The following is a 72,089-nucleotide window of genomic DNA, read 5'->3' on the forward strand; positions in this document are numbered from 1 at the left end:
CGTTTGATTAAAAAACTTCATGCAGTTCTCTTTTTTGTGTTTAGTTCTGTACTTTGGTTAATTTAAAATACTATAATAATCTAAACTGTTTTAATTATAATTATAAATTTCTTTAACTATTTTAAGTGATACTTTCATTATAAAAATTTCCTTTGAATGTATATCCAAGGGTGAAATATCTGGGTCTTTACTGCTATTCTATTTATAACAGCAAGGAAATGGAATCTTCTTAGAAGTTCATCAACAGATGACTGGATAATGAAAATGTGGATATATATATATACACAAAAAATTTTATTTAGCTGTAAAGAAAAAGGAAATTATGAAAATTTCAGGAAAAGGAATGAATCTGGAAAGTACTACACTAAGTAAGATAAACCAGACAAATAACACTTGTCCTCTCTCATATGCTTATCCCAGCTTTAAATGTTTTGTGTGTGTGTGTGTGTCTGTGTGTCTAGGTCATATAAACAAAAAGAGGTCTGTGAGAAGGGAAAATGAGGTGCTGAGAGTTGAGGAACAGGAACCCATGATATTACAATAGATAAAAAAACTACTTGGGGTGAAGGATGGATAGAGGACAGGGAGATACTGGAGAAACAGGGTTCAGATACAATACAATACAAATAATGTTTGAAAAAGCTATCATATAGAGCAGCGCTTCTTAACCTTCCTAATGCTGTGACCCTTTAATACAGTTACTCATATTGTGGTGACCCCCCAAACATACAATTATTTTTGTTGTTACTTCATAACCAATTTTGCTACTGTTATGAATTGTAATATAAATATCTGATATGCAGGATATTTAATATGAGACATGTGAAAGGTCATTAACAGATTAAGAACCACTGACATACAGAGTTAAAATCTAAAATATATAAAGAACAACAACAAAAAAACTGGACACCAAGAAAACACCCAACTAAAATATGCAGTACAGAACTAAATAGAGTACTCAATAGAGGAATCTCAAATGGCTGAGAAACACCTAAAGAAACATTTAACATCTTTAGTTATCGGAGAAATACAAATCAAAATGACTTTGAGATTTCATTCTACAGACATAAGAATGGCTAAAATGAATAAATGATAGCTCATGCTGTGAGGTTGCGGAATAACAGTCATCCACTGCTCCTGGGAGTGCAGACTTGTACAAGAAATCAGTGTGGTGATTCCTCAGAAAGCTGGGATAGATCCATCTCAAGATCCATGTATCACTCTTGGTCATATATTCAAAGGGCTCTATATCCTACTACAAAGACAACTGTTCATCCATGTTCACTGACTTTCTATTCGTAATAGCCACAAATTGGAAACAGCCTAGTTGTTCACCAACAGATGAATGGATGAAGAGAATGCAGTGCAATTACACAATGGGATATTATCTATCTGTTAAAAAAAATCATGAAGTTTGCAGGTAAATGGATGGAGCTAGAAGGAAAAAATCATCCTGAGTGATGTAACCCAAACCCCAAAAGCCATAGTATGTATTTTCTTGCATGTGGATGTCAGCTTTTAAAACTTTAAATTGGCACACTACAATGTGTTTAATCATGGAATAAGAGATGAGGGGAGGAAAGGGAGCATTCTCTAGGAAGACAGAATAGTTATGGAGAGATGGGGTTATGAGGAGAGACTGAAATGGGAAGATTAAAAGAAGAGGGGGAAGGAAGAATGGGGAAAGGAAGAGAAAATGGGAGAGGGACAATTAATATTAAGGACCATTTGAGGGGTCATATGGAAGTCTACTATGGTAGAATCTTCTTAAAATATATACAAGAAATCAAACTGAAGTCACCAAATAATATGAGAAGTGGTGATTATTTTCCAACTAGAGATCTCTAGCGACTAAGTAATAAAAGCCTACAGGCCCAGGAATGGGTTACATCTAACCAAAGGGGTACTGATGGAAACCTTCAAACAACCCAGGCTATTGCCAAGACTATTGGTTACTCTCCACAAATTTATGGTAAGGTCCTATTGTTTAAATATCTTATTAAACACTCAAAGTTGAGCTGGTGCCTAAGTAGAGCCTTTACCCCTACTGACTAGTGTTTGTGGTACTGGCAAGTACTCAGCCTGTTAACCCATCTACAAACCTTGCAATCTACAACAGTTAACTGCCTGCAGGATACACTGGTGCAACGGTAGTACAAATGTGAGAGTAACCAAGTACTACCAGACTGGACTGAAGGCCCACTCCACCAGAGGGAAATATGCCTGACACTGCTGGGGTGGTGACTAGATAGGTCACAAACCTAGGGAAAAACCAAATACTACTGTTCTGCTAAAGAAGCACAGCAATAAACTGACTCCTGATGACATTCTCCTGTACCTGTAGGTCAGTGCCTTGCTCAGTCATCATCAGAGAAGTGATCATTTCTACTGCAGGAGATGGGAACTAACATGAAGACCCACAACAAGTCAATGTACAGACAGTGACAGACTTTGGAAACACTCTTGGAACATCTTAAATGGGATGTCATCATCAACTCCCCTGTCCCCTGCCATCTGGGGTCATGGAGCTATGAAGAGGAAGAGGCGAAAGATTCAGGTGGGATGAACTGACACCAAGGAAACAGTGTTAGACACAATAGGACTGACCCACATGTGAGTTACAGAGACAGTGGTATGCACAGGGCCTGCACAGGTTCAAGCCAGATGGGGTCCCAGCATTAAGGTGAGGAAGTGGACATGAACTCCCATCCTTAGCCAAGAAGCTATCAGCAGCTTACACTGCTTATAAAGGAAAACTTTGTTTTCTCCAATGGCATTTCCCTGGGTATATAAACCACACTAAGGAGTAGGCCCCATGCCCAGTAGTAGATAGCCAACACAAAATGAATTCGATGGTTTTGTAGATGTTTTTTGGCCTCATATTTCTCCATCCGAGCATTTCTTTTAAAAATCTTACTTATCTTTTACTTGTATATTGTAGATTTTGTGTCTGCAGTAATAGGTTTTGATTCTGTGTGTGTTTGTGTGTTTTTGTGCTTTTTCATTTCTTTTTATTTACCTGTTTGTTTTCTAAAGAGAGAGAGAAAGAAATAAGGGATGAAGTTGGGTGGGTGGTGAGGATTGGGGGAGAGGGTAAACCATAATCAGAATATACTGTATGAATTTTCAATAAAAAAGTATTTGTGCTAATTAAAAATAGTTATTTTTCCTTTAAACTGTAGTTATACAGACTGTACTTAATATTGTTCATGTATGTTTCCCCTATACCTCAAACTAAGTTATTTTAATTTGTTAAAAAATAATATGACTACCAACTTTGCTAACAACTATTACACAAGGAAACAGGATATTTTAATAAAAGGTCTATAATAGTCTAATATTTCATAAAAGGACCATACAAATATTAAAAATACATTAGTTCTTAATACATACGAGGAATCCCTACTTGTTGTTTTCTTATTGCTGGACCAATGTTCAGTTTCTTATCCTTATAATTAAGTTTTTCAGCCTAAAATAAAGGAAAAATCCCATCATCATGATTTGTAAAATTATTTGACACCATGATTTGTAAACTTTGATACATTATTTATAATATCAGTGAAGAAAACCAGTATGAAACTAGCAGACATTGTGTGACAATTTTTAATTCTTCTTCTTCTTTTAAATGCAAGGTCTTATGAATCCCAGGTTGTGCTAAAAATCTGATATATTATCAGACAACTTTGAACTTCTGATCCTTTTGCCTCTACCTCTCAAGTGCTGTGATTACAAGCATATGCCACATTGCCTGGTTTATGTAGTATTGGGAATCAAGTATGCTACCTACTGAGCTACATGCCCAGTCTCAACAGATGGTCTGGGTTCAAGTAACTGTCTTTATTTGGGTTCTACTGCTGTGAATCTAAGTGATGTAGTAATCATCATCATTAGTTACTGATTAGGTATTTGAAATTCAGGTTTTCTCTAAAATTTATTTGTAATTTCCAACCACTATTTCTAGTTATTTCAAGGTTATTTGTGGCCATGTACAGAAAATATGAACAGTCCAACACAAAAGAACCCAGCTAAGATCAAAGTGATGTTTTTTTCTTGTTCTAGCTATCCAATTATAATGAAATATCCTTTTTAGATATGTTTTTTCACATTATGTCCTATTTTATTTTTTTAAAAATAAAATGACTCACAGGTGCTGAAGTACTAGCTAATGTTCCTAAGCATAAGAAGGTTGTCATATATTTTATGGAGAAAATGTACTGACCTCCTTAATTCAGGTATTATAGTCTCATTGGCCATGGATCCATTGTCAATGATTAACAATAGTTAAATATGTTGTTTATTATGGCTATGAAGTATCCATCCCTTCTCAAAATAGTTCATGTGTTCAATGCTCTGTATCAGCTGATAGATCTACCCATAGGAGGTGATCAGATGATAAGGGGTTGGATTTAACAGAATACTGCTGGGTTAATAATCTGAGAACATTAATGAGAGATGATGGAACTTTTAAGGGGAAGTCTTAGTTGGAGGCAGCAAGTCTAGTATGCATATTCTTGAGAACTATAGCTCAACATAGATCTCTTCCTCAGTCATCCACTGTCATATTGTTCTACCTTACCTAAGGCCCACAGCAACAGAACCAGCCAGCTATGAACTGAGACCTGTGAGACTATGAGCTGAAATAATCTTTCCATCTTTTAAGTAGCCTCTCAGATCTTTGTGACAAGCAATAAAAAGTTTTGCTAACACAATTTCTTTAAATAACAACACATGAAATGAGGTTATATGTTGATTTATTGGTGGCAATATTGTGACTAGAGGTTTTTTTGAAACCTTACCTTGTATTTCAACTAGGAACACCAGAAGTTCAGTATTCACTAATTCAGTTTTATATTAACTTTATGGAATAAAAACTATTATGAATAAGAACTGGCTGTGTATGATCTTAATAATACATAATTAAACTACCTTTAAAAAAAGTTTAAATATTATACTTGCCATAAGTTAAAAATATCAAAATGAACTACAGGCTATAGACATTTTACTAAATGTTACTGGTTTATGTAGGTTTTCATAGGAAGGAAATAATACCAGGTAATCTTATTCTAGTAATCTACATTTGTAGTGTTTCTTAGGAATTACAAAAAACCATTTATATGTCACACAGATACATTCTTAATTACTAGTTTAAGCAAATAAAATACATTATAGCTTAACAATCATCCTCATGTAATGAATTGGAATATATTGTTCTTCAGAGTCATTCTTAGAGGTCAATGGCAACCTTAAGATACATACAAACACACCAATGTATATGTAAGTATACACACACACACACACACACACACATATACATATATATGTAGATCACTGGCTTGTACTCTACCATTTTACTATCATAAAAGATTTGTTACAAAGAAAGAAATTTCAAAACAGAAGTAAATACACTGAACAGTCTTACCTCTTGTAAGATTTTTTGTGCATCTTCTTGAGTTTCAAAAGTGATGAAACCATACCTAAACAAATGCATTAATTATTAACATTTTATTAGAATATTACATTAAATCTTATCCAGTTCTGGGGATTGAACCTAGGGTCTGCAAGTTTTCTTTCTTCCTTCCTTCCTTCCTTCCTTCCTTCCTTTCTTTAAAAAAAAAAAACCACTGAAATGTATGGCTAAACCTATATTAACATTTACTTTTTAAGTATTACCACTGTATGTATGTTGCATCAGCATGGGGACCATAGATTAATACTATCATCCTTGCTTTTCAAAGTGACAGGGACTGAAGAGAATAAAGAACTCAGAAATCTTCAGTTTTAGCACTGTGATGCATTCGTGTTCTGGTTTCAAGATAGGGATGCAACAGATTTCAGAACAGGACAATAATGTTTGGTTTCTTTCCTTTCCTATCCCCCTCCTCTAGGTTGTGGATAAAACTCAAGGTCTTGTGCATATAAGGCAAGTGCTTCAACACTGAATACATTTTTTAGCCCAGTAATATCCTTAAAATACAAACAAATAAAAACCCAACCTAACCAGCCAGCCAACCAACTTCTAAAAATAACATGTTTGCCTTAGAGGAATCAGAGTAGAAAAATATCAGCAATAAAAGTTTCAATACAAAATTTCATATATTTGTATAGGTCTTTACAAATCCATCATTTAATTATTATTGTTACACATAAACTATAAGTATACTATTAGTGTATTTCCCAAATAGCATTAATATTTAACCTAATAATTTATGTTTTGTACTTTTGTATTTGCATGTATTTTTAAATGCAAATAACCTCAGCAAACAGGAAGCAGAGGCAAAAGTATTCTAAATTCCACCTCAGACTGGGATAAACAGCAAAAACTTAAGGTTAAAAAGAAATGGAAAAGAAAAAAAAAACACTTATGATATATGTCATGCCTGAAAAACTAAACTACAGGAAAAAATAAAACAAAAATATATGGCTAACATGTATGAGTCCTGTTTAGATATCAAATAATGTTAAACATCATGATTATCATTTTACTACTGATAATGTATAATAGTATTCCTTTTTGTTTAATATTTGTTTTTGTGCTGGGGAAGGAAGGTCCTCATTCATTCTGTGTAAGTGCTCTATTACCTGGCTACTTCACTAACATCAAAGTAATTTTTTTTAAAAAAAGAATGAAATTCTCTTTTCTGTTTATCCAAACATTGACTATTTCACACTAATTTTTAGTATAACACACCACCCAGTGGAAAAAGGTTATAACACAGGATAGAATAAAACTTGTTTCTGTGTAAGCTTTTATTTTTCTGAAATGCCTTTACTCAACTATTTTTGGTATTTTAATTGATTTTTAAACATAATAGGTTCCATCGTGACATTTCCTTCTTTTTGTTTTACAAGATAGGGATTCTCTGTGTAACAGCCCTAGTTGTAATGGAACTTGATTTGTAGATCAGGCTGTCTCAAACTCATTGAGCTCTACCTGCCTCTGCCTCTCTAGCGTTGGGATTAAAGGTGTGTATTTTTTTTAAAACACTCTCTTTACTCTTTGGTGGGCCTCCCAGATAAATACACATAGAAGCTTATTCTTACTTATAAATGCCTGTTCTTAGCTTGGCTTGTTTCTTGCCAGTTTTTCTTAAATTATCTCATCTACCTTTTTCCTCTCTTTGTCTATTCTATATGCCTTTCCTTCCTTCTTAATCCGTGGCTGGCTGTGTAACTTGGTGGATGGTCCCTGCAGTCCTCATCCTTCACTTCTTGATCCTCTCCCTTACCTCAGATTTCTTCGCTTATTTATTCTTTCTGCCTTTGAACCATGCCTACCCTTTCTCCTCCCTAGCTATTGACCATTTAGCTCTTTACTAGACCATTCAGGTGTTTCAGACAAAGTAACACAGCTTCACAGAGTTAAACAAATGCAAAATAAAGAATGCAACACATCTTTGCATCATTAAACAAATGTTCCACAGCACAAGTAAATGTAGCACATCTTAAAAGAATATCTACAACAGGTGTGTACCAGCATGCCCAGCTCATTGTGACATTTTCATAAACTATATTTAGTATCCTTTGGTTATATTGTCTTCCCATGATCCTTTCTTGTGCTCCATCACTCCTCTGTCTAGTCCATTCCTTAAAAGTTTCCCCTTCTGATGTATGTATGGTCACACACACATTTGTATTTTTCATGAGGGCAAGCATTCAATGTTATTTTTATACTCCATTATCTTCTCATTTCTTCTTCTTTTCTCCATTCTGGTTCCCTTCCCACTTTCATGTGTAAAGAACTCCAACTGAGCTATTGGAGTCTTTTACACAAAATTCTGGCTTATGATTATATCTTGAAGTACTTTTCCAATATTTTCATTTAACAGTTTTAAAGCTTCAAGTCTTTTTTTTCTTTTTTGACAGATAGTTTTGGTTGTATCTTCTTTTTTAATTTAATTTTTTTTATTTAATAAAGTTTCAAGTCTTATATTAAGGACCTCTAGTCATTTTGAATTGAGTTTTGCATAGGGTGAGGAATATCTAGGTTCATTTTTTCTGTAAATACCTGGTTTTCTCAGAACCATTTGCTTTTTGTTCAGTGTATGTTTTTGTGATGTTTGTTGAAAATCAGGTGGCTTATTTCTGTGTCTATCCTTTGGTCTTTGTATCTGCTTTTGTACTAGTACCAGGGCGCTTATTTTATGTATTTATAAAGTCTAGGGCCCACACATGAAAGCATAGAGTATTTGTCTATTTAATTTGAATAACACACCACCAGTTGCACTGAATTTCCTGCAAATAACATGGTTTCATTCTTTTTTATGGTTGTGTAACACATTTTCTTTATCTACTCCTTTGTTGATGGATATCCAGGTTGGCTCCATATTTGAGTAATGTGAATAGTGCTGCAATAAACACTACTATTTCTGACATATGTTGACTTGGGGTACTTTGGGTAAATATTGATTTTTATAGCTTTGTCATATGATAGGTTCATTTTTATTTATTTAGAGGGACTTCCATACTGATTTCCACAATGGCTGGACATTCACACCAGCAGTATATAAGGATTCCCTTCTGTCTGTATATTGCTAGTATTGTTTTATTGGTGACTGCCATTCTGACTGGTATAAGACGGAATCTCAATGTAGTTTTTATTTGTATTTTTTCTGATGGTATAAAGTTAAATATTTCCCTATACATTTATTGACCAATTGTAATTTGTATTTTGAACACTGTCTTATTTTATTAGCTCATTTGTAGACTGAATTGCTTTGTTTTGAGTGTTTAGTTTTTAATTTTTTTGTATATTCTAGAAAATAATCTTGTCTGATGTATAGTAGCATCGGTACCATAGCTCATTCTGTAAGCTATCTCTTCACTCAATTATTTCCTTTGCTTTGCGGAAGCTTTTGAATTTAATGAAATACCGGTTGTTAACTGTTACTATTTCCTGAGTGACTGGAGTCTTATTCAGAAAGTGCTTGTCTATGCTAGTATCCTGACATGTTTCCTTCTATTAGTATTAGTTTCAGGTCTTACATTAAGATTTTTTTTTTTTTAAATTTGGGGTTTCATTTTTTATTTTATGTGCATGAAGTTTTGAATGTGCACCACGAGCCCAAAGACACCAGAAGAGTTGTGAGATCCTTTGGAACCAGAATTACAGATGGTGTTGAGTTACCATGTGGGTGCTGGAAATAGAATCCGAATCCTTTGAAAGGGCGGCCATGCTCTTAACTACTGAGCTCTATCTCCAGTCTTAAGGAATTGAATTTTGTAAAAATTTACATTCATTCTTTCACATGTAGCTATCCAGATTTGCCAATAACAATTGTTGATGAGGCTGATTCACAGCAACGCAAAGTCTTTTCTTTGAAAAGATCAAGTGGCTGTATCTAAGTGGGTATATATCTGGATCCTCTATTATGTTCCATTGAGCTGTGTGTCTGTTTTTGTGTTAGTTTTGTGCTGGGTGTTTTTGTTTGTTGACTACAGCTTTGCAGTACAACTTGAATAGTGTGACATATCAAACTTTCTTTGAGCTCAGAACTGCTTTGGCTGTCTGGAGTCTTTTGTGTTTCTATATGAATTTTAAGTTTTTTTCTTATTTCTGTGTAAAACAGTGTTGGAACTTTGGTGGTGCTTGCACTATAGTTGTAGATTGCTGTTGGTGTACAAGCCATTTCCCACATTAATTCTTCTAGTCTATGAGCACGGTAAGTCTTTTTACTGTCTAGTAGTTTCTTTTACTAAAAAAATTAAAAATTATGTTTTTGCTTGCATGAGTCTGTGTATCTCATGCTCATAAAAGCCAGAGGGTGTCAGATTCCTGGAGCTGGAGTTACAGGTGATGGTGATCCTGAAGTGGGTTCTGGGAACCGAACATGGAGTCCTCTAAGAGAGCAGCAAGTACTCTCACTGAGCCATCTCTTCAGCACCATTCTCATTGTTTCTTATAAACCAGTTATGTTTCTGTGGTTGCTTATTTTTTAAAAATATTATCTATGGTGTGTTGTCTACAAATTCATTTCAGTTTCCAATTTGATGGAATATAAGCTTTAAAAATGTTCTAATCATTTTCTGAATTTCACTGACATCTATGAAAATATCTTCCTTTTTACCTCTAATTTTGTTAATTTGGGTCTTCTCTTTTTTGGTTAGTCTGGCTAAGAACTTATGGAGCTTGTGTATCTTTCCAAATTACTCTGCCAAATTGGTTCCTTTATTCCCCACTTCCATGCTACTGATTTTTCCCTGATCATGATTCTTTGCTTCTATTGACTTTTTTTTTGTTTTGTTCTTATTCTTTTCCATGGCTACAATATGCATTATGATTTATGTGAAATCTGATTGCATTAATCTATGAATTTCCCTCTATGAAGAATGCCTTAATTCTATTTCATACATTTATGTATGTTATTTTATTTTATTAAATTCTAGAAATTTATTTCTCTATTTTTCATTGACTCAATCATTATCCTGTAAAATGTTATGTCTCACAAGTTAATGAATGCTCTAAAGTTTTTCTTACTGTTTATTTCTAGCTTTATCCCACTGTGCTCAGGATACAAAAAAATTCAGTTTTCCTAATTTCAATAAGCCTTGCTTTATGTCCTATTACATGTTTTAGAGAAAGTTTTATGGGTCATTTTGAAGAATGTGTATTCTGCAGTGTTTCAGTGGAATTTATGTAGGTGTCTACCAGTCATTTAACTAATACATTCCTCTATTTTCTGCTGGAATGATTTATTGGTGAGATTAAATTACTGACATGACCCAATATTATCGTGTTAGGAAGTCTGTGTTTTTGTACACTGGTAGTTCCTGTTTTATGAAATTAAGTGCATCAGTGTTTGAGGCATGTATGCTTTGAACATTTTCTCTTAATGAATTGTTTCCTTAATCTGCATGAACATTTGTTATCTCTTCTAATTTTGTTCTGAAGTCATTTTCCAGACACAGACAGCAATTCTGTTTGCTTTCTAGTTCCATTTGCTTGGAGAACCTTTTCTCACCCTTTTTCTTTAGATTACATTTGTTGTAAGCAATAAATAGAATCTATTTTCAATTCAATCTACTACTTTGTATATTGACTGTAGATTTAGTCCATTAATATTAAAAGTTATTATTGAATGATATATCAATTCTTGTTATTTGTTAAATTTCTAGTGTTTGGTCTTCTATTCCTTAACTACTTTTCTAGTGTGGTTTATTCCTTCCTGTAATATCCTTGTGTATTTATTTTGGTTTCCTTCTGAAATATTCAAGTATCTTCTGTAGTGCTATGTAAGCAATCATGGATTCCATCTGCTTGTTTTTGATCATAGAAGGGAGACGTCAATTATGACTTATTTTTCTGGATATAGTAGTGTTGCTTAATAATTATTACTGTCTAGTGCTTAAAATGTATCGTTCCATACTTTCCTGCCTTTAAAGGATTCTGTTGAGAAATCTGCTATTAATGCAGATTTCTTGTGGCTTTCAGTATTTTTCTTCATTCTCAATAGTTAGTGTCTTAATTATAACACGATATGAGAATTTCTTTTCTGTTTTTGTCCATTTTGTTTTTTATATGCTCATGAGTGCAGATAGCATTAACAGTCAACTTGACAGAATCTTGAGAAGCCTCTAGACACATCTGTGTGGAATTGGCTTGGTTATGATAGCCTCTGGACATGCCTGTGGATGACTATCTTGACTAGATCAACTGAGATAGAGGGACTTGCCCAGGATCAGTGGGCATTCCTTGCTTCTTTCTGACTGTGCTATGTGGCCAGCCATTTACATTCTGGCTATCTTGACTTTCCCACATGATGAACTGTACTCTTGAGCTATGAGCCAAAATGAAATGTGCCCCTAAGTTGCTCTTGTCAGGGTATTCTATCAGTTACAGGAAAAGAAACTAAATTTCTATAATTCTACCAAATACTTTTATGCCCTTAGCTTGGAGTTTTTCTATCCTGGTGGTTCTAAATGTTGTACATAGGACTCATGCTGTATTAATGTTTTATTATTTTATCTTTGTTGATATAAGAATTATAATTCATCTCTCCTGTTTCCATTTTATCCATTCTACTGGTGAAGCTTCCTACTGAATTTTTTACTTGACTTACTCAGTTTTTAATGTTTTCAGTATTTCTTTTTAATAAATTTCTCTCTTATATCCTGTACTGATTTTATTTAAGTCAGCTGTTTATTTATATCCTATTTGAATTAATTTAAGAGTTTATTTAATTCATTAAACATTTCCATTCCTGATCCTGAATTTCATCTAATTCACTCTTATTTGTGGCCATTTATCATGGAATTTACATGTTTGGGGGATGTGGTACTGTGTGATTTTCATGTTTCTTAATTACCACATTAAGACATGCATCTGTGGTTATTTTGTTGATTAAGTTTTTATCAGATATATCCTTTAAGTTTAATTATTTGTAATATTTAAGTGGGGCTAGATTGTGGTAGAGTTAAGGTGCATAGTTCAGGAGTTAAATCCTCAGTTCATATGCTCAGGACACTTAGTATAACCTCCTGGAGTACAGTTTAACTGCAGAAGCAACCATAAATGCTGGGTAGGTTCACAATACAAACATCATACTAGTTAGTTATTTATATCTTCAATAACCACTGGAGGATCAACAGGGTAGGATGGTACAACCAGAATTATTAGTTACTAGGATTAAGGACAGAGTGACTTTAGGCTGAGTGAGGTAGGAAAGATATCTGGAAAGGAAAAGTTGGGCAATTTTCAGAGTTTAAAATTTTGGAAGATTATAGTGAATAAGTAAAAATGAAGTGGACATGGGGACGAGAGAAAGAGAATAAGAGGGAAACTGCATGGGCTGAATGTTAAGAATTCAGAGTAAAATTGGAAGAATGGGTGAAGAAGCGTATAAGAGCAATAATACAGCCTAACCAAACAGTGTAAGTAAAGCAAGACCATTCTAAGACATTCTTTTTTGCAAGAGTAAAGACTAAGAATGAAAAAACAAACAAGACCATACCCTGCCCACTGTCCCACTGCTCTGGTTGAGCAAAGAAACAGAGGGCGGATCCAACAATCCTGCCATCTTCGGTGAACTTCCTAGAGCTGCTCTGAGCACACTAGACCTGCCTATCCATGCAGGACCACCCTGAATCCCTGCCTGCCTGATTTCTGGCCCTGACTTCGGGTCCTCTGCTGGAGTTCCGGGCCCCTCCCAGAGATCTGTCTATCCCCTCAGGACCATCTTGAGTCCCTGCCTGCTGGATCTTTGACACCCATCCCTGGGCCTCTGCTGGAGCCTGATCTTTGAACCCCATGGCTGGTCCCTGATATGATGAGAGAACGCTTACAGAGCTTGGACCACCCAGAGCTACAGACATAGAACTTCTGACCCACCTAAGCTCACATGGGGGAGTACCATATACATAGAGAGAGACTCTACCTGCACCTACTAGAAAAAGTGATGGGAAGACGGCAATACAAGAAACACCTAACAATAGAAAGATAAGCATGTCACCACCAGAATCTAGGGACTCTACAACGACTAGACCTGAACACCCCAAAGCAGATGATGCAGAAGAGAACGACTTAAAAAATATCTTCATAAAAATGACAGAGGCCCTCAAAGAAGATGTGAGAAAATCCCTTAAAGAAATGGAAGAAAAACAAACAAAAAATTGGAACACATGAACAAATTTCTTAAAGAAAGTACGGAAAGCCAAGAAAAAACAAGCAGGTAAAGCAAATAGTTCAAGACTTGAAAACTGAAATAGAGACAATAAAGAAAACACAAACTGAAGGAATGCTGGAAATAGAAAACTTGGTAAACAACTGGGAACTACAGACAGAAGCATAACCACCAGAATACAAGAGATGGAAGAGGAACTAGAGGAAACATATTCATCGACCAAAGAAAATCTTAAATGCAACAAATCCTTAACACAAAACATCCAGGAAATGTGGGACACCGTGAAAAGACCAAACCTAAGAATAATAGGCATAGAGGAAGGCAAAAAGGCCAGCTCAAAGGTGCAGAAAACATATTTAACAAAATCATTGAAGAAAACTTTCCCAATCTGAAGGACATGCTCATGAAAGTACAAGAAGCATACCAAACACCAAATAGACTGGATCAAAGAAAAAGACCCCTCGACATATAATAATCAAAACTCCTATCATATGGAATAAAGAGAGAATATTAAGAGCAGCGAAGGAAAAAGGCCAGGTAACATATAAAGGTAGACCTATCAAAATTTCACCTGACTTCTCCATAGAAACTCTCAAGGCCAGAAGGTCCTGGATAGATAGATGTTCTACAAATACTAAGTGTCCACAAATGCCAGTCCTACTATACCCAGCAAAATTTTCAATCACTATAGACAGAGAAAACAAGATACTTAATGACAAAGCCAGATTTTCACAATATTATCTACAAATCCAGCCCTACAGAAAGTTATGGAAGGAAAACTCCAACCCAAAGACATAGCCAATAGATAATCCCACTTCACCAGAACCCAATGGTGAAGCAGGGCAAATATATTCACAACACCATCACTAACAACAAATCTAAAACAAACAATCATTAACAATCAATGGTCCTTACTTTCCCTCAACATTAATGGTCTTAACTCGCCTATAAAAATACACAGGCTAACAGAATGGATATGAAGACAGAATCCATCGTTCTGCTACATACAAGAAACATTTAAGCTTCAAAGACAGACATTACCTCAGAGTAAAGGGCTGGGAAAAATCTTCCAGTCAAATGGACCCAAGAAGCAGTCAGGTGTGCTATCCTAATATCTAACAAGTTAGACTTCAAACCAAAATCAATCAAAAGAGATGAGGATGGTAATTTTGTATTCATCACAGGAGAAATCCATCAGCACAAAGTCTCAATTCTGAACATCTATGCCCCAAATACAAAGGCACCCACATTCGTAAAAGAAACACTACTAAAACTAAAGCTCACATAAAACCTTCAACACTCCACTCTCACCACTAGACAGGACTACTAGTCCGAAACTTAACAAAGAAACAAAAGAACTAACAGAAGTTATGTCTCAATTGGGTTTAACAGACATCTATAGAACATTCCATCCAAACACAAAAGAATATACCTTCTTCTCTGCTCCACATGGAACCTTCTCTAAAATCAACCACATACTAGGTGACATAACAAACTTCAACAGATACAAAAAAATTGGAATAATCCCCTGTAGCTTATCAGACCACCATGCTTTAAAGTTGTAATTCACACAAATCACAGAAAACCTGCAAACTCATGGAAACTGAACAATGTGCAATTGCACCACACCTGGGTCAAAGAAGAAATAAAGAAATTAAGGACTTCCCTAAAATTCAACAAGAATGAGGACACAACATGCCCGAACATGGGACATGTTTATGGGACACCTTGAAAGCAGTGCTACAAGGAATGTTCATTGCACTAAGTGCCCATATGAAGAAAACAGAGGATTGTACATAAGACAATTAACAGCACAACTGAAAGCCTTAGAACAAGAAGAAGCAAACTCACCCTGGAGTAGATGCCAGGAAATAATCAATAAAGTAGAAACCAGGAAAATAATACAAAAAAAATCAATGCAACAAAGAGTTGGTTTCTTGAGTATATCAACAAGATAGACAAAGCTTTACCTAAACTAATGAAAAAGCAGAGAGAGAGAACATGTAAATTAACAAAATCAGAAACGAAAAGGGGGACATAACAAGGGACACTAAGGAAATCCAGACAATTTTCAGGTCATACTTTGAAAACCTGTACTCTACAAAATTTGAAAATTCAAAAGAAATGGACAAATTTCTGGGTAAGCATCACATACCAAAATTAAATCAAGAACAGACAAACAACTTAAATAGACCTATAACTCCTAACGAAATAAAAGCAGTCATCAAAAGCCTTCCGACCAAAAAGCCCAGGGCCAGATGGCTTCAGTGCAGAATTCTACCAGAAATTCAAGGAAGAGCTAATACCAATACTCCTCAAATTGTTTCACACAATGGAAACAGAAGGTTCATTACCAAACTCTTTTTACGAGGCCACAATCACCTTGGTACCCAAGCCACACAAAGACACAACTAAGAAAGAAACTACAGACCAATATCCCTCATGAACACTGATGCAAAAATACTCAATAAAATACTGGCAAATTGAATCCAAGAATACATCAGAGAAATCATCTAACATGAAAAAGTAGGCTTCGTCCCTGGGTAGCAGGGATGGTTTAACAAATGAAAATTTATCAACATATTCCACTATATAAACAAACTGGAAAAGAAAAACCACATCATCATCTCCCTAGATGCTGAGAAAGCCTCTGACAAAATTCAACACTCTTTCACAGTATTTCACGATAAAGGTCTTGAGGAGATCAGGGATAACAGGAACATACCTAAACATAATAAAAGCAATATTCTGTAAACCAACAGCCAACATCAAACTGAATGGAGAGAAGCTTAAGGCGATTCCTCTAAAATCACGAACTAGACAAGGCTGCCCTCTCCATATCTCTTCAATATTGTACTTGAAGTTCTAGCTAAAGCAATAAGATAACAAAAGGAGATCAAGGGATTACAAATTGGATAGGAAGATGTCAAACTTTCTCTATTTGCAGATGAGTTTACATAAGTGACCCAAAAAAACTGTACCAGGGAACTCCTACAGCTGATACACACCTTCAGCAAACTAGCAGAATACAAGATAACTCAAAAAAATCAGTAGCCCTACTTTATTCAGATGACAAAGGGGCTGAGAAAGAAATCAGAGAAACATCACCCTTTATAATAGCCACAAATAACATAAAGTATCTGGGGATAACACTTACCAAACAAGTGAAAGACCTATATAATAAGAACTTTGTGCTTTAAAGAAAGATTAAATTAAATTAAAGAAGATACCAGAAAATGGAAAATTCTTCCATGTTCTTGGATAGGTAGGATAAACATAGTAAAAATGGCAATCTTGCCAAAAGCAATCTACATTAAATGCAATCCCCATTAAAATCCCAGCACAATTCTTCAATGATCTTGAAACGATAATACTTAACTTTATATGGAAAAACAAAAAGACCCAGGATAGTCAAAACAATCCTGTACAATAAAGAAACTTCAGGAGGCATCACCATCCTACTCTACTACAGAGCTATAGTCCTGAAAACAGCCTGGTATTGGCACAAAAATAGACAAGTAGACCAATGGTATCGAATCTAAAATCCTGATATTAACCCACACCCCCTAGGAACTCCTGATTTTTGACAAAACAGTTAAAAGTATACAATGGGAAGAGGAAAGCATCTTCAACAAATGGTGTGGTACAACTGGATGATGGTGTGTAGAAGACTGCAGATAGACCCATGTCTATGGCCATGCACAAAACTCAAGTCCAAATGTATCAAAGGCCTCAACATCAATCCAGCCACACTGAACCTCTTGGAAGAGAAAGTAGGAGGTACCCTTGAACAAATTGGTACAGGAGACTGCTTCCTGAATATAATTCCAGACTGGTACAGACACTGAGATCGACAATTAATAAATGGGACTTCCTCAGTCTTAGAAGCTTCTGTAAGGCAAAGTACACAGTTGAGAAGACCAAACAGCAGCTACAGACTTGGAAAAGATCTTCAACAATACTACATCTGACAGAGGGCTGATCTCCAAAATATATTAATAACTCAAGAAACTAATCAACAAAACACCAAATAACCCTATTAAAAATGGGATACAGAACTGAATAGAGAACTCTCAAGAGGAAATCAAAAAGGCTGAAAGACATTTAAGAAAGTGCTCAACATCCTTAGCTATCACGGAAATGGAAATCAAAACAACTTTGAGATACCATCTTACTACTGCCAGAATGGCTAAAATTAGACACACCAATGTCAACTTATGCTGGAGAGGATGTGGAGAAAGGGAAAATCTTGTCCACTGCTGGTGAGAGTGCAAACTTGTACAGCCATTTTGGAGATCAGTATGGCTGTTTCTCAGGAAAATGGGAATCAGTCTACCACAGGACCCGTAAATCCCCCCCCTCTTAGGTATATACCCAAATGATCCACATCCATGCAACAAAGACATGTGCTCAAGTATGTTTTAGCAGTATTATTTGTAATAGCAAGAACCTGGAAGCAACCTAGATGCCCCTCAATTGAAGAATGGATAAAGAAGATGTGGCACATTTACACAATGGAATACTACTCTGCAGGAAAAGAAAAAACAATGTAATCTTGAAATTCATAGGCAAGTGGGTGGAACTTGAAGAAACCATCCTGAATGAGGTAACCCAGTCACAAAAAGAGGAACATGTACTTGCTTATATATGGATTCTAGATGTAGAGCAAAGGATCACTAGCCTATAATTCACACCGCCAGAGAAACTAGGATACAAGGAGGATTCTAAGAGATTCATATAAGGTCCCTCACAGAAGAGGAAAGGGACAAAATCTCCAGAGCACATGGGGAGTGGGAAAAGGCAGTGAGTGGAGAGGGAACTAGGAGAAAGAGAAGGGGAGGAGAGGAAAGCACATGGGACTAGGAAGATTGAATCAGGAGAGAGAGAGAAAGAGAGAGAGAGAGAGAGAGAGAGAGAGAGAGAGAGAGAGAGAGAGAAAGAGAGAGAGAGAGAGAATAAAAGAGGGAGCCATTATAGGTTTGAGGAGAAACCTGAACCTAGAGAAATGTCTGGAGACCTACAAGACTGACCCCAACTAACAATTTGAGCAACAGTGGAAAGGCTACCATAAATGGCCTTCCCTGATAATGAGATTGACGACTATCTTATCCACCATCATGGAGCCCTCATCTAGTAGCTGATGGCAACAGAAGCAAACACCCACAATGAAACTGAGCTGAACTGGAATCCAGATGCAGAGAGGGAGGACAAGACCAGGCTGCAGAAGCACATAGAGACAGCTGACCTGATCAATGAGGAGCCAATGGGCCCCCAGACTGTAGCTGGGAATCCAGCACGGACTGACTGAGACCTCCTGAACATGGGTCTCAGCTAGAAGGCCTAGGCAGTCTATGGGTTCTCAAACAGTGGAACCAGGATATTCCTGGTACATAAAAGTACTCTGGGGGCACATCCCCCATGGAGGTATCCTTCCTTAAGCTAGTCACAGGAGAGATGTCCAAATGACTTTACAGATATAGATGACCCCTCCTGGAAGGCATCACCTTACATTTGGAGTTGGGGGAGATGGGAGGGGAGGGTAGTTGTGGGGCATGGTAGTGTGGGAGAGAGGGGAAGAGGAAGGGAGGGAGAGGGAAATAAGAGCGATATGTAAAATAAAATACATTAATATAAAAAAAGGAAAAACAAACAAAATCCCAAGAACATAAAATGATAAAACAACCAGTCTTGAATTGAGTTTCTTATGTCAATAATTTGCTTGTTTGCACACAATTTGAAGTCACTAGTCATTTTACAAAAGGAGTTTTAAATTCTCTGTTCACTTCTTTCTTCTTATATTTAGATTTCACAAAAATTAAGGAGTTATGATCTTATGGGTACTCCCTTGCCTTTTCATGTTTCTTGTGATTTATAGATTTACTGTTATGGATATGTCTTCAATTTCTTAAAAGGAACCTTTTCAGTAGCCTTCTTCATGGCTCATTCCCCACTACCACCCACTAATGAGAAGACAAATGGCTAGAACACTAACCTAAAACAGATGAGAAATATACTTGAATGACACTAATATACCACCAATGACCAGCAATGACCAGAAAAGGACAAAAATAATGTATAAGCTATTATGTTAAAAAGTTAGGGTAAATGTAAAAGTAGCAAGTTATTGAAATCACAAGCGGCTTGCAAAGGCGAAAAAGAAAAGAGGCAAAGTTAAATGAAAAAAAGGAAAATGAATGCAGAAATAAGCTGTGAAGTGGGGGGAGGGAGAAGTGAGAGTTTAAATAATTGTGATTGCCCAATAAAGGAAAAGGGTATAAGCAAATTAAATGTGAGAATACAAGAGAAAAGCATTTTTAAGCTATAGTTAAAAAAAGGAAAACTACAAGGCTCCAAAAACACACTAGCAAAATAAAACAACCAAGACAAAATATTGGACAGTTTCTTCCTTGTTCTCTAATATGTGAAAGGCAGTGTGTAGCTGAAAGTGGAGTCATCTGTCTTTCCTAAAATTAGGTCAGTGTTGAGCCTGCACTAGCCACGTGTCAACATGCTCCAAGATGTCTTCACTTTAGGATCATTGCTTTTATTGCGTACCAGGAGCCTTTGTGGCCACAGTTAGCATTGTACTTGTAGGCCAGGTAAATTCTTCCATGTTCTAGAAATTCCTTAGTCTGAACAACCTGACACAGCTATTGTCTAAGTCAAATAGTGTTCCCAAGTGTTTTGAGGACTAAGGAAGACAGAGCACTGACACATAATCCAAAGGACTAGTCTTAGTGCTTTCAAATCCCATTAAAAATTAATTGTCCGCTAGGAGAGAGGAGGCTGCAGAAGGTAAGGGCTGAGTTGTGGCTATCCTCTAGCCTGTCAACAGATAAGTCCTATGCCTACATGTGGCTCTAAGAGTTGGAGTATGTGCTAACCTCAGGTGTAGGTCTGCTAGTCTCTACTATTTAGCTTCAGATTTGGCGATCTACCAGCCACAGAAGACTAAACCATCATAACCTTCACTGTTGCAATCTTCTGCTGTCTGAACTTCTCAGAGGGCCCAGCCCTTCATAATTGCTTCCACATCTCTCGTTCAAGATCTGGGACAGGAATTGTAATTGTTCCCTACTGGCCACTTTTCTGCTTTCCTATTACTTACTTTGTAATTTCTAATGTTCTTCTAATCGTTCTCTCTCTGAAATAGAATCTTTATTATCCTGATCCTCATTTGTGTCATAGAAATGCACCCTTTAATTTAGTATCTCACCTGTTTTTCTTCATCTCTTTCCCCATTATTTTCTGTGGTTCAAGGGGTGAACCTAGGGTCTTGTGGAAGTTAAGCAATAGCCTTACCCCTTCCCCCCTTTTTTTGGTTGAAGAGGGTAACCCATGCTGAGCTCCAATTTGCAAGCTTCCTGTCCCAATCTCCAGGATATTTACTAGATTACATCTGACTTCCTAGGCTTTTCAATGACAAAAGTATTACCAAAATAATGTAAATTCTTTTAGACAAATGAGAAAGATATAATGTGAACTCATCTTAATATTGTTTGGCAGCCTCGGGAAGTTTTTTGTTAAAAACAGTATCTGTGAAAACACCATCTCTGCCACATTAGTCCCTGCCATTCTTCCATGCCATTTCTCATTAATAATGGTTTCTATCTTATTGGTTCCTTGGATTAATTCTGTAAATATATTTCTCTATTTGAAGAAAACAAACACAATCCTTTCCTCACCTCCATAGTCTTATCTATTTTCTTTTGATTTTGCAACAAAACTCCTTATGTGAATGTACTATGGAAACCACTTTTTCTCTCAGAAATTTTTGGGTTGTGTACACAAAGAAATCCTGAAATAGCTCTATACATTACAGGACATAGTCTACTAGTTTCAATGTTTATTCTTGTTTTAGCCATTGTCCCATGGCTGTGAAGAGACACCATGACCGTGGCAACGTTTATAAAGGAAAGCATTTAACAGGGCCTGGCTTACAGATTCAGAGGTTTAATCTACTGTCATCATGCTGGAAATCCTGGTGGCACACAAAGAAGGAGCTGAGAGTTTGACATCTGGGTCCATAGACACAGGGAGAGATACTGGGCCTGCTTTGGACTTTAGAAAGCCCAAAGCCCTCACTTAGTGATACACTTCCTTCAACAAGCCACACTTCTAAATCCTTTCGACCACTACCCGGTGACCAAGCATTCAAATATATGAGCCTATGGGGACCATTCTCTTTCAAATTACCACAATTTTTGATTTGACAATTTATTATTCTTATTAGAGTGACATTTTTCATTTTTTCCTTAACTAGATTCTGAATCACAGACCACAGACATTCTTTCAGGTCAGCAACTTTAAAATAAACTCCCTTATACTTTAAAACAAGAATATAATTTCAGAAGTATCTGTTCTTTCAGCTTCTGCTTCTTTAGCTACTATACAATTTGCCCTGCAACATTTTTTTTGTCATATTACAGTGAATGACCCCTTTCCATGAAAAAGTAAGTTTTTAGATTAAGAAATATTATAGAGTCCTTCTTTACCCAAATAAAACACACACACACACTTTCTCTCTCTCTCTCTCTCTCTCTCTCACACACACACACACACACACACACACACATGCATTTGCACGTACACGCGTGCATGGGAAAAAAAGAGGACAAAAATTCTCTACTAAGAAAATGGAGACAAAGTATATTAATACAAACCTAACCCAACAAAATACAATTCATCATTCCATATAACCTGTTCAGTGATACTCACCCTTTGGATACTCCAGCTCTGTCATTAACAATCTTCACTTCTTTTACAGACCCATACTGGGAAAAAAATTTTCTTAAATCATTTTCATTTGTCTAATGAAATAAAAAGAAAATATTAATAAACATTTTAATCAATAAAAGATGAAAGAATTCCAATGCTCGTTGTGGAGACACAAAAAACATAGAAAACAAGTTACACATTAAAGAATAGGCAAAATCATTGCTAATAAAATCTATGTATTCTGCTTCACATACTAGCTAGACAGCTACTTTAAACTGAATTATTCTAAAACTGCAAAGATTGCTAACTGTGTAAGGGAATCTTTTAGTGACTTTTAAGAATGCTAACTAGGATTATGTACACTATAGGCTGCATTACTACTGGCTCCAGTATTTGGGGAGGCCAGCAATTGCAGCAGTGAAAGTAGGTCCCAATGGCCCAATCCAGTCATTTATGGTAATCAACAGTCTTTGGGAAGACTCAGGCCTTAGGAAAGGAATATATATTTCCCTAATATTTGAATTTGCCATAATAAGTTACAAAGTGACTATAATATTTCAAATTATAAGACATTTTATCTGTACTCAACACACATTTTAGCTAACTACAGACATTATGATGATACTACAGACATGATAATCATCCGATAAACTTAGTATAATAGACACAATGTTCAAAATGTGTAAACAGATGGTTTGGGAATATCTGCTTTTACTAAAATAGATAAGATAATGAAGAGCTATTCCCAGAGTATTTATGGTGAATTCATGGCAATTATTTTTGGGTTCAGTTGCAAATATTTTCTTGTTAGTGTAACTTTAAGTTTACCTGAAGGAGAACCAAAAGACGTCTTAGAGCACAGCCACTCGTTTTGACTTGAACTCTTACCTCACTTACTTAAGTACACGATCTGTTATTTTGGATAATAACTTTAACCCTGTTAAATTGGACAATGACAAACACTAAATCTAAGAATAAGTCAATTACCTTTATTTTAGAATGGAATTTCTAAAACTGGAATCAATGCTAGAATGAGAACTGTTATTGGAATTTAGACAAGTTAATCCACACTATTTTCTGGAGGGGGGAATCCCTTCCTACCTTAGCCACTAACTCAGTCACTAACTTGTAGAGTAAGGGGAATGTCTGCAGGGGGACAGTCCATAAAAGCCTGACACTGTTGACTACTATAGGAAATTATTTTGTGGTTTTGAAAAAGATGTCTCAAGAGAAAGAATTCTGTTAAAACGGTGGCTGATTAGAAACAATAATCACTAAGATTCATATTGCCCTTGATGTGTTTTAGTGACTTACAGGAAGATGTTCAGATTTGTTAAATAGTTATTTTAAAAGTTCACTGAGATGTTTAATATGAATGAATTCTAAGCATGAATACCTGTACTTTCCATAGGTACAGAAAAATCTTTCCAAAGGTAAGTATTTTATACAGCATATTTATTTATAGTGAAACAATCACATATTAAGAATCATTATTTTGACAAGTACACTAGGCACAGCATTTTTCTTAAGTAAAAGAAAAAGTACTTTTAACTAAATTGTGATAGTGCATATGAAAATAAGGTAGGTATCACAAATCACAAATCATGGCACCTTTTATTACAAAAGGCATCCATCCTTATAATTTCTAATATGTAAACTTAGAAATGATATTATAAATCCATTTGGAAGTGTGTGTGTGTGTGTGTGTGTGTGTATTTGTGTATTTGTATGTTTAGTGCCTCCACAAGCTAGGTAAACCTCTACCACCAAGTTATATCCACTCCTCAAGTAAGGATATGTGATTATACCTTTCTTTTACATATCTATCACTACTTCGTATACAGGATTACTGAAAATCATTTCAACCATGCTTTTCTGAAAGAGTGAAACAATTGATGAGCTGATATAGCATGCTTTTGTACAGATTCTCTTTCTGGACCACAAGGTCTTTTAAATGAACAGATCAGAAATGCTATCAAAGAAAGCTATTTGTATTAAATTGAAGTCTAGAACATGGATTTAAAATGCCAGATAAAAGTTAGGAAAAAGATACAGGGTTTAGGGCTAGAGAGATGGCTCAGGAATTAAGAGCACTGGTAACTCTTCCAGTGGTCCTGAGTTCAATTCCAGTAACCACATGGTGGCTTACAACCATCTATAATGGGATCTGATGCCCTCTTCTGGCATGCAGAACCATATACATAAACCATATACATAAAATAAATTTCATATATATATAATATATGGTTTAGAAGACTAAAATCTTTAGATTAAGTTTTCATTTGAAAATTGAAATTATCTAGGTAACGAACATCATATAAGAAAGCATAACTGAAGTATGCTGAGAAAGGAAGAATACTGAACAATGAGTGAGAAAAACAGACTACTTAAAAAGAAAGAGGGGAAAAGTAGATTTCCAACAGTACTGCCAAGGGGCAGACAGCAATGAAAGAACCCTCAATTTCCTTGTGTGAGACTGGACAAGAATACACACATAAATTAACCTACACGATCATTGAAACGGTTATTTATATTTAATCCATGACAATGTAAAACCTATTAACTAATATGTAAATGTGATTTTTATGTCAGATAAGGAAGCAACTGCTGAAAAATGAAATATTCAATTGCAAATAAAAACAAAACATCTTTTCTTTCCCACCCACCATGTTGCACCCACAAATATATACCTTAAAGTCAATTCCTCCTACGAAGATGCGGTTAGGGATCACGGTTCCATATCTTGGGGCACTTGTTGGGTTATTCAAAGGCACAGGTGACACAGGATTAGGGGATGGAGATAATGAATCTGTTTGTGTCTGATTTGTTGTTTGCTGTAAAATAAAGTCATTTAAACCTTTGAGCATGGGGCAGGGCCATCAAAATAGTCATTTAGGTAAAATGTCATGTACTTGACTTGAACTTTATTCCAAAATTACCAAGACTAAATTAGACTTCATAGCTTTGGGGGGAAATAAAAATTAAATGAATTACTTTACTCTGGAGAATTGCTTACTATTAAATGTACTGCTCAAATTTACTTCCAATAATTATGAGGAATGCGATTTGTTAAGGAAGAACATTAAATAAGCCGGCTGTGGTGATGCACACCTTTAATCCCAGCACTCAGGAGACAGAGGCAGGAGGATCTCTGTGATTTTGAGGCCAGCCTGGTCTACAAAGTGAGTTCCAGGACAGCCAGGGCTATTCAGAATAACTGTGTCTCACAAAAAACAAACACCAAATAAAGCATTAAATTCATAAAGAAGTGAGAGAGAGAAAGAAAAGATGCTCTGGCCAGCCATTGTGTCTAGCAGTGAAAAGCTGGCCTGGCACTCACAGCCAGCAGGCTGTTCTCTTGTTAAAAGAGATCAACACTAGATGAAGTCATTAAATTACAATGTACCAAGAGGAAAAGAAGCATTCTTTAATCATGCCTGAATACTGATAAAAAACAAAAACACTGTCTACACTATGAGAATTACAACCATGTCTCCTTTACCAATTTACCTTTTAAGTAATAATTTGCACAACTATAGAAATATTCCCATTTCCTCACAACATGCACTCACAACAAGCCCTTCTTCCTGAAATCTTGTCTAAAACTCTCAAACCTACATGGTATAAATCAAGTTCTTAACACCTGAGAGGACCCAAGTGTACTTTCTTCCTAGTTCCAATGACTTCACAGACACAACTCAATTACAGACATGTTCTTGGTAGTCGTAGGCTAAGGAGCACTGACAAGTTAATAAATTTGCACAATTTGACCTGGAAGTCAAAACTTTAAGTGCATGTATCCTCTTGAAAATTAGACTGATCTTTAAGAAAATGACATACCTAGCTTGGTGAAGTGGGGGAGGCAGAAGCAGGCAGATTTCTGTGACTTCAAGGCCAGCCTGGTCTGCATAGTTCTAGGCCTGCAAGGGCTAATCGGTGAAAAATTTACATACCTAAACACTTAACTATATATAGATTTACATGATAAAGACTTGAGCTCAGTATGTATCCATTATGTTCATACTTCTAAACTGGCTTATCAATATCAATGTATAAAACTTTGCATATTGGCAACCAAACAGTGAAAAAAATTAAGAAACACGTTAAAAAACTATTATTTCTTAGCCAGGTGATGGTGGCACACACCTTTAATCCCAGCAGAGGCAGGTGGATCTCTGTGAGTTCAAGGTCAGCCTGGTCTACAGAGCTAGTTCCAGGAAAGCCTCCAAAGCCACAAAGAAACCCTGTCCAGAAAAACAAAAACAAAACAAAGCAAAACAAACAAGACAAAACAAAATAACAACAAAATATCTATTATTTCCTTCTGAGACTTTTAAGACAGTCTAGCATATCAACTTCTTCAAAAATACTAAAGTTCATAATTTGCTGAGAAACATTGAAGTTTTAATTTAGATGGTAGAGTTGTCCTTTTCTATATTTCATTTTATTGGCCAACCAAACCACTACTTTAGATGTTTCTATGATTAAAATATGAAAAGGCAAATTCCATGTCCTCATGAATATTATATCATAGTACAAAGTATCAGCTAACTATAATATATGGCATATTAGGAAATGGAAATAAACAGAGATGGACAGTAATATGTAATAGTAACAGAAACAATAGTTATTTCTGTTTCAACAAAGGAAATCTCTAATTGTAAATAGTACCAATGATATTCTAGAAAATATACTACCAGAGAAAATCTTCTAGCATCAACAGATATAACTTTGTCTCTTTGCCAACTAATTTATAGCAGAGAACTTGTTAAATAATAATTAAAAAGTTCAGAAAATTCTGTAAAAACTACAGTTTGTCCTCACATTTAAATAAGAAGACAAATTCCATCCTTTTTCATGAGAGGTGCATGAAAACAGTCCCAATGAAGAGACTCCAGGCAACTCACCTAGGAAAAATTTATTTATATTTTAGACAACCAATTTATTTCATCCCTTTGTTTTAAAGGCTTCTATCCTGTTGTGAATGTTAACTGCTTTTTTATTATTTATCACCTGCTAATATATATATTTACCTGTCACTTTGCACTATGCTACAATATTCATGAAGGCAGAAGGTTATACACACACACACACACACACACACACACACACACACACACTGCAACGTGTAAACCAGAAACATGACATAACAAGTGTTCAATGAGTATCTGGTGAATGTATGAACAAATAGACATTTGTTCCAGGAGAAATCTGCGTAGCATGTGCTGAACATTTGGATATGGACCTTAGTACCAGTCATATTCTAGAACACTTGTACTGTTCGCAGCTACAAGGCTTGGGCAGAGGTAATATCTAAGTTCCTTAGAGATTAGCCGTGGCTCAAATACCAGGAACCTCTAATTGTCAACCGTTTGAAAGCATGGAGGCAGCGGCTGCTCCCCAGCTGTTAGTGCGGGCTCCTCTGCTTCGTTGTAAAGGGTGGCCACTAAGAAGTTTATTAGAGTAATATGGCCTCACTGCCTCCTTCTCTGGGACTTAAAAAAACAAAACCAAAACCAAAACCAAAAAACCCTAGAAACGGTCCATCTTTGCAAGGACAAAAGGGAAGAGGTGGGCTAACCGTCGCCGTCACCGCCTCGGTGCTCCTTCCCCTCTGGGGCCAGCAGGTGGAGGCGATGGGGGAAATGGCCGAACTGACAACTTCGTCGGGTTCTCTCGGGTCATCGTGAACTGGGGCACCGACGCGAGGGTCTCCCCCCTCCCCCACCAAAGTGCGGGAGGGAAAAGAAGGCGAGCCAGCGAGAAATTTTGCCAGGCAAACCCGCCAGCAGCGGTGGCGGGAACCCTCAACGGCACCGACCACGCGCAGGCCGCCTCGTGCGCAGCTGGCCGGGGCCCTGCGCTGGCGCCCGCTGATTGGCTGCCGGCCGGCACGGGGCGGGGCGCGGCGGCACGTTACCAGGTTACCGGGCAGCGCTGGGGCCCGTAGGCCCCAGGCCGGGCCCAGGCCTGACCCGGGCTGTGCGCGTAGCAGCGGCTTTCCCTGGCGGGGCAGGGCGGGGCGGGGCAGGGCAGGGCGGGGTGTCGACCGCCACCCACCTGGTGGCCGCCGGCGACGACGAGGATGTGTCCTCGGAAGCGCGGGCGTCGAAGGCGCCGCAGTTTGGGCGGGAGAGTGTCTTAAGGCTTCCGCTCGCTTGTTGGCCATGGAGGGCAGAGCCTGCCCGCTGTCCCCGGCCGTTCCCCAGCCCCATTCTCACACACCCGACGGGTCGCCCTTCGCAGCGGGGGCCGCACCGCCTTCCTCCCCAACCCAACAGACAGCGTTTCGGCTCCGGCTCCGAAGCACACCCTTCCAGACCCTCCGAGGCCGCGCCACGCCGCGCAGGGCCCAGACCCCGGCCGGCACTCACCGCCCGGGACTCGGTCTCCATCTTTCCTCTCCACTCGGTAGAGAGGCAGGAGGCCCCGCAACTTCAAGTTGGAAGGCGCGTTCGGAGGAAGCGAGCCGGCGCGGCTCCCGTCGGGGACGCGCTCCCCCTGGCGGCGGCGGCGGGGGCTGCAGCAGCGCGGCCGGGCGAGCTGGTGGGGGGGGTGGGGGGGGGCTGTGCGGAGGAGGCGCTGTGCGCAGGTCCTGGGGACGCTCGGCGTGGGACTGCGTAGTGCGACGAGCGGCGTGGGACTGCGCGTACTTTGAGGGGCGGCGTGGAACTGTGCACACTGCGAGGGGCAGCATGGCACGGGGTGGGAGGACAGCCTGGGACGGCGCACACTGCGAGGGATGCTCTCACCTCCCAAGCCAGGTGCACCTTGGAAGCCAAGAGCTGCCAGCAGCACGCTGTCGCTGTCCAAGCTCTGGAAAGCTGATCTCAGCCCTCTATTCCAGCATGGCCCATGTGGACTTCCGAAAGCTGGTTCGAGGACAGGAAGACAGTTTCCATGTGCAAACCTTGCTCCCACTCCCGGAGTCACATGCAGAAGCTGTGGATGCAGTACCCGATGTTGCTGCCACTCACCCCTGAGAACAGGAGGGGCTAATACCTTTAATCCCAGCACTGGGGAGGCGGAGGCAAGGGGATCTCTGAGTTAGAGGCCAGCTTGGTCTACAAAGCAAGTGTTCCACGACAGTTAAGGACTACAGAAGGAGGGCCTGCCTGTCTTACCCCCTTTCCTGTCCCAGTCTAAACCCCTGCCCCAGAGAGAGAGAGAGAGAGAGAGAGAGAGAGAGAGAGAGAGAGAGAGAGAGAGAGCAAAAGAGTTCCTGAAGAGAACCAGCCTCATTAGACTTGGCCCCATAGCTTTGGGATCTCCTTGGAAGGACTGCTTTGTGAGGACTACCTTTAAAAGGTTCCCGAGAGCCCATCTTGACCCTTAAGTGGTATGTAATCCCAGTTAGATAAACTCTTTAATAAAGACAACCATTATTATAAACGACTATGCATGATGGACTCATTTTGTTTCAGGCACAACGCTGTATTGTCATTTCTCACACCAATTCTTCCAGTAGATTCACTTGTTGCGTCACAGGTGAATAAACAGGTAGACCAGTACTTTGGTCAATGTCTAAAGCTACAGCAAATTTATCCCTAGCATTCTGCAACTTCAGTCCTTTATCTTAAAAGATCAGCCATGTTTTTAAGCCATCACCATCAGCAAGTGTTAAAAGTTACATCTATGATAACCTGCGTACTATGTGCTTCTAAAAAGAGGCACTTAACCACAGGAGGTATTTGGTTTGGTATAATGAACAAAATCGAAGGAACAGTGACTGTGTCCCAAGGACTGTACTAGTGTTAGGGATAATACTGCACTCCTTCGTTCAGTTTCTCTTTACTTTTTAATCCAACAAGAACAACTTAAATCACACAAAATTATATTGTAAGCATTGTGGCAGCTCAGATGGAATGGGATGGGCAGGGATTCTGGCACTCAGGAGCCAAGGAATACTGAGTATTACAGCTCAGATGGACAGGGATTCTGGCAATCAGGAGCCAAGGAATACCACAGGTCAAAGTAAGCATAGCAGCTTACACCCTGCTTCAGGGAAAGGCTTCCCCCAGTGTATCAACTCTGTTCTGGTAGGAGAGGGCTTCCCCAGCTCCAGAGAATGGCTTCTTCTCAATGTAACAGCTCTGCTCTGTCAGGAGAGGGTTTCCCCAGGGAAGTATAACAACTCTGCTTTGCCAGGGGAAGGTTTCCCTACTCTGCCCAGGTTCATTTCTGCTCTGGTGAAAGAAGGTCTCACCCAAACCTCATTGGAGAGATTTATTGGGAGGGAAGAATCCTGGAGAGTGGGTACCCTCTGCCAGATATAGCCTTAAAAAGTAACTACTTTTAGTAAGCAGGAAAAAAGAAAAGGAAGAAAGAAAAGATGGGCAGAAAAGAAAAGAAGTTAGCTCATCATCTTTTCTTTCTTTAGTTCTGCTGAGAGTGTGTTTCTATGGCTGGCCCTTTCCACCAACATACCTGATTCAGCAAATGCAGATAGATTTGAGACATGGTCTTCCCTACAACCCACAAGGTCAAGGCATTGTTGAACGAGCTCACCGAACTTTGAAGGAATGCTTAATAAAACAAAAAGGGGGAATAGGCCAAGGCCGCACCCCCAAAGAGAGAATATCTCTAGCTCTACTGACTCTTAATTTTTTCAATTGGATGTGGATGGGCGCTCAGCTGATGATCGCCATCACAGTGTCTTCCCCATTGATAAGAGATTTGTAAAATGGAAAGATGTCATTTCTGGACTATGGAAGGGTCCCGGCCCAGTGTTATCCTGGGCGAGAGGGTCTGTTTGTGTTTACTCACAGGATCAGTCAGAACCTCTGTGGATTCCTGAAAGACTGACCAGGAGAGTTCCTGCCTCTGAAGATGGCAAGGCACCTGATGCTGACAATCATGATGGTGGTACTGGTCAACAAGATGGAAACGGGTCCATGATGTGGGATCCTGTCGGTGTTTCCTAAACCTATGCCAATTAGGCATTCTGCCCAAGTTTCCCCCAGATTTTTTAGTAGCAATTTAAGTTTAAATTTACCTTTTTTGCCTTTAGATAAGGATATTAGTCCTGTAGAGGGAAATGTTAGTTTTGTCTTGGGAGGGATGCTTATCCTAGTCAGTCTCATTGCTTTATGGTGTATCTGCAGCATGAGGGTTACACAGCAGAGAAGTAATGCCATGATTGCACAAGCCTTCGCAGCCCTGGAGGCAGGGCAGTCACCTCAGGCTTGGTTAAGTGTGTCAAAAGGCTAAGCAGTCATCACGCTCAGGATGCGAGACGTAGTACTGCACTTGAGGCCAGCTATTAGCGGCTTCATGGAGGGCAAGTCTGATTGCATATGGGTTGGTATCGTAATCCCATCTCTGAGAAAAGATATCGGACGGGTGTGGCACCAGCTTGGCTGATAACTGGGCATGGGGGGCCATTACAATGTCCCTTGTTCATCAGAGATCAGACCTCTACCCTTGCCTGTTGTGTTTTAAACAAAAAAGGGGGAACTGTGTGATGGGAGATGTCATTCTGTATATGCTTCTCATACTGGTTAATGAATAAAGCACTGTTGGCCAATAGGAAAGTAAGATAGGAGGGATTAGGAGACAAGGAGGAAAGAGGAAGTAGTAAGGAGGAGTCAAGATGGAGAGTCAGGAGAAAGCAGAATGCCGGCCGGGTTCCCGGTAAGAGAAATACATAGATCAGCAGAAATGGGTTAATACTTAAGACAGAGCTAGCCGATAAGAAACTAGTACCTGGCCAACAGCATAATATCAAATACAGAGTCTCTGTGCATTATTTGGGGCTGGCTCGGCGGCGGGACAAGACTGGTGGCGGACGGTAAAACCATACTTCTTACAACTGTGGGAAGCCACAGCATTAAGGTGGTGCCTGGCTGGATGCCAGGTAGTTCGAGCTTAGCTGTAAACAAGCCTTATTTGGAAGTGCTTGATGGATATGGTGTGCTTCCTCCTTCTGTGGCCTATCTGGGATCGCCAGGTGGCATGAGCTGATTGGGCAGTGAGCGCACATTGAAGGACTTGCTGGGGCTGGGAGGAACAGAAGCTGATGTACAAGGTTCCTGAATCAACTGCTTGAAGAAGAATCATGGTGGTGTTTCCTTGCTGGCCGAGGTAGACATGACAAGGAGGCACTTGAGTTCAGATCCCCTGAGTTATATAGCTAGATCCTGCTGAGAGAGGAAAGGGGGGCAAGGAGAGAGGCAGAAAATGCCTGCTGCCCAGCACAAGGTAGGAACACAAGAATTACTTGTAGCAGGAAGTAAAGAACCGGTGACCACTCTCCCCCTGTGCACTTTACCCATAATCCCCATCTCTTGGCCTTTTCTACTTCAGTCATGGGCTCACAGCTGGGCTATAACTCCTTGTTGGTAAGGTGAGACCAGACACCACCCTTCTTGTCCACAGCTCCTGGAAGTTTCTTAAGGCTATATCTTACTACAAAGAAAAATGTCTAGTCGTGAGATATAAAAAGAGTTGGCTTTTTTCCCCCATAAGATAAAAACTGGGAGAGTTAGGACTTGAGAAAATATAGGCCTGGCAAGACAGCAGCTGTCGCAAACCACTGTAACACTTTTCTGGACTGAGAGTGAGGAATAGCTTATATTTCCAGAGAGCCATTTTCCCCTCTGTCTCCTCCAGTGAGAGGATAAGATGTAAAATTTGATTGATTTATCCAGAATGTTTTCCCTGTTTGCAGTTTATATGGAGGTCGATTGTTTTTCACCTTCACCTTCCATTCTCTGAACTCTCTGGTGTCCTGGTTCAGGGTTATTATTAACTCATTGGTTAGTTTTCTAGCATCTCAGATGCCAATAATTACTTTTTTAAAATGGACATATAATAACTTTATTTGTGGAGTACAATATCCTAGAATAATTACATCAAGCTAATCAACATACTTTTGTTTTTTTTAGACCTACTTACTTTTGAATGGTGAAAACATTAAAGTTTTAAGCAGTTTTCAAACATACATTATCATGTGGCCACCAGGATGTGGTAGTAATAGATTACTAAGGTAATTTTTTTCAGACTCTTTTTTAAATTTAGAAACAATCATTTTATATCAATCCCTTTCCTGCCCCCCACCCTCCCATTACCCCTCCCACCCCCAACCCTCTCCTCAAGGATGGTGAGATCTTCCATGGAGGGTCATCAAAGTCTGTCACATCATTTGGGGTAGGGCCCAGGCCGTCCTCCCTACTTCTGGGCTGAAATAGTATCCTGCATGAGGAATGGGCTCCCGAAGTCCATTTGTGCACTAGGGGTAAATACTGGTTCCACTGTTAGAAGCCCCATAGACTGCCAGGACTCCTAACTGGCACCCACATTCAGAGGATTTGGTTACGTCCAATGCTGGTTCACCAGTTTTACTACTGGGACTGGGGTCTGTGTGCTCTCACTAGATCAGGTCAGCTGGTTCTGTAGGTTTCTTATCAAGGTGTTGACTCATTTGCTTATCCCTCCTCCCTATGACTGGATTCCAGGAGTATGACTCAGCGCTTAGCTGTGGGTGCCTGCTTCTGCTTCCATCAACTACTTGATGAAAGGCTCTAGGCTGACAATTAAGGTAGACATCAATCTCATTACAGGGGAAAAGCATCAAAGGCGGCCTCTCCACTACTGCCTAGATCCTTAGTTGGGATCATCTTTGTGGATCTCTTCTGAACATTTCACTAGTGCTAGATTTCTCTTTAAACCTGTACTGACTCCCTCTATTAAGGTATCTCTTTTCTTGTTCTCCTCTGTTCTTCCCATCCCAGTCTTCCTGATCTCTCTTGTTCTCCCCCTACTCTTCTCCCCTTCTCTTTTTCCTACCCCCCATGCTCTCAATTTGCTCAGGAGTTCTTGTCCCTTTCTCCTTCTTTGGGGGACCATGTATTTTTCTCTTAGGGTTCTCCTTGTTACCTAGTTTCTCTGGTGGTGTGGATTATAGGCTGATAGTTATTTACTCTATGTCTAATATTCATAAATGAGTGAGTACTTACCATGCTATTCTTTCTGTGACTGGGTTACTTCACTCAGGATGGTTTCTGCTAGTTCCATCCATTTGCCTGTGAATTTCAAGATTTCATTGCTCCCACCTCCACTGAGGAGTACTCCATTGTGTAAATGTACCACATTTTCTCCATCCATTCTTCGGTTGAGGGGTATCTAGGTTATTTCCAGGTTCTGGCTATTACAAACAATGCAGCTATGAACATGGTTGAATATATGTACTTGTTGTATGAATATACATCCTTTGGGTATATGCAAAGAGTGGAATTGCTGGATCATGACATGAGGTAGACTGCCATTTTCCTGAGAAACTGCCATACGTATGTCTAAATGGAACTTGTACCCTAACTAACATCTTTCCCATGTCTTTCTCCAACCTCTGGTGACACCACTCTATTTTTCTCAACTTTCCTTTTCAATATTAATTTATTTTACATATTGATCCCAGTTCCCTCTCCCTACTTCCCTTCCTCCCTCTTTCCCTCTCTCCCACCCTCTTATGACCCTCCAACTACCCTCCCCTCCCATCTTCCCCCCACTCCACAAATACGGTGATGCCTTCCAGGAGGTGTCATCTACATATGTCAAGTCATTTGGAGTAGGGACTAGGACTTCTCTCCTCTATCTAGGTTAAGGGAGTATCCCTCCATGGGGGATGTGTTCCCAAAGTCCTTTTGTATACCAGGAATACATCCTGGTTCCACTGTCTGAGGTCCCTTAGACTGCTCAGGCCTTCTAGCTGAGACCCATATTCAAGGGGGTCTGAGTCAGTCCCATGCTGGATTCCCAGCTATCAGTCTGGGGGTGCCCATTAGCTCCTCCTTGTTCAGGTCAGATGTCTCTATGTGCTTCTGCAGCGTGGTCTTGTCCTCCCTCTCTGCATCTGGATTCCAGTTCGGCTCAGTGTTTAGTTGTGGGTATTTGCTTTTGTTTCCATCAGCTGCTAGATGAGGGCTCCATGATGGTGGATAAGTTAGTCATCAATCTCATTATCAGGGAAGGCCATTTATGGTAGCCTTTCCACTGTTGCTCAAATTGTTAGTTGGGGTCAGCCTTGTAGGTGTGCAGACATTTCTCTAGTTTCAGTTTTCTCTTCAAACCTATAATGGCTCCATCTTTTATGCTCACTCAGTCTCTATTTCTCTCTCTCCCTCTCTCTCTCACCTATTCTACGTCTGACTCAATCTTCCTAGTCCATGTGCTTTCCTCTCCTCCCCTTCTCTTTCTCCTAGTTCTTCTCCACTCACTGCCTTTTCCCACTCCCCATGTGCTCTGGAGATCTTGTTCCTTTCCCCTTCTGTGAGGGACCTTATATGAATCTCTTAGAATCCTCCTTGTATCCTAGTTTCTTTGGTGGTGTGAATTATAGGCTGGTGATCCTTTGATCTAGGTCTAAAATCCATATATGAGCGAGTACATGCCATGTTCCTCTTTTTGTGATTGGGTTACCTCATTCAGGATGGTTTCTTCAAGTTCCATCTACTTGCCTGTGAATTTCAAGATTCTTTTTTTTCCCCCCACAGAATAGTATTTCATTTCTTCCATTTCTTTAAGGTATTTTCTCACATTGTCTTTAAGGGCCTCTATCATTTTTATGAAGATATTTTTTAAGTAGTTCTCTTCTGCTTCATCTGGGGTGTCCAGGTCTAGTTGGTGTAGATTCCCTAGATTCTGGTGGTGTTTTGCTTGCCTTTCTATTGTTAGGTGTTTTCTTGTATTGCTGTCTTTCCATGGCTTCTTCCAGTAGGTGTAGGTGGGGGTCTCTCTCTCTATGGTACTCCCTAGGTGGTCTTAGGTAGGTCAGAGGTTCGATGTCTGTTTCTCTGGGTCATCCAAGCTCTCTAGGAGGCCTTTCCTCAGGCAGTGGCCCAGCTATGGGGGTCAAATATCATGCTCCAGCAGAGACCCGATGATGGGTTTCAAAGATTTAGCAGGTAGGGACTCAGGATGGTCCGGAGTGGATAGGTGAATCTCCTCCAGCAGAGATCGGAGGTGGGGGTCAGAGATCAGGCAGGTGGGGATTTTGGGTGGTTCTCTGACAGAGTCCTGGCGATGGGGGCTAAAGATTTGGTAGGCAGGGACTCAGGATGTTCGTGGGCAGATAGGTGGATCTAGCCAGGGTCAGGCACTCTCCAGCTGAGGCCTCTAATGGAGGCCGGGAGATGGGGATCAAGGATCCTGCAGGCAGGTCAGGATGGCCCAGGCAGATAGGCAGATCTAGCCAGGCTCTGCCTTCTCAACTTTCTACTCTTAGATTTTACATGGAAGTGTTAATTATACTTCAGTGAGTATAATGTCTCACAGGTTTATTTACTTTTTACAAATAGTGGGATTTCCTTGCTTCTAAAAGGCTGAATAGTATGATCTTGTGTGTGTACTCCACTTTTCTCTATTCACTGACACACACAGGATGTTGAGAATAATGCTGCAGAGATACAGATTTCAATTCCTCTGAGTATATACGGGGAAGTTTTTAAAGCATTTTCACACTGCTATGCAAAGTGTCTGTACTAATTCACATGACCATCAATAGTGTTAGATTCCCCAATCTCCCAACCACTTCATAGGGATTGAGTCTACAGGCTCCCATATACACAGGAAGTCTACTGTTGAGCTATACCACCTTAGGTCCCTCCTTTTTCCTCTGCCTCCTCTTTCTCCTCCTCCTCTTCCTTGCTCTCTGCTTTGTGAAACTTCTAGTTTGCCTAGGCTCTTCTCACCTCTTGGGTCCCAGCAACCCTTCCACCTTAGTCTCCCAAAGTCCTAGGAGCAAGCCTCAGCACCACAGCTTTTTGATGCTCATCATCCTAAAAGTTGTGATATTTTGTGATTTTAATTTACTTTTGCTGGATGATTGGGCATATACATCACTTTTCATTTACCTGTCTGTTTGCTATTCACATGTCTTTTTGGGAAAAATGTCTGTTCAAGTCCTTTAGGCATTTTAAAATTGTTTTTTTTTTAAAGTTGCTTGAGTTCATTATATATTTTTGATATTAGCTTATGTATGGATTATAAGTGAATATTTTCTGCCACTTTATATGTTGTCTCTTTTTTTCCTTGGTGATGCAAAAACTTTTGGCTTGTAGTTTTGGGATTATGACAAATGCCTTATTGACCAGATCAATGGCATAGGAATTTCCCCTTGTTTTTTATTTTTCTAGTACTTTAAGAGTTTTGGGTCTTATGTTTAAGTCTTTAATAAGTTTTAGTTGATTTTTATACATAGTATAAGAGGTCAATTTCATTCTTCAGTTTTCCTAGCACCATTTATTGAATGGAGTATCCTTTCAATGTTATTTGTATGTTCTTGATTTCTTTGTTGAAAGTCAATTGGTCATAAAGCATACAAGTTGATTTATGGTCTTTTTTATCTCATTCTATTGGTCTTTGTGTATGTACTGATATTTTAAAACTGGAGTGAGGCCTACAGAGCATTCTCTCTCTCTCTCCCAATATGTGTATGTGCATCACTAAATACAGCTTCAGCTATTTGTTATTTCTTCTTTTTTTTTTTTTTTTATACTTATTTTCACTGTTGCTATTCTTTTTTTTTTTTTTTTTTTTTGCATATAGAGTATTTTTTATTTAATTTTATATAACAAAGTCCAATTAAATGAAAACAAACATTTATACACAATATTTGGGAATTTGGGCGTCGTTCTTTCCAAACTACTTCCTGCTGGTAAGGGGCGCTGTCTTGGGGGATTCGAAGAAGATTCAGATATCCTAGCTGTAGTCTGTAGGGCTGTTTTGTCCAGCTGTTTGGAATGTAGGATCAGCTTGTACTCTGTTTCAGGCGGTCTGGTGTGATCAAACCACATTAGTCTGGAAGGAATCCACATCTTTTCATTTTCTGTGGAAACAAAAATAGAAATACTTTTCCCCAGTAACTTGTTCTTCAACTTAAATTTTGGAGTCAAAGCGTTTTTTTTTTTTTTTTTTTTTTTTTATTATTTTACATGTCGATCCCAGTTCCCTCTCCCTCCCTCCCTCCCTCCCCCCAAGCCCTCCCTCCCTCCTTCCCTCCCTTTTGCCCTCTCTACCCTCTCCCATGCACTCTAAACACCCTCCCCTCCCAACCCCCCACCACAATACAATATGTAGGGGAATGCCATCCAGTTGGGGTCATGTAGATCTGACAGGTCCTGTGAAGTAGGGACTAGGGCTTCTCTCCTATCTCTAGAATAAGACAGTTATCCCTCCATGGGGGATATGTTTGCAAAGTCCTTTTGTGCACCAGGGATACATCCTGGCTCCACTGTCTGAGGTCTCTTAGACTGCTCAGACCTTCTGGCTGAGACCCATATTCAGGGGAGTCCGAGTCAGACCCCTGTTGGCTTCCCAGCTATCAGTCTAGTGGCCCTTAGCTCCTCCTTGTTCAGGTAAGCTGTCTCTATGTACTTCTACCGCATGGTCTTGTCCTCTCCATCTGCTTCTGGGTTCTAGTTTGACTCAGTGTTTATGTATGGGTGTTTGCTCCTGTTTTCAACAGGCATTAGTTGAGGACTCCATGGAGAAGTTAGTTGTTGATCTCACTCTCCGGGAAGGGCATTTATGATAGCCTTTCCACGGAAGCTGAGATTGTTAGTTGGGAGCAGTCTTGTAGTTCCTTCGACCTTTCTTTGTGTTCAACTTTATCTTCAAACCAATATTGGCTCCCTCTTTTATGTTCTCTCTCTCTGTCTCTGTCTCTCTCTCTCTTTCCTATTTTCCATTCCTAACCAGGCTCAATCCTCCTAGTCGCACATGCCTTCCTCTCCTCCCTCTCATTTTCTCCTACTTCTCTCTCCATTAGCTGTCCTCCCCCACTATACCTGAGGTCTGGGGGACTTGTCCCTTCCCAGTTCTGTGAGGGACTTTATATGAATCTCTTAGAATACAACTTGTATCCTAGTTCCTCTGGTGATGTGAATTATAGGCTGGTGATCATTTGATCTAGGTCTAAAATCCATATATGAGTGAGTACATACTGTGTTCCTCTTTTTGTGACTGGGTTACCTCATTCAGGATGGTTTCTTCAAGTGCCATCCACTTGCCTGCAAATTTCAAGATACCATTATTTTTTTCTGCAGAGTAGTATTCCATTGTGTAGATGTGCCACATCTTCATTAACCATTCTTCAATTGAAGGGCATCTAGGTTGCTTCCAGGTTCTTGCTATTACAAATAGTGCTGCTATGAACATAGTTGAACAGATGTCTTTGTTGCATTGATGTGAATCCTTTGGGTATATGCCTAAGAGGGGGATTGCCGGGTCCTGTGGTAAACTAATTCCCATTTTCCTGAGGAACCGCCATACTGATCTCCAAAGTGGCTGTATGAGTTTGCACTCCCACCAGCAGTGGAGGAGTGTTCCACTTTCTCCACATCCTCTCCAACATAAGTCATCACTGGTGTTTCTAATTTTAGCCATTCTGGCAGGGGTAAGATGGTATCTCAAAGTTGTTTTGATTTGCATTTCCCTGATAGCTAAGGATGTGGAGCATTTTCTTAAGTGTCTTTCAGCCTTTTTGATTTCCTCCATTGAGAATTCTTTCTTCAGTTCTGTACCCCATTTTTTAATAGGGTTATTTGGTGTTTTGTTGACTAGTTTCTTGAGTTTTTTGTATATTTTGGAGATCAGCCCTTTGTCGGATATAGGATTAGTGAAAATCTTTTCCCAGTCAGTGGGCTGCCGTTTGGTCTTGTCAACTGTGTCCTTTGCCTTACAGAAGCTTCTAAGTTTGAAGAGGTCCCATTTATTAATTGTTTCTTTCAGTGTCTGTGCCCCTGGAGTTATGTTCAAGAAGCGGTCTCCTATACCAATTTGTTCAAGGGTACCTCCTACTTTCTCTTCTAAGAGGTTCAATGTGGCTGGATTGATGTTGAGGTCTTTGATCCATTTGGACTTGAGTTTTGTGCATGGCGACAGACATGGGTCTATCTGCAGTCTTCTACACACCCTCATCCAATTGTGCCAGCACCATTTGTTGAAGATGCTGTCTTTGCCCCATTGTATCATTTTAGCTGTTTTGTCGAAAATCAGGTGTTCATAGGTGCATGGATTAATATCAGGATTTTCAATTCGATTCCATTGGTCTACCTGTCTATTTTTATGCCAATACCAGGCTGTTTTCAGAACTATAGCTCTGTAGTAGAGCTTAAAGTCAGGAATGGTGATGCCTCCTGATGTTCTTTTATTGTATAGGGTTGTTTTGGCTATCCTGGGTCTTTTGTTTTTCCATATAAAGTTAATTATTATCCTTTCAAGGTCGGTGAAGAATTGTGGTGGGATTTTAATGGGGATTGCATTGAATCTGTAGATTGCTTTTGGTAAGATTGCCATTTTTACTATGTTTATCCTACCTATCCAAGAGCATGGGAGGTCTTTCCATTTTCTGGTATCTTCTTTAATTTCTTTCTTTAGAGTCACAAAGTTCTTATTATATAGATCTTTTACTTGTTTGGTAAGCGTTACACCAAGATACTTTATGTTGCTTGTGGCTATTGTAAAGGGTGATGTTTCTCTGATTTCTTTCTCTGCCTCTTTGTTGTCTGAAAAAAATAGGGCTACTGATTTTTTTGAGTTTATCTTGTATCCTGCTAGTTTGCTGAAGGTGTTTATCAGCTGTAGGAGTTCCCTGGTAGAGTTTATTGGGTCGCTTATGTAAACTATCATATCATCTGCAAATAGAGACAGTTTGACTTCTTCCTTTCCAATTTGGATGCCCTTGATCTCCTTTTGTTGTCTTATAGCATTAGCTAGAACTTCTAGTACGATATTGAAGAGATATGGAGAGAGAGGACAGCCTTGTCTTGTTCCTGATTTTAGAGGAATTGGCTTAAGTTTCTCTCCATTCAGTTTGATGTTGGCAGTTGGTTTGCTGTATATTGCTCTTATTATGTTTAGGTATGTTCCTGTTATCCCTGACCTCTCTAATACCTTTATCATGAAAGGGTGTTGAATTTTATCGAAGGCTTTTTCTGCATCTAGGGAGATAATCATATGGTTTTTCTTTTTCAGTTTGTTTATATGGTGGATCACGTTGATAGATTTTCGTATGTTAAACCATCCCTGCAATCCAGGTATGAAGCCTACTTGATCATGGTGGATGATTTCTCTGATGTATTTTTGAATTCGGTTTGCCATTATTTTATTGAGTATTTTTGCATCGATGTTCATCAGGGATATTGGTCTGTAGTTTTCTTTCTTAGTTGTGTCTTTGTGAGGTTTGGGTACCAAAGTTATTGTGGCCTCATAAAAAGAGATTGGCAATAAACCTTCTGTTTCTATCTTGTGGAACAGTTTGAGGAGTAGTGGTATTAGTTCTTCCTTGAATGTCTGGTAGAATTCTGCACTGAATCCATCTGGCCCTGGACTTTTTTTTCGTTGGAAGGCTTTCGATGACTGCTTCTATTTCATTTCGGGTTATAGGTCTATTTAAGTTGTTTGTCTGTTCTTGATTTAATTTTGGTAAGTGATAGTTATCCAGAAACTTGTCCATTTCCTTTGAATTTTCAATTTTTGTGGAATACAGATTTTCGAAGTATGACCTGAAAATTGTCTGGATTACCTCTGTGTCTGTTGTTATGTTCCCCATTTCATTTCTGATTTTGTTAATTTGCATGTTCTGTCTCTGCTTTTTCGTTAATTTGGATAAAGGTTTATCAATCTTGTTGATTTTCTCAAAAAACCAACTCTTTGTTGCATTGATTTTTTGTATTGTTTTCCTGGTTTCTATTTTGTTGATTTCAGCCCTCAAGTTGATTATTTCCTGGCGTCTGCTCCTGCGGGGTGAATTCGCTTCTCTCTGTTCTAAGGTTTTCAGTTGCGCTGTTAATTCATTTATGTGACTATCCTCTGTTTTCTTCATATGGGCACTTAGTGCAATGAACTTCCCTCGTAGCACTGCTTTCAAGGTGTCCCATAAGTTCGGGTATGTTGTATCCTCATTCTCGTTGAATATTAGAAAGTCTTTAATTTCTTTCTTTATTTCTTCTTTGACCCAGGAGTGGTGCAATTGCACATTGTTAAGTTTCCATGAGTTTGCAGGTTTTCTGCTATTTGTATTGTTGTTGAATTCCAATTTTAAAGCATGGTGGTCCGATAAGATACAGGGGACTATTTCTATTCTCTTGTATCTGTTGAGGTTTGTTATGTCTCCTAGTATGTGGTCGATTTTAGAGAAGGTTCCATGTGGAGCAGAGAAGAAGGTATATTCTTTTGTCTTTGGATGGAATGTTCTATAGATGTCTGTTAGCCCCAGTTGAGACATAACTTCTGTTAATTCTTTTGTTTCTTTGTTGAGTTTCTGATTTGTGGTCCTGTCTAGTGTTGAGAGTGGTGTATTGAAGTCTCCCACTATAAGTGTGTGAGGTTTTATATGAGCTTTGAGTTTTAGTAGTGTTTCTTTTACGAATGTGGGTGGCTTTGTATTAGGGGCATAGATGTTCAGAATTGAGACTTTGTGTTGATGGATTTCTCCTGAGATGAATATGAAATGACCATCTTCATCTCTTTTGACTAGTTTTGGTTTGAAGTCTAGTTTGTTAGATATTAGGATAGCTACGCCTGCTTGCTTCTTATTTCCATTTGATTGGAAAATCTTTTCCCAACCCTTTACCCTGAGGTAATGTCTATCTTTGGAGCTAAGATGTGTTTCTTGTATGCAGCAGAAGGATGGATTCTGTCTTCGTATCCATTCTGTTAATCTGTGTCTTTTTATAGGTGAGTTAAGACCATTAATGTTGAGGGTGAGTAAGGACCATTGATTGTTGATGGTTGTTTGATTTAGGTTTGTTGTTGGCAGTGGTATTGTGAATATATTTGTTCTGCTTCACCCTAGGTTTCTGGTGTAGTTGGATTATCTGTTGCCTACATTTTTGTGGGCGTAGTTACCTTCCTTGGGTTGGAATTTTCCTTCCAATACTTTCTGTAGGGCTGGATTTGTAGATACATATTGGGAAAATCTGGTTTTGTCATTGAATATCTTGTTCTCTCCATCTATATTGACTGAGAGTTTTGCTGGATATAGTAGCCTAGGCTGGCATCCGTGTTCTCTTAATACTTTTAGAACATCTATCCAGGACCTTCTGGCCTTGAGGGTTTCCATGGAGAAGTCAGGTGTAATTTTGATAGGTCTGCCTTTATATGTTACCTGTCCTTTTTCCTTCGCTGCTCTTAATATTTTTTCTTTATTCTGTATGCTAGGTGTTTTGATTATTATATGTCGAGGGGTCTTTTTTCTTTGGTCCAGCCTATTTGGGGTTCGGTATGCTTCTTGTACTTTCATGGGCATGTCCTTCTTCAGATTTGGAAAGTTTTCCTCAATGATTTTGTTGAATATGTTTTCAGCACCTTTGAGCTGGGCTTCCTCACCTTCCTCTATGCCTATTATTCTTAGGTTTGGCCTTTTCATGGTGTCCCACATTTCCTGGATATTGTGTGTTAAGGATTTGTTGGATTTATGGTTTTCTTTGGTCGATGAATCTATTTCTTCTAGTTTATCTTCTGCGCCTGAGATTCTCTCTTCCATCTCTTGAATTCTATTGGTTATGCTTGTGTCCGTGGTTTCCGATTTTTTGCCCAGCTTTTCAATTTCCAGCTTTCCTTCCATTTGTGTTGCCTTTATTTTCTCAATTTCGGTTTTCAAATCTTGAACCGTTTCCTTCACCTGGTTAATTGTTTTTTCTTGGCTTTCTGTACTTTCCTTAAGGAATTTGTTCATTTCTTCCACTTTTTTGTTTGTTTTTTCCTCTATTTCTTTAAGGGATTTTCTCATATCTTCTTTGAGGGCCTCTATCATTTTTATGATGGTGATTTTTAAGTCATACCCTTCTGCTTCCTCTGCTTTGTTGTTGTGTTCCATTCTAGTTGGTGTAGATTCCCTAGATTCTGGTGGTGTCATGTTTGTCTTTCTGTTGTTAGGTGTTCTCTTGTATTGCCTTCTTCCCATAGCTTCTTCCTGTAGGTGTTGGTGGTGTCTCTTCCCTCTCTCTATGGTCCTTCCCAGATGGGCTTATGTGGATCAAAGATTCAATGTCTGTATCTCTGTGTGGTCCAAGCTCTCTAGGAGGCTTCTCTCTGGCCAATAGCCGGGAGAAGAGGACGAGGGCTGGACTGGAACTTGAGAAGTTTTTGCAGGGTAGTGGGATCTCACTGGAAACTGGCGCTCTCCAGCTGAGACCTCGTTCTTTGGCAGGGCCCGGATTTGGGGGTCAAGGATCTTGCCTGCAGGAACTCCAAGTGGACCCGCAGAGATAGGCGGATCTCTGGGAGGGGGCCTGGGACTCCAGCAGAGGACTGGAGGCGGGGTCAGGGACCAAGCCGGTGGAAATTACAGGTGGTCCCACGTGGATAGTCAGGTCTCCTTTGTTCGGAGTTGCTCCGAGAGGTCTCCGAAGTAGGGTGGACTGTTGGCTCCACCCTCTGTCCCAGTGCTCAACCAGAGCGGCAGGCCCGTAGGTGGGGTAGGGCACAGGGTGGGGGGGGGGGTAGGCTGGAGGTTGGGATGGGTGGGGGTGTATCAGAGCTCCAAGGGTGCTCTCAAAGGGGACCGGAGACAGGAGCAGCAGGATCAGGGGCCAATCCAGGGAGTTCAGGCGGGGGAGGGGGGAAAGAGGTTGAAGGGGACAGGCAGCCCCGATTGGGCCCAGACTCACCTCTGGCCAATAGCCGGCAGAAGAGGACGAGGGCTGGGCTGGAACTTGAGAAGGTTTTGCAGGGTAGTGGGATCTCACTGGAAACTGGCGCTCTCCAGCTGAGACCTTGTTCTTTTGCAGGGGCCCGGATTTGGGGGTCAAGGATCTTGCCTGCAGGAACTCCAAGTGGACCCGCAGAGATAGGCGGATCTCTGGGAGGGGCCTGGGACTCCAGCAGAGGACTGGAGGCGGGGTCAGGGACCAAGCCGGTGGAAATTACAGGTGGTCCCACGTGGATAGTCAGGTCTCCTTTGTTCGGAGTTGCTCCGAGAGGTCTCCGAAGTAGGGTGGACTGTTGGCTCCACCCTCTGTCCCAGTGCTCAACCAGAGCGGCAGGCCCGTAGGTGGGGTAGGGCACAGGGTGGGGGGGGGGTAGGCTGGAGGTTGGGATGGGTAGGGGTGTATCAGAGCTCCAAGGGTGCTCTCAAAGGGGACCGGAGACTTGTTATTTCTTCTTATGTGTGTGTGTTCCATATGAATTTTTTCTATTTCTGTGAAAAATTCCATTGTTATTTTGATAGTGGCAGTTTGAATCTGAATATTGCTTTGGAAAATGTGAATATGAATATATTGATCCTTATAACCCACAAATACAGGATCTTTTTCCTTTATTTATGCCATCTTTGGGTTTTTAATTATTGATTTTAGTTTTCAATATATATATGTTTCTATATATATGTTACAATTACATTTGTTTCTAAATACTTTTTATGCTATTATAAATAGGATTGTGTGTTTAATTTTTAAAGGATAGGTTGTTGCTGGCACATATAATTATTAAATATTTTTGTATGTTGATTTCAGATCCCACGGTATTACTGATTCTTTCTTCATTTATAGAAGTCATGACTTGAATAATTATATGAATGATTTCTTTTTAAGGGAAGACCTCATGTTTAGGAATATCTTACCTTCAGAGTTCTTTGAACTGTATCAGACATTCCCTAACAAACAATAAATCTACTGTAAACCACATATAACTGCATAAACGCAAGACTTCACGGGAAGGGTCATTTGAACACATTGTTTACTCAAAGGCTCAGAACCAACTGTTTGCTTCGCAACTGCTCTCATCTGTTGACCACTGGCTTTGCTGTTTTCTACCATCTTCCCACATTTACGTCATCCTTCAATTTGATGAATGAGGTTCTTTCCTGGATTTCATAACTTTCTTAGTTCACACTCCTCAAACTTTTAGGAACGTTGGCAATGTTAGCCATTTCTATAGGACGTCTCTTCATACTATTTCAAACACCTGTACATGAACATTGGTTGAAGTATTCTTTGTACTCTCCTTTAGCATCTGCAGTTTTCCCGAGTGTTGGGGGATTGTTGCTTTGGTGCTCACTGCTCTTTTATAGCAAAGACAATCCATCATATGCTCTGGTGCACAAGGAAGTCAGGCCAAAGGAGTGAGTAGGCTGACAGCCAGCCCTTGTTCCTTCACTCATATAGTCCCAGTTCCCTGTATATTCATGGGGTTGCTGCTTTCCCTAAAAAGGTGCTATATATGAAAGTTGAAGCCTTCTGTAAATATACCTTGTGTATCCATAGAATGGTATCAAGGGACAGTGGTGTATAGTCATCATGTTTTATTATCACATTGCAAGACATATGGAACTGCTTGGCATTTGGAAAGAAAATTCATCCTGGTGAGTGTTGTGAGTTGAGCTCCTCAGGAAACAGACTGTGACCTTTGCATGCAGGAAACCTTTTATTGTTTCTGGCACCTGGTCCTGGGAACAACACTTAAGAGGAGTAGGGGAAGCAGGGCTGGTCAGGCAACAGTTGAATGGTACTGTGGTTGCACTGAAACCTTAGGCAAGATGGGAATGGCCCTTCAGAGTTGTTCCTTGGTATCAGGCATTTTAAACATTCTCTTTGTTGCCTTCTATATTCATCCATGCTCACTGGGTTTTAGGCTGTTCCTTTGGAAGAGACTTGATTATGGACAAGATGGTACTGTTTATCTGATGGCAATTTCTGTGAAGGGATTCAATTGACCATAGTCAAGACTTCTAGCATCTGGGCTCAGTGCTGAAGGAGTAATCTGTTTGGCTCACCAACTACTGCTTGCTGTAGGTTGAAGGAAAACATGATAAAATCAGAGTAATTTTTTTGGAAAGTAATTTTTGTTGTCTATACAGATTGTTCCTTAGTTATTATTAGGAAACAGTGACTACTGGAATCATAAAACTGGCAATTTTAGTCTGTGACATCTAAACTCCACATAGCATAGTGTGTCTGAGAACTAGAAACTTGAATCCATCTTTCCATTAGTTTGTGCTTTGTTAGTTCTGTACTCAAGAAAATTGATATTTGTGATTGTTGGGGAAGTAGAATTAAAAAGAAAATAGCCTGACTGAAGAAGTCTTGTCACAAGGGTAATAAAGAAAGGAATGAGTTCTGTTATTAAACTTGAAATCAGAATGTGATGTGTATTAAGGTAATTTGTTAAGAGATTGCAGATGTAGAGGAAGGGTCCACTGTCTCTGGACTTGCAGACAGAACCCATTTCATCATACATGGTTCTTCTGAACTTTACTGATGACATGGTTTGAATGCTCTGACTGGCTCATATGTTCTTAGATGGTGGCCTTTAGGAGGTGGGGCCTGGCTGACAGAGGTGGGCCACAGAGTTAGGTCTTTGATGGTTATGCCTGCTTTGGTTCTCTGCTTATTGGAAAGCACTATTTGAAGACTTGCTGTCACATGCTCTTCCTATCATGAGTAGGGCTGTTCCCACTACCATGTCTTCCCTGCTATGATGAACTTGAGTCTGTGAGCCAAAATAAACCTTTCCTCCCTTGTTTCCAAGGAACATTTTATCAACTAGCCGAGAAAAGTAATGAATACACCTGTTAATAGTGGGGACTATGTTAACCTATTGGCTTTGTCTAGATCAATGGTTCTTAACATGTGGGTCATACCCCCTTTTGAGGGGATCAAATGACTCTTTCACAGGGGTTACCTAAGATCATTGGAAAACACAGTTATTCACATTACAATTCATAACAATAGCAAAAATTACAGTTATGGATTAGCAACAAAAATAATCTTATGGTTGGATGTTACCACAACTTGAGGAACTGTATTAAAGGGTCTCAGAATTAGGAAGATTGAGAAACACTTACCTACAGAAAAAAACAAATTTCTCATATTTTTATGACAGAAGGAAGTTTTGATAATTGGAGCAAGGTGTCCACTAAAATTAGGTTCTAATTAGTCTCTGCTTGAGACCAGGACTTAGGACAACTATCTCTTGATGTTTGTATTCCCAAGATTGATCCCCAGTCTTTGGGAAATACTCTGAATCTTGAGAATTGCAGATGGTTTATTTAAAATTTACAAAGACTTCCATTAGGAAAGAGAGAGATTCTGGAAGGAAAGAGGAAGGGAAAGTAAGCATAATCTTATCTTCAGTATCAGGAACCTCTTGGTCTTTATCTAATTTATCATTACTTTGTAGGTTTAGACTATTTAAGACAGAGTCTCCTTGAAGTGCTGAAATATTTTTGGGAACAACTGGAATTCAAGGCCACAATTTAAGCATATGGGGTGGCATCACCGATTAACACAGCTCGAGCTTGGTCTTAGATCTTATCATGCCATATAGTGATTCAAAGAGTTGTACCTAATTCCTCTTGTGTTCTTGTGGAGAAGCTGTAAAATGTATGTTTCCCACCCCAAAATAAAGATGACAGCAATTACAACATGAAACTACTATAAGTATCAAATTAGATAATTCGTGTAAAGCCCATATTTAGTAATTGAGCACTGGTTCTTTTTCTTTTTTCGGAAGGTAGAGAAAAATTATAGTGCACAGTGTTGTTAAGAAAGAAAATTTAATGTTAAAGATTGTCACCATTAACAAAGCTGAGAAAGCAAAAAGAAATAAATTAAAAGCGAAGAATAAAAGTTGATTGGCTGATGCAAGTGTCATGTTATTGCTGTGTTTACAAATGATCACTAAATTTCACCTTATGCTGCTAGTTACTTTGGTGTGTGGCCTTATTTAACTCAATTTGGGTTAATCAACCAATGAATCTACAGTTTTCATTTTTTGCTTTGGTTATTTTAAATTTTATTTTTGTCTGGGTTGTCAATTCATTTGATTATGAATTCGTGCTCCTTGTAAAAAGTAGACATGAACAGTGGCTGTCAATGTAGGAGAGTTTCTTCGGGTAATTTGTGAACAGATTTGTGTGTGTGTGTGTGTGTGTGTGTGTGTGTGTGTGTGTGTGTGTGTTTAATGTTCTGATTCCTTTGGGAGTGGACTCATTCTTTCTCATAGTTTTTTTCTTTATTCTGTTTATTTTCTTTGATTGTTCTTTTTCTTTATTCCCTCCCATTATTGCTTGCAGCTTAATTCACTATAAGGAAATTCCTTTCATCTTCAATGCATCAGTGAATGGTTCCTTTACTTTTTGGAAGTTTTCATGAACGTGACTGTTACAAATGGGCATTCCAGTGAGTCAGGTGAGTATGGGAGTGGAGTCAAGTTAAGTGAATTTAACATTACATTATATAGTTTAAAATAATCCAGAGTGTATGAATGGCTTAAACACTGCTGGGGCACCTCTGCTCTCACACCTTTTTAGATGACATCTCACAATGTAGTCTAGATTGACCTGGAACTCACAATGTAATCCAGGATGCTCTCATACTTGCAAGTTTGTCTCAGCTGCTAATGTTGCTTGGCTATAGGCATTGTGCTGGTCAATTTCTAACATGACACTCAAACCTAACACAAGTTAGGGGCATCTTGGCAGAAGGAACCACAATTGAGAGGATGCCTCCATCAGATTGGTCCGTAGGCATGTCTGTACAGCATTTTCTTGAAAAATGACCAATATGGGAGGGCCCAGAATACAGTGGGCAGTGCTAGCCCTTTGCTGTGGTGGTGGGTTCTATAAGAAAGCAGGCTGAGCAAACCATGGGGAGAAAGCCAGTAAGCAGTGTTCCTCCTTGGTCTCTGAATAAGCTCGTGCCTCCAGATTCTTACTTGAGGTCCTGCCCTGACTTCTTTTCATGCTGGACTGTGATTGGTACCGTAAGCAGAAATAAACCCCTTCCTAGACAAATTGTTTTGGTGTTGATGTCTATCCCAGCAAGAGAAAACAATCCAGGACAAGCATATGTCACCATGCTTAGCCTAAAAACCTCTGATATCTATAATGTGTTCACCAGAACTGACCTTGACAGATGCTTCCCAGTAATGTTTAAGCAATTCCTCAATTTTGGGTTATTTTAGTGTATACATTATAATTAAAAAAATATTTGACTGGGCTCATGAACCATACAAAGAGTTGGAGTTATCAATCTCTCTGTTTTCTGGAATCCCCTGAATTTCTCTCAAAATTTGCCCCACTGACATCCCCCAACACACACTTCTATATGGTCAAAGTGAGACTGCTAGTAGAATCTGCATTTGTTTTGAGACAGGGTCTCACTGTGGTGTGGAACTCATGTAATCCAGACTGGCCATAAACTTACAACAATGCTGCTGACTCAGTCTTTCAAGTGCTGGGATCACAGGCATGACCCAACATTTTCTTTTAGAATCTTCATTCTGAACATAGAAGATATCTCAATTTACTTCTTCATATATTTAGGTAAATGTGAATGTGAACCCTTACATTTTCTTTCCACAATTTTGGGAGACCATTGCTATAGATTAAGAGTTTTGAGAAAAATTTGTTGAATTTCCATTAAGTTTACACTATATAAAAGTGAATAAGATCCAAATTTTAGTCAGAGACAGATACATATAATGAGATGAATTAATATGGTACAGCAAATGCAAAAGGTATTAATGAAGGGTAAAAGGTGACTTTGGATTTTATACCACCAAGACATTGAAAACATTAGATTATGTAATCAGACTCCTAATAACCTGATGGTCCTAGTGTATTTGGTATGAAATTGTTTCTTGTGTGACTGTGTGTGTGTGTGTGTGTGTGTGTGTGTGTGTGTATGTATGTATGTATGTATGTATGTATGTATGTACATGAACATATATACAGGGTACTTTACAAGACCAAGACTAAATATAACAAACTCTCATCCTTTGGTAAATAGAAATGAGACAGAATATGAACTTGTTATGTCATCATAGACCATTAATCTGAATATTAATTGGAGTTACTTTGTAAGGCAGGGAAGTATCCATGCGAGTATTAGAAATGGGTAAGGTGAGCAAAGGATGAAAAAGCATCATAGTGAAAAACATGCATTACTTGTATGTAATGGTTTTACAGATTAAGAAGAAAAAATGCTCCGGGGGCTTAGCCCTTAGCTCAAAGTAAAAAAAAAAAAAAAAAAAAAAAAAAAAAAAAAAATGATTTAAAAAGTGGTTGCATAAATGAAAATATACAAAATTTTGTTGGAAATATAAAAATCAGTAGTTTTACTATTTTAGTAGGTGCCAGCTACATTTATTTATTTATTTATTTATTTATTTATTTATTTATTTATCTTTTTGTTTTTTTTGAGACAGGGTTTCTCTGTATTGCTTTGGAGTCTGTCCTGGAACTAGCTCTGTAGACCAGGCTGGCCTTGAACTCACAGAGATCCATCCACATGCCTCTGCCTCCTGAGTGTTGGGATTAAAGGCGTGTGCCACCAATGCTCAGTTCCAGCTACATTTACTTATCTATTTATCTGATATGACTCAAACAGTACCTGGCCAGAAGACCCATAGTGTTGTGTGGAAGGTATACAGCTTTCAGTTCATCTGCCTAAGAGAGGGCAGATACTCTGGAATGACAACCTGGAATCCAAGGGGCCTACAACACAGGTTGCTTCCCTGCTGTTGTTATATGTTCATGTAAATAGACTTCCCCTCTCTTCCATGTTCCTCTCACTTAGAATTCAGCCCCTTTGGTGAGCAATTGATTGACCAAGAGAAGATGAGATCATGGGTAAGTTTTCCCACCATCGGGGCGGGAGGATCCATAAACACCCCTCACCCCAGTGCAAACGTCTGCTTTACAACAACAGAGTTAATGATGTGCTTTGCTGTGAGCTCATTAATGGATATTGGTAGTGATGGATGCATGTGGAGGACCAAGAAGAGAAGGGAAAGTACAGTGTACATGCTACTTTTTATAACTAAGTGGTTTTATCATCTACGGATCTAGTAGAGATAAGAGACACTCTTGCTGATTTCCAATCACAAGCCATCTTCCTCTATATTTTTAGAAATAAACAAAAACACTTTTAAATGAATATTGTAAAGTAAAACCTGAGTGAGTTAAAGGATATCATTCTGTAAGGTATACAGTTTTTCCGCCTGCTGCCACTGGTCTTGCCCTGCCGCCATGCCAGCCCCAATTAACACACAGGGACTCTGTATTTGATATTATATTGTTGGCCAGTTACTACTTTCTTATTGGCTAGCTCTGTCTTAAGTATTAACCCATTTGTGTTAATCTATGCATTTCCACGTGGTCTTACCCGGAACCGGCTGCCGCGTACTGCTCTCTCCAGACTCTCCATCTTGGCTCCTCTTTACCACTTCCTATTTCCTCCTTGTCTCCTAGTCCCTCCTATCTTCCTTTTCTATTGGCCAACAGTGCTTTATTATTAACCAGTATGAGAAACATATACAGAATGACATCTCCCATCATTGTTCTATTGTAACCACATATTTTTTTCCCTGAAATTTAGAATTCAAAGCTGTGTGTTTTTGAGAAGTGTAGCAACTGTAACAAAATTAGAAAACACATTACTTCCTTTAAAAATGATAGTTTAATGATGACACTATTTTGTATACTTTGCCCAGAGTTTAAGCACACATTCTCCAGGGGACTCCTCAAATCTATTCTACCTGCAACTTTCAGGTTAGTTCTTGAAATCCCATTTTGGATAGGGTAAAGTTGGATGAAAAAGCTCTTCACTCTCCTATGAAATATAACATTGCATATTGCTTGTCTGTATCATGATATTTCACAGTGTAAGTTGAGGTTCTTTGCTGATTCTTAGTATTTGAGGTGTTTCTGCAACATACCTTTTAATCTTTCACAGACAAGCATGATGCTATCCGAACTGCTTAACCAGCACAATTTATATAGAACAGAGAATGGCACAAGTCCTAAGTGTGGTTCAGCATCTGTTGCTACTTTGCTGCAGGCCAAGGATAGAGGCGGTTGTATCCATGGTGACCCATATGACTCAGCTTTAGTGGGAACATCAGGAATTAATGACAGACAAATGCTGGCTATCCAGCGTCACCAGACATTTGGCCTCCAGGGATATTTTTCCTAAAAAATTGTCTTATAGGAATTCGTTTATAAAGTATAAAAACATTGTGATTAACAAAAGAGCTATATGCCAGAAAACTTAAAACAAACAAACAAAAAAGGCTTTATCAAAGAAATCTTTCCTTAGGGGTGATGGGATGGCTCATCAATTAAAGATACTTGCTGGAAATCATTACAACTCCCCAGGGTCCATAAGATAGCAAGTTGTCATCTGACTTCTACACTCTGACCCTTATACATCTACAAGTAAGTAAGATATAAAAACTAAGCTAAGGGAGAACTTCCTGGAGCTGATCTGAGCACACAAGACCTGCCTATCCACATGGGACCATTCAGAATTGCCACCTGCCTGGTCTCTGACCCCCATCACCTGTCCTCTACTGGAGATCAGGGCCCCTTCCAGAGATCCGCCTATCCTGCAGGCCACTCTGGGTTCCTGCAGGCTGGATCCTAGACCCCCGCCCCCCCATCACCAGGCCTCTGCTACAGAGGCCTCAGCTGGAGAGTGCCAGGCCCCAGCTAGATCCGCCTATTGGGGCAGAAACACCCTGAGACTCAGCCTAGTCTTTGACCCCCATCGCTGCCTCCGCTAGAGGTCTTCTGCTGGAGCCTGATCTTTGACCCCTATCGCCTGGCCCCTGCCTGAGGAGAGACCTCCTAGAGAGCTTGGATGACCCAGACAAACAGACATCAAACCTCTGACCCACCTAAGACCACCTGGGGAGTACCATAGAGAGAGAGAGACCCCTACCTACACCTACTGGAAGAAGCAATGGGAAGATGGCAATACAAGAAAACACCTAACAATAGAAAGACAAGCGTAACACCACCAGAATCTAGGGACTTTATACCAAGTAGACCTGAACACCCAAAAGCAGATGATGCAGAAGAGAAAGATTTAAAAATTATTGTCATAAAAATGATAGAGGCCCTCAAAGACGATGTGAGAAAATCCCATAAAGAAATGGAAGAAAAAAACAAACAAAAAATTGGAAGAAATGAACAAATTTCTTAGAGAAAATACAGAAAGCCAAGAAAAAACAATTAAACAGGTGAAGGAAATGGTTCAAGACTTGAAAACTGAAATAGAGACAATAAAGAAAACACAAATTGAAGGAATGCTGGAAATAGAAAAACTGACCAAACGATCAGGAACTACAGACACAATCATAACCAACAGAATACAAGCGATGGAAGAGAGAATCTAAGGCGCTGAAGATAAACTAGAGGAAATAGATTCATCGACCAAAGAGAATTGTAAATCCAACAAATCCTTAACACAGAATTTACAGGAAATATGGGACACTGTGAAAAGGCCAAACCTAAGAATAATAGGCATAGAGGAAGGCAAAGAAGGCCAGCTCAGAGGTGCTGAAAACATATTTAAGCAAATCATTGAGGAAAATTTTCCAAATCTGAAGAAGGACATGCCCATGAAAGTACAAGAATCATACTAAACACCAAATAGACTGGATCAAAGAAAACAGACCCCTCAACACGTAATATCAAAACACCTCACATACAGAATAAAGAAAGAATACTAAGAGCAGTGAAGGAAAAAGGCCAGGTAACATATAAAGGTAGACCTATCAAAATTACACCTGACTTCTTCATGGAAACTCTCAAGGCCAGAAGGTCCTGGATAGATGTTCTGTAAGTACTAAGACTCCATGGATGCCAGCCCAGGCTACTATAACCAGCAAAACTCTTAATCACTATAGATAGAGAAAACAAGATATTTAAAGACAAAGCCAGATTTTCACAATATGTATCTACAAAATAAGCCTTACAGAAAGTTCAGGAAAGAAAACTCCAACTCAAGGAAGTTAACTATGCTCACAAAAACACAGACAACAGATACTTCCACTTCACCAGACCCAAGGGTAAAGCAGGGCAAATTTATTCTCAATATCACGGCCAACAACAAATCTAAAACAAACAAGCATTATCAATCAATGGTCCTTACTTTCCCTCAACATTAATGGTATTAACTTGCCTATAAAAAGACACAGATAACAGAATGGATACGAAGACAGAATCCATCGTTCTGCTGCATACAAGAAACACATCCAAGCTTGAAAGACAGACATTACCTCAGGGTAAAAGGCTGGAAAAAGATCTTCCAATCAAATGAACCCAAGAAGCAAGCAGGTGTGGCTACTCTAATATCTAACAACTTAGACTTCAAACCAAAATCAATCACAAGAGATGAAGATGGTCATTTTGTATTCATCACAGGAGAAATCCACCAACACAAATTCTCAATTCTGAACATCTATGCCCCTAATACAAAGGCTCCCACATTCGTAAAAGAAACACTACTAAAGCTAAAAGCTCACATAAAACCTCACACACTTACAGTGGGAGACTTCAACACATCACTCTCACCACTAGACAGGACCACAAATCAGAAACTCAACAAAGAAAAAAAAGAACTAACAGAAGTTATGTCTCAATTGGGTTTAACAGACATCTATAGAACATTCCATCCAAACTCAAAAGAATATACCTTCTTTTCTGCTCCACATGGAATCTTCTCTAAAATCGACCACACACTAGGTGACATAACAAACTTCAACAGATACAAAAAAATTGGAATAGTCCCCTGTAGCTTATCAGACCACCATGCTTTGAAATTGGAATTCAACAACAACACAAATTGCAGAAACCCTACAAACTGATGGAAACTGAACAATGCGCAATTGCACCATACTTGGGTCAAAGAAGAAATAAAGAAAGAAATTTAGAACTTCCTAAAATTCAAGATGAATGAGGACAAAACATACCCAAACTTACGGAATACCTTGAAAGCAGTGCTATGAGGGAAGTTCATTGCACTAAGTGCCCATATGAAGAAAACAGAGGATAGTCACATTAGAGAATTAACAGTATAACTGAAAGCCTTAGAACAAAAAGAAACAAACTCACCCCGGAGGAGTAGATGCCAGGAAATAGTCAATTTGAGGGCTGAAATCAAATAAAATAGAAACCAAGAAAACGATATAAAAAATCAATGCAACAAAGAGTTGGTTTTTCTAGAAAATCAACAAGATAGACAAACATTTATCCAAACTAACAAAAAAGCAGAGAGAGAGAACATGTAAATTAAAAAAATCAGAAACGAAAAGGGGGACATGACAATGGACACTGAGGAAATCCAGACAATTTTCAAGTCATACTTTAAAATCCTGTACTCCACAAAATTTGAAAATTCAAAGGAAATGGACAAATTTCTGGATAACTATCACTTACCAAAATTAAATCAAGAACAGACAAACAACTTAAATAGACCTATAACTCTCAACAAAATCGAAGCAGTCATCAAAAGCCTTCCAACCAAAAAAAAGCCCAAGGCCAGATGGCATCAGTGCAGAATTCTACCAGAAATTCAAGGAAGAGCTGATATCAATACTCCTCAAATTGTTTCACACAATAGAAACAGAAGGTTCATTACCGAACCCTTTTTTCTTCCCCTCTTTATATTTATTTTTCTCTTATACAGTAAAACTTTTCCACAGCCTTCCCTCTCTCCACTCCTCTTAGCTCCCTCCCAGCAACCTCCTTCCTCTCCCAGACCCACTCCTCCTTTGTTTCCACTCAGAAAAAGCAGGTCTTCCAGTAAGATCAACAAAACACAACATAATAAGATGCAGTAAGAATAGGCACAAAGCAAACTTGTACAGCCATTTTGGAAATCAGTATGGATGTTCCTCAAGAAAATGGGAATCAGTCTACCACAGGACCCGGCAATCCCCCTCTTAGGCATATACCCAAATGATCCACATCCATTGCAACAGAGACATGTGCTCAACTGTGTTCATAGCAGCATTATTTGTAATAGCAAGAACCTGGAAGCAACCTAGATGCCCCTCAACTGAAGAATGGATAAAGATGATGTGGCACGTTTACACAATGGAATACTACTCTGTGAGGGAAAACAAAAACAAAAACAAAAAACAAAAAACAAGAAAAACAATGTAATCTTGAAATTCGCAGGCAAGTGGATGGAACTTGAAGAAACCATCCTGAATAAAGTAACCCAGTCACAAAAAGAGGGACATGGTATATACTTGCTCATATATGAATTTTAGACCTAGAACAAAGGATAACCAGCCTATAATTCACACCGCCAGAGGAACTAGGATACAAGGTGGATTCTAAGAGATTCGTATAACATCCCTCACAGAAGGGGGAGGGGACAAGTTCTCCAGAGCACATGGGGAGTGGGGGGCAGTGAGTGGAGAGTGAACTAGGAGAAAGAGAAGGGGAGGAGAGGAAAGCCCGTGGGACTAGAAAGATTGAGTCAGGGGAGGAACAGAAGACAGGAGAGCATAAGAGAGAGAGAGAGAGAGAGAGAGAGAGAGAGAGAGAGAGAGAGAGAGAGAGAGAGAGAGAGACAGACAGACAGAGAGAGAGAGAACCTAAAAGAGGGAGCCATTATGGGTTTGAAGAGAAAACTGGACCTAAAGAAATGTCCATAGACCTACAAGATTGACTCCAACTAACAATTTGAGAAACAATGAAAAGGCTACCATAAATTCCCTTCCCTGATAATGAGATTGATGACTAACTTATCCACCATCATGGAGCCCTCATCTAGTACCTGTTGTAAACAGAAGGAAACACCCACAACTAAACACTGAGCCAAACTGGAATCCAGATGCAGAGAGGGAGGACAAGACCATGCTGCAGAAACATATAGAGACATCTGACTTGAACAAGGAGGAGCTAACAGGTCCCCAGACTGATAGCTGGGAATCCAGCATGGGACTGACTCAGATCCCCTGAACATGGGTCTCAGCTAGAAGGCCTGAGCAGTGTAAGGGTCCTCAGACAGTGGAACCAGGATATTCCTGGTACACAAAAGTACTTTGGGGGCACATCCCCCCATGGAGGGATACTCCCTTAACCTAGAGACAGGATAGAAGTCCTCATCCCTATTCCAAACGACCTGGCAGATTTAGATGACCCCTCCTGGATGGCATCACCCTACATGTGAAGTGGGGGGTGGGTGGGAGGGGAGGGTGGTTTGGGTGCATGTGAGGGGGGAGAGAAAAAAAGAGGGAGGGAGAATGGAAGGGAAGGAGGGAGAGGGAACTGGGATTGACATATTAAAAAAAAAAAAGAACCTAAAAGAAATGACACTTTACTACTTTTTGTCACTTAACTAAAACCTCCATTACAATTCTTTTTGTATGCTTCTTCCTCCCAGAAGGCGTGATGTAGAATGTATCATAAGATTTATCAAACTGGTGTGAGAATAATTTATCATGACCAAAAGAAAAGAATGCTCAGAGAAAGAAATGACTGTATTATCTTCTAGTGAGGTCAATGATGCTAAAGGCATTAATACTATGTCTTGTCAAAATTTGGTGGAATCTTCCCATGCAATATGTAGGTGTTGGGGTGTGTACCTGAGATGGAGAGAAGGGAAACCACTGTTTATTTGCTCTGTATTGATGGCATCAGACATTAGATTTATGCTTGATTTGAAGTTTTGTAATAATTTGTGTACTTAGAAGAGACGCCAGTTGTCAAATAAAACAAGCCTCACAGAGGTCTTATCAACAGTGTTCAGTGGTACTTTCCATGAATGCCTTTGTGGCTTCTGCCTCAGTGGGAACATAACAATGGCATGATCTTGCACTCCATGATCCGTGTCCAAGTAAGTCAACACATCGAAAATAAGTCAACACCGCCTGTCTGTTTTTTAAAAGCATTTGCTCTGCATGTACAGATGGTTCCCAGATGGCTGGTCTAGGGCTCCTGATAGGATATCTTAGCCTTAGGTTGGATTAGAGTGGATATATTGTGTTTAGGGGAGGAGGCCTGGGCACTGTGCAGTTGGTGTGGCTTTCCCCGTATTGGAGAGAAGTAGCAGTTACTAGAAACTGAAGGATATTAGCTGCAATTAAATATATCTCTAGTAAATTGGAATGCTAGATGTATTATAGACAACTTATAACTTATCATTCTTATGGGGCCTATTGTGGAATGGAATAGATGTGTACTTTGAAAAAAGTTAGTTGATTTTTGTATTTTTATTATTGCAATTTTCTACTTAATTCCTAAGAGAAGCATCAATGTGTTTTGAAGTTTCAGACAATAAAAAATCTTTACATTTTGCTTATGTTTTCTTTATCTTTACCCTGTATTTATTCTTCTCTAATATTTTTACTACAATTACCCTACAAATTTTGTTTTCTTGTCCTAGTAAGTCACAACAATTAAACTGCATATTGGAAAGGACCATGCACCTCAACTCAAAGTGCTGTATTCTTCCTGGATCACATTCAGTAGAGTTAATCAAGAAAACAGGCCCATCACATTGAAGTATTATAAATAGGTAGGTGAGAAAATTATATGTGTTTCCTCACATGTGTCAACTGGTTATGTTGGTAACATAGAAATTGTGTTACTCAGCTTTCACATACTATCAAATAACTGAAATAAATCAACATGTGGAAAAATAGTTCTTTAGTTCACAGTTTTGGAGATTTCAGTCTGTGACTTCTTGACCCATTGCTTTGGACTTAAGGTGTGGAATGCAAGGCAGAGTATGCTGCCTAAAGACAAGTCTCTTCTTTCGCTGCTTTAAGACTTTGAGAAGGGACATATTTGGTTAAGCCAGCAACTATATTTATAATCTCCTTGCTCAATTATTTTCACTGACAGTCTTTGCCTCCTTTCTTTTTGTGAGCCCTGCTGGCAATTACTGGATTAGTAGATTGGAATATGGGAGTGTACTTGGGTGGCATTAATTGTATGTTCTGTTATACTGACCTCTATTTGTCTCTTTGAAGTATAGGAAGTAATTTCTCTGTCAAGTGAACCTTTGCTAATTTGAATCATTAGTGTACCTCCAGTTCCCAGAACTGCCTGGCAAAGAACAGGTGTTCTAAAGATGTTCACAGGAAGATTTCTGTAGTATTTCGTTGATATAAAGCAGTCACTTTGGTTAAAAAATATGATCCTATCATCCCCACCCAGTAGGATATAACCCTCAAGGATCCTAGAATCCACTCAAGAATAGAAATAAAAGATCAGAGTAAGCTGAGGCAAAACAGCTGAGAGCACATGTAAGTTGGAGTAACTAGACATCTGAGACAACTGGATGACTACTAGACAGACACCTAGCCAGGTCTAATCAACTTGAAAATATATAGCTGAAAGTTGTGTCAAGTTTTTCTCTGTCCTGCCAACCAGCATCCCAATAACCACACACTGACTTAATTATGAAAGCTTGGCTGATAGCTTAGGCTTGTTTCTTTCTTTCTTTTTTTTCTTTTATATAACCAAGTCCATTTAAATGAAAACAAACATTTATAGACAATATTTGGGAATTTGGGCGTTGTTCTTTCCAAACTACTTCCTGCTGGTAAGGGGCGCTGTCATGGGGGATTCGAAGAAGATTCAGAGATCCTGGCTGTAGTCTGTCAGGCTGCTTTGTCCAGCTGTTTTGAATGTAGGATCACCTGGTACTCTGTTTCAGGCGGTCTGGCTTGATCAAACCACATTAGTCTGGAAGGAATCCACAGCTTTTCATTTTCTGTGGAAACAAAAATAGAAATCCTTTTCCTCAGTAACTTGTCCTTGAACTTAAATTTTGGAGTCAAAGCATTTTTTTTTTAAATTTAATTTATTATTTTACATGTTGATCCCAGTTCCCTCTCCCTCCCTCCCAACCTCCCTCACTCTCTCCCTTCCTCCCTCCCCCTTTCCTCCCCTTTACCCTCTCTGCCCTCTCACATGCACTCTAACCACCCTCCCATCCCCCCACCCCAATTCCATATGTAGGGGAATGTCATCCAGTAGGGGTCATGTAGGTCTAACAGGTCATGTGAAGTAGGGACTAGGGCTTCTCTCCTGTCTCTAGATTAAGGCAGTTATCCCTCCATGGGGGATGTGTTCGCAAAGTCCTTTTGTGCACCAGGGATACATCCTGGCTCCACTGTCTGAGGTCCCATAGACTGCTCAGTCCTTCTGGCTGAGACCCATATTCAGGGGGGCCTGAGTCAGTCTCATGCTGGCTTCCTAGCTATCAGTCTGGTGGCCTGTAAGCTCCTCCTTGTTCAGGTAAGCTGTCTGTATGTGTTTCTGCTGCCTGGTCTTGTCCTTTCCCTCTGCATCTGAGTTCTACTTCGATTCAGTGTTTATGTATGGGTGTTTGCTTCTGTTTCCAACAGGCATTAGTTGAGGGCTCCATGGATAAGTTAGTTGTTGATCTCATTCTCCGGGGAGGGCATTTATGATAGCCTTTCCACGGAAGCTCAAATTGTTAGTTGGGAGCAGTCTTGTAGTTCTCTAGACCTTTCTTTGTGTTCAATTTTATCTTCAAACCAATATTGGCTCCCTATTTTATGTTCTCTCTCTCTGTCTCTCTCTCTTTCCTGTCTTCTGTTCCTAACCAGGCTAAATCTTCCTGGTCACACATGTTTTCCTTTCCTACCCCTCATTTTCTCCTACTTCTCTCTCCATTCGCTGCCTCCCCCCCCCCCACTTCCCCTGAGCTCTGGGTGACTTGTCCATTACCAGTTCTGTGAGGGACTTTATATGAATCTCTTAGAATAAACCTTCTATCCTAGTTCCTCTGGCGGTGTGAATTATAAGCTGGTGATCCTTTGCTCTAGGTCTAAAATCCATATATGAGTGAGTACATACTGTGTTCCTCTTTTTGTGACTGGGTTATCTCATTCAGGATGGTTTCTTCAGGTGCCATCCACTTGCCTGCAAATTTCAAGATACCATTATTTTTTTTTCCTGCAGAGTAGTATTCCATTGTATAGATGTGCCACATCTTCATTAACCATTCTTCAATTGAGGAGCATCTAGGTTGCTTCCAGGTTCTTGCTATTACAAATAGTGCTTCTATGAACATAGTTGAACAGATGTCTTTGTTGCATGGATGTGAATCCTTTGGGTATATGCCTAAGAGGGGGATTGCCAGGTCCTGTGGTAAACTAATTCCCATTTTCATGAGGAACTGCCATACTGATCTCCAAAATGGGAGTTTGCACTCCCACCAGCAGTGGAGGAGTGTTCCCCTTTCTCCACATCTTCTCCAACATGAGTCATCATTGGTGTTTCTAATTTTAGCCATTCTGGCAGGAGTAAGATGGTATCTCAAAGTTGTTTTGATTTGCATTTCCCTGATAGCTAGGGATGTGGAACATTTTCTTAAGTGTCTTTCAGCCTTTTTGATTTCCTCTATTGAGAATTCTTTCTTCAGTTCTGTACCCCATTTTTTAATAGGGTTATTTGGTGTTTTGTTGACTAGTTTCTTGAGTTCTTTGTATATTTTGGAGATCAGCCCTTTGTCGGATATAGGATTGGTGAAAATCTTTTCCCAGTCTGTGGGCTGCCGTTTGGTCTTGTCCACTGTGTCCTTTGCCTTACAGAAACTTCTAAGTTTGAAGAGGTCCCATTTATTAATTGTTTCTCTCAGTGTCTGTGCCCCTGGAGTTATGTTCAGGAAGTGGTCTCCTATACCAATTTTTTCAAGGGTACCTCCTACTTTCTCTTCTAAGAGGTTCAATGTGGCTGGATTGATGTTGAGGTCTTTGATCCATTTGGACTTGAATTTGTGCATGGCGACAGACATGGGTCTATCTGCAGTCTTCTACACACCCTCATCCAATTGTGCCAGCACCATTTGTTGAAGATGCTGTCTTTGCCCAATTGTATAATTTTAGCGGTTTTGTCGAAAATCAGGTGTTTGTAGGTGTGTGGGTTAATATCAGGATTTTCAAGTCCATTCCATTGGTCTACCTGTCTATTTTAAAGCCAATACCAGGCTGTTTTCATATTCACAGTGTACAAAAAGATTATTCCACAGCAAAAGTCAAAGGTCAGATGGGTGAACTTGATGCTGCTCATCTAGGGAAGTGGCTTCAGAAGTCAGGATCTAAGAAATAGCTAGCGAGGAAACGAAGACTCCCTATATTGACAAGAAGGTACAGTGGGAAGAGTAATTTTGATAACCCCCTTCTATGTGTCAGACGATCCTCTACAAAGAATTCTGAATTCACCAGGTAGTGGCGTATATGCCTTTAATTCCAGCATGTGGGAGGCAGAGGCAGGCAGAACTCTCTGAAATTGAGGCCAGCCTGGTCTACAGAGCCAGGTCCAGGACCGCCAGGGTTGTTACACAGAGAAACCCTGTCATGGAAAACAAAAAACAAACAAATGGGAACCCCTCTTTACAGCTAAGGAACTAAACTTATGTTGCAAGTAGAGGGCTGCAGTGGATGAAGCTACTACCACCCCTGCCAACTTTATTTTAATTCCTGGGACCCACATGGTGGAAGGAGAGAACCAACTGCTACAAGTTATTGTATAACCATACCCACCTCACCCCCCCACAGGTACAGATACATGCACATGCCCAAGATAAATGAATAAAACATAATGAAAATTTAAGTTTCAAGTCACTTGCTGAAAGCTACAACCACATAAAAAGTAAGGGAATCATTGTGCCCTAGATGGTGATTTCAAAGCCTGTGCCCTTCCTACTGCTTGTATTTCTTACAATATGCAAGTTTCATTTGGTCATAGCTGTCCTGGAGACTGAAAAACCAATCCTACATACCCAGCATCATTCATGTTAGTCACGATGACCGTTGGTAGTGACACCAGCTTCATTTATACTATGGTTTGGATCTTGAATGCCCCTCAGACTCCATGTATTAAAGGTTCAGCCTAAATCTTTGCTTTCTTGGGAGGTGGTAAACCCTTAAGATTTGGGACCTGCTGGGAGTTTTACTGTATTGGGAAAATGCCCTTGAGGGAGATTTTGACCTTGGTCTCTTCTTTCTCAGATTTCTAGTCTATGTGAGGTAGGCAGGCACACGGGGCATTTTAAAAATATAATTTAAAAAATTTAAATTAGAAACAAGCTTGTTTTACATATCATTCCCAGTTCCAGTACCCTCTCATCTTCCTCTGTTCCCCCCACCAACTCCTATCCCATCCTCTTTCTGCTCCCCAGGGAGGGTGAGGCCTTATATGAGGAGTCTTCAAAGTCTGTCATATCATTTGGAGCAGGGCCCAGGCACTCCCCCATCTGTCTAGGCTGAGGGAGTATGCCTCTATGTGGAATGGGTTCCCAAAGTCCATTTGTATACTAGGGATAAATACTGATCCACTATCAGAAGCCCCATAGCTCATGTAGTCCATGAGCTCCCCCCTTGTTCAGGTCAGCAGTTTCTATGGGTTTCTCCAGCCTGGTCTTTACCCCTTTGCTCATCACTCCTCTCTGTCTGCAACTGGATTCCAAGAGTTTGGTTCAGTGTTTAGCTGTGGGTGTCTGCTTCTGCTTCCATTAGCTACTGGATGAAGGCTCTAGGATGGCATATAAGGTAGTCATTAATCTCATCATCAGGGAATGGCATTTAAGGAAGACTCTCCACTATTGCTTAGATTGTTAGTTGGAGTCATCCTTGTAGAACTCTGGACATTTCCCTCGTGCCAGATCTTTCTTAAAACCTATAATGGCTCCCTCTGTTATGGTATCTCTTTTCTTGCTCTCCTCTATTCTTTCCTTGACTCAATCTTCCTGCTCCATCATGTCCACCTCTGTCTGCCTCTTCTCCTTAACTCCCTCCCCCATGCCACCAATTTGCTTGGGAGATCTTGTTCTTTTTCCCCTTCTTCAGGGGAACATGTATGTCTTTCTGGGGGTCTTCCTTGTTTCCTAGCTTCTCTGGAGGTGTGGATTGTAGGCTGGTAATCCTTTGCTCTATGTCTAAAAGCTATATATGAGTGCATACATTCTGTGTTTGTCTTTTACACAGGACATTTTTTATTTTTATTTTTTTATTTAATTTTATATAACAAAGTCCAATTAAATGAAAACAAACATTTATACACAATATTTGGGAATTTGGGCGTCGTTCTTTCCAAACTACTTCCTGCTGGTAAGGGGCGCTGTCTTGGGGGATTCGAAGAAGATTCAGATATCCTAGCTGTAGTCTGTAGGGCTGTTTTGTCCAGCTGTTTGGAATGTAGGATCAGCTTGTACTCTGTTTCAGGTGGTCTGGTGTGATCAAACCACATTAGTCTGGAAGGAATCCACAGCTTTTCATTTTCTGTGGAAACAAAAATAGAAATCCTTTTCCCCAGTAACTTGTTCTTCAACTTAAATTTTGGAGTCAAAGCGTTTTTTTTTTAAATTTATTATTTTACATGTCGATCCCAGTTCCCTCTCCCTCCCTCCCTCCCCTCCCCTCCAGCCCTCCCTCCCTCCTTCCCTCCCTTTTGCCCTCTCTACCCTCTCCCATGCACTCTAAACACCCTCCCCTCCCAACCCCCCACCACAATACCATATGTAGGGGAATGCCATCCAGTTGGGGTCATGTAGATCTGACAGGTCTACACAGGACATTTTTTAAAATATAAAATTGTAAAAGACAACAGAACAAAAAAAAAATGCTCTCTACATATATTTCAATTTTCTCCAGGCCAAGTGAATAAGACAACCTTCATGAAGAGATGTTCAGTCTTTATCAGTTCCTGTGTACACCTGTTCACAGAAGACACAAGGGAGGACTGCTAGAGAAGAGGAGATACGAGAGTCCAACTTGGACCTTTTGAATTGAGACAAAACATTTTGCAAACCCTATGCTTTATCTTCTGGCTTTTGCTTATTTGGAAGTCCTGCCATTTACTGTTAGATGATACTAATTTTAATACTTGAAATGAGTATGAAGACACAAAAACATGTGGGTCAGAAAATGCTGGTAATTAATACTCATATCGGGAGATGAGTAAGGTAAATGCAGCTTCTTCATCTTCAAAGGACAATTCACAAATGGAAATGTTATTAAAGAAACAGAGACAACTGAGATGTGGACATCTGTAGAAGACAGAAGTTAGATGTAACAGAACACTAGAAAAATAACAACCTAAAATCGGTTATATTTCTGGGGACAAAATAAAAATATTTTCTATGTAACAACACAGTTGTGATCTATCACTTGCTATTTTGGATGTAGTTCTCATCGTCTCACTAGAGGGCGGTGTTGCTTCTAAAACCAGAGCTCGCTGTTCATCTCCAGGACATTCAAGAAAAGGTGCAGTCAAGTCTTCTCAGTCTCCCCCAGAAGATGATAAATGTCAAATATGAATCTTTCCAAGAGCCCCATCCAGTTCTGACTGTTTGTAGCCCCAGGCGAGCTAGATAAAAAGTGAAGAGATGCGCGGAAGAAGCTGGGTAGCAGAGCTAATGTCAGTGTCTGCACTTACTAGTCTTAGGCAAGGCTCATTTTTTATTTCTGTTAAATAAAAAGCTGTCCTAGATGACACCCAAGACTCCAGTGCATTCTTAAAATGCTACGATCATAGTAAATTTCCGGGTCTGCAGGGCTGAAGAATTCCTTGGTGTTCTTGGCAGAGTTAAGGAAAAACAAAAACCTTGAATTATATAATAATTAGTAATGGAAATACATTTAATGCTCTAAGCGAGGTTCAGTACAGACATCAATGTCACCATTTTTTTTTTAAATAAAAATGCTGTCTTCCATCTCTCAGAGACCTTAGAGCCATTGTCTGCATTTGCTCTTGGTGTGGTTAATTCTATTGAATCCCTGCTCCACTTGGTGGATGGAGCAGGGATTAGAATTAGATGTAGAAAGTAGGCGAAACCCTTGTGATATAGGAACGTTTTGGGTAGAGACTAAACATGCCAATGATCTTGTAGTTGGTGGTTTTCCTCCTACTGGTGTTTCCTTAGGTGTCCCCAGGGTTTTGGCTGTTCTGTTTCCTCTTACCCCACTACCGCTTTCATCCAACTCCTTGTCACATTTTCGCAGATTGCAGAGTGAAGGTAGACTCCGCTCACAGAACCTGAAGCTAATTGTGGAACTCCAGGGTTCTAGTAAACCCTAGTTTATCTCCGCATGAACTTGACTTCTAAGGATTGGCAGGAGAGCCTGTATTTAAGCCCTGGCCGGTGCCAAGTGTTACCACCACACCAAACGCTCTGACATTCTCACTCAACACCCGCTTTCTTCCAGATTTGCTGTTTTGCAGAGTATTTCCTCTGGCTTCTCCCTACCTCCACCCCCCAACCTCACCCCCACCCCCCCAACCTCATTTTTGGTGCACCTTCAGGCTGCTTTAACATTTTTAAACTTCCTAAAATGTACTCGGAGTCGGGTGCGCACATTGGCGCGCGCACCCTCGCCTAGTACGGTGCGGGTGAGCGGGGCCGGGCGGGCTCGGGGCTCCAGAACACATTCCATTCTTCGCGCTCGGGCACACCCCTCCGCAGTGAGGATTGGTGGAGCCGAACTCCCCCCGGCGAGCCTCGGCTCCTGAGAGGTCCAGGCGCCTGCCAATCCCCACGGGCTGTCAAAACAAGTCTTCCCTCCGTGTCACAGGCGAGCGGAGTGGAGGCCGCCACCGCACTTCCTGGGGCCGCCGCGCCGCGGTTGGCGGGCAGGTGGCGGGTGGCCCGTCCGCAGTCACCGCTCCAGCGGCGGCGCGCGTCCCGGCTCCGGAGGCTCCTGGCCAGGCGCTCGCCGCCTTTTGTCTGCACTGAGCGGGCGTTTGCATCACGTCTCCTCCGGTACCTCCCGCTGCTTTTCGCCTGCTTCTCCCTCCCGCTCGCTCGCATCTTCTCCCCGCCCCCGCCGCCGGCCCGCGCCGGCCCGCTGACCTCCTGGACCACAGCCCGAGGACGCCTCTGCCTCGGCGATGTCTCCTCTCTACAAAGTTGCGGCCGCCGCTACAGCCGCCTTCGGGCGCTGAGACAAAGTCCAGCGGGGCTTCCTCCCGGTGCCCGAGCGCACCCGTGCCAGGGGCTGGACACCGGTGTCGGTCGTGCTGTCTCTCCGGGAGTCCCCGAAGCGTGCTTGGCCATGGCTGAGGGCGCGGCTGGCAGGGAGGGTTCGGCGCCTCTCGACGCTGCAGGAGGCGAAGACGACCCCAGAGTCTCAGACTCAGCCTCCGGAGACGCTGTACCCGCGGCCTCGGGTGGCCGGATGAGGGACCGTCGCAGTGGGGTCGCACTGCCTGGCGCTGCGGGAGTCCCCGGGGACAGCGAGGCCGGCCTCCTTGAGGCTGCGCGAGCGACCCCCAGGCGCAGCAGCATCATCAAGGTAAGCGGAGCCACAGCAGCCCAGAGCGTGGGTGTGGATGTTGGGAAGGTAGGGGACCTCAGGCAGGATGTTCATTCCTCCAGGCTTAGCAGGCTGGGCATTGTTTTCTCCCACCTCCATTGCCAAACCTTCCTGCCTAGTCCGGAGGTTCCCAGACTCAGCTCTTGGCCTTGAGAAGCAGAAGTGACTTCCCCTCTGACAGCTGAGGAAAAGTTCCCCTCTGTGCTCTGCGCTTCTGCGGTTTTATGGATGCTTTCCCTCATTTTCTCAGCGAGCTTCACAAACCCGTGGATGGGAGAAGGAAGAGAAGATTTAGGATAAATGCAGACCTGCGGGCTGACTGTGCATTCGCTAGCCCAGAGGTGCTCTTTCCTGAGCAGTAAAGGCAAAGAACAGCTTACTCTCAAGTGGTGTGTGTGTGTGTGTGTGTGTGTGTGTGTGTGTGTGTGTGTGAAATCTCCATCAGACACAAATGGTGCCGAAATCCTTAAAGGCTTGAACTTTGCAGATAGGCAGGCAGAGTTTGCAGTGGGAGCTGCAGCACAGAAAGGTTGAAGGAAGAGCTCAGAGTTTTCGCGCTGCAGAAAACACACATCCGGGAATACGTTCCCAGACTCCCTTAGCACCCCCAGAGGATTTGCCTTTATCCATCTGCCAAGGAACAGTAAACCTTTCTTCGCCCCTATTTATTTATTTCCATCTTCCACTTTGAACTTGTTTCCCTTGAACTTGTTTGAAAGTTCATCTTTTGGGTGCATGACTTTGAAGTAATGTTTTTCAGGTAAGACCCCCGACACTGGCTCTGGAATAGGGCCTCTTAGTGGAGATGTATGTGATTACTGTATACATGTGATATTAAAGTTGATCTTGGTAGAGCACACATCCGTATGTGGATACACACAACACACCGCAGGCAACAGTGAAAGAAGGACTCGGAAGGAAGGACAGTGAAAGGACACAGACTTGCTGGGTAGACTCATACATTCAGAAAGCTTGCTCAGGTTCAAACCGAGCAGCCACCGTGCAATACGTGGCTTCTTCTCCAAGCTATCAGAGGCAGCGTTTGTGCTCACGTCCACCTGGCTCCAAGCACTATCTGCACCTTCTCTCCCCCCCCCGCCCCAAACATGGACCCATGGACGTTCAAAAGCTACAGGGAGATTTCTATGTTGAAAATGAATGGTAATTTCAAGTAACCTGTAGTAGTTTATTTTGTGGCTTTTTCATAATGTGCAGAGAGAATTATACCACTCATGTGAATTTGGACAAAAGGGGAACAGCTCTTTTTTAAATAATACAAGTCAGAAGTCATATTGTCTTGAAACAATAGTATCATAACCAGGAAACAGGTACATTTGGATTACAAGAAATTCATCCTACATGGGGACCTGTGCATATGAAAATAAGCACAGTAGTTTAAAATATATGACGATAAAAGCAGTGGTTCTTTATAATGTTGTGAAAAATACAAGTCATGAAGTATAAAGGCTATTCTATGCAAATTCTTGCAGCAAGTTTACCACTCTGAAATTGCCTTGTGTTGCCTGCTGTGCTCCTACAGGTTTGAAATCCTAGGGATGTAGTCATGCAAGCTTGGGACTTGGCACTCAGGAGGTTGACGCAGGAGTACCTTCCCTTTCAAATGTCGCTTCCTGTACATAGCCATACCTGGTCTCAAAATAAACAAACCCCGCCCCCAGACTATATGAATGAAATGCTGTTTACATTCTCATAAGGGTAATCACTGAGTAATAGTGCCTCTTTTGCTTTGAAGTTTGTGATACAAAGGAAGATAGCAGAATATTATATTTTCTCCATTTAATGGTAAATTAAATAATAAATGGTCTTTAAAATTAAAGATACTGCGAAATTAGATGAACTATTTTAAATTATAATTATTTGAGGAATAGCACATGATTTAAAACAATTGAAACTTGCAAAGGAGTGTGAAGTAGGACTTTTTGCTATTTCTGCTCTCCCACTTACATAGCCCACCCTATAGCTATTAATATTTTCCTATGCATCCTTCCAAAATAGTAGGCTCTTGTAGGCATATGCATCTATGATTGTGTATCTGTGACTAACTGTTGAGGCCCTTAATATGTACAATGAAAGCTGGATAAAATTTTATTGGCTTCATATCTTCATATTTGCATCTAACATTTTTGATGCCTAGAAGATTGTGAAGGTCGCTATGATGAGCAGATTAAGCAGATTAAAGATGGTCTGGTAACTGGTAGGTGACAGTTGTTGGGATTTGTCCTTAGTGGTCTTCTATTTCTTCTCAGGGGCAAGAAGAGGCAGGTGGGCTAGAATCCAATCTTTCTGAGATCAAGAATATTTTTATTTAGATCTCGAATCTTTTGTCATATGGCTTGACCACTTTAATGTAGCAAAGATGAGGATTTCTAGAAAGGCATACAGCGTGTGTGTTAATCAGTTTTTGTCCTTATGATAATTAGAAATGCCAAAGGAAGAAAGATTCACTTTGACTCATGGTTTCAGTGATTTCAGTCCATGATCTCTGTTGGTGTTTCTAGGCTTGTCTTGAGGCAGCACACCATAGCATGAGGGTATAGTGCTCCATAGCTGTTCACTTTATGGTGGTCAGGAGGCAGAGGGAAGGAGGGCTAAAATTTTAAGGGCATGTTCCCAGTGATTTACTTCCTGCAACAGGGCCTCAGCTCCTACTTCTTACTTCACACCAATAATTCCATCGAATTATGACCTCTTTTCAGGTTGACTTAGATTATTGGTTTTAATTATTCTGATGCTAATTCTCTATTAGCATGAATATTAGATCAGAATAATGCATCTCTATCCTTCCAGAAAACAGTCTTCCTTGTATATTAATTACAGGAATATTTTCAGTTAATTTGTCCTTCCTAATTTGAAAACATGTGTATAGCCGAGAAAACAACTTCCTTCTGAGCTGATGGAAACAATTACACTCTTTGTCTGTGCCCATCCTCACCCAGTCTTTCTACTGCCATTGTGGTTTTTCCTTTATACTCTCAGGCTTAGTTTTTTTTTTTTTTTTTAATACTGTAAGAATTTAGCTAGATTCTCTGTAATCCATTTGCCTTTTCTCTGTATGATTATTTTCTAAATAACTGCCACTGATAAATGCTTCATTTTTTTTGCCAAGTGTATATAATATACCATAATATTCATTGAGTCCATCTTAATTTCTTCTTGATATGTGACTTAAGATGAAAAGTTAGGAAAATGCTAACAGTTAAGAAATATCTAATTAATGTACGTTTCGTATTTGAATATTCTCACAGCAAGTCCTCTGGCATAAGGGAGGTATGGAGAGACCTAAATCAGGGTAGAGTTAGGGTTCAAAGCCATGTCTGTTATCACCCTTGTTATCACCCTCAGATGCAGGAAGCTCACAATTCAACACTTCCTAGGTTGGAAACAAGTTGAACACATGAAGAACCTGAATCTTGGGCTTGTGGGTTGAACTGTCCCTTCTCTACCTCCATCTCCAGTTTAGGATATCTGGAGCTGCATGGCTCAGGAAGGGGGTTACAGCCAGCCCTTCCTGCCTTTGGTCATTTTGTTAGGCCCATGCTGAGTGTGAACAGGCAGTTTGGCTGGTGTTGTGCTGGCTAATGGAGTTCACTTATCAGTGTGTGGCACTTACACCTCTTCATGGCATCAGTTTTGAAGCTCATACCTGTTTTACCCTAGACCCATTTCTTCCCTGTGTCCCCAGATGATGGAGATTTGAGAGGA

At 40.1% G+C, this 72,089-nt stretch overlaps 1 protein-coding gene across 1 annotated transcript; it reads right to left on the bottom strand.

Annotated features, from left to right (window-relative positions):
• Window positions 1-3,364: 3,364 nt before the first annotated feature.
• On the bottom strand, window positions 3,365-28,503 carry LOC127226151 (alpha-protein kinase 3-like). Its single transcript, XM_051190049.1, has 5 exons — window positions 27,916-28,503; window positions 25,025-25,168; window positions 22,335-22,426; window positions 5,420-5,474; window positions 3,365-3,469 (listed from the first exon to the last, which is right to left on the bottom strand). Exons 1-5 carry the CDS (start codon window positions 28,501-28,503, stop codon window positions 3,383-3,385), a joined length of 966 nt encoding a protein of 321 aa, XP_051046006.1. The 3' UTR covers window positions 3,365-3,382.
• Window positions 28,504-72,089: the final 43,586 nt, after the last annotated feature.

Source organism: Phodopus roborovskii, unplaced genomic scaffold (genome assembly GCF_943737965.1).
Source record: "Phodopus roborovskii unplaced genomic scaffold, PHOROB, whole genome shotgun sequence".
Lineage (NCBI taxonomy): Eukaryota > Metazoa > Chordata > Mammalia > Rodentia > Cricetidae > Phodopus > Phodopus roborovskii.

Bases quoted from the DNA above. Each gene is read 5' to 3' on its own strand.
- LOC127226151 (XM_051190049.1), bottom strand. From the start codon at position 28,503: ATGGCCAACAAGCGAGCGGAAGCCTTAAGACACTCTCCCGCCCAAACT. The intron at 25,169-27,915 runs GTTAGCCCACCT...TTTATTTTACAG, and splicing joins CCGAGGCGGTGACGGCGACG to CAAACAACAAATCAGACACA. The intron at 22,427-25,024 runs GTATATATTTGT...TTATTTCATTAG, and splicing joins TAGGAGGAATTGACTTTAAG to ACAAATGAAAATGATTTAAG.